Raw genomic sequence first — 56934 nt, forward strand, 5'->3', positions numbered from 1 at the left:
TCCATGACCTGCACAAAGCAGGTTTAGCAACAAGAATTTCATTGGGCGGAACAACAAACCACTGTTGTTCCTTAAAAAAAAAAAAAAACCACTAGGAAAAAAGCCTATCTTTTCTCCAAAATAGCATCTCTAAGATTTTGGTTGGTGGGCTGAGGAAGGTTAAGTATAGAAAGAAGGCAAAGGGAATCTTTATTTCTTTACCAAGATCTTTCTATCCATCACTGGTAGCACCACCCCAAACTTTGGAGCCCCAGCGACCAATGACCAAATTGGTTGTAATGTACCCTCCTGAGGAAGGCGGGTCTGGGCCCCAGCCCCAGAAAAAGGAGCGTGGGGGAGCAGAACTGGTGAGTATATATCGCTCAGGGTGCGTAGGAGTAAAGAAAATAGAAGGTAAGCAAGAGGCGGAGTTTACGATTTAGAAATGAACCACTGCAGGGAGGCAGAGCGGGTGCCAAAACAAGACGCAGGGAATATGGGGAAAGGAACCCTGGACGATGAAGTGGCAACCGAGGACCCAGCCCCTAGCCTTGGGTGCCGAATGCAGCCCCACGATCGGCCTGGCTATGTCAGATCCTGGTTTAACATGGTCTTTAAGGAGCTAAGGTGAGTACTCCCTCCTCCCGGGTCTACCACCTTCTCAGGTCTCTGGGTAGGAACTCATTCCTGTACGCAGAGACATTTCAGGAGTTAACCTTCTTCCAACCTGTTATTTGAGCCCTTATAGTTTCCGCCCGGGCTAGTGAAGTATCCTGGAGCTGGTGGGAGTGGCTCTTGATTGGAGTCCTGTAAGGACCTACCCCTAGCCTGTCAGAACTGATCTTCCCTGAGGGGAGAATCGGGTAAACCGAAACGTGGGACCCATAATATTTTGACCTGGTGCCCAAAGTGAAGGCAAGGCAGAGACCAAACAAGTTAAGGACAATTATAGGGATAAGAAAATTATTGGATTGGGGGAAAAGAGTCCTCCACATTCTGTTCATACAATTGTATCCTTAACCTCAGGAAAACATCTGGGACAAGGTTGCTACAATGTCACCCCGCTGCTCAATAAATTCTATTATCTCTAGTTTGAAGTATAAATCAGTTTGGCATTAAACACATTGTTAAGTCCTTCATAACCTATCTCCTAAGTTTATCTTATGTTCACTTTGTAGTCTGGCAAAATTGGCATTCTTCCTATTTCTCCTATGTCATCCCGACTCCCATTTAAGTCAGTTTCTACCAACCGCTCCTTGTTCTGCATTTCTGCAACCAAAATAGAAAAGTCTAATCCCTCAAATACTTAAAAACAACAAAGCCTCCTGAAATCCCATGACCTACTTCTTTACTACCTCAGTCTTACATAGATTGTTACACACTAGATATCAACATTATTTATTGGTCAAGTGCTCTCTTACCCTAATTAGAAACTCTGACAATCTCTCATCTGACCATAACCTCCTCTAACTGTTTCTTCCTATGCCACATCCCTCCTAAATTTATTCTTTGCCTTCATTGAAACCTCCAATCTTTCTACCCTTGAGTCTTTTCTCAGGCCATTGTTCTTGTTTTGAATTTACTTTCTTTCCTCTCAGATCCTAACTCAATAGCCATTTCAACTTCACACTGTTCTCTATTGTTCTCTTGTCCTATAAACTCATCTCTTGCCCAATTTCTGCCTCAGATCACTCCCAACATCTGTGTGTCCTTTACCCCTGGATCACCAATTGCCAATAATGTATTTCAAACTGCATGCCCCATCTCAAACTCAACAAGTTCAAAACTGAAGTAATAATCCCCACTTCCTATATACCCCACTTCCAAAACTTACATACTTTTGTCAAAGGAATAGCTATTCTTTTAGTCTTCCAAATTCATAACCTTGAGGTTAATTTCTTTCTCTTTTGCATCTCACAAATAAGTTTAATTGGTAAATCTTACTGTTTCTACCTCCAAATTGTTGAATGTGACCTCTTCTTTCTATTCAGATAGCTATCACCTTAGTTCAAGCGTTCATCATCTCTCATCTAGATTACAATTGTAGTAAGCCTCTCTGACTCAATTCTCTTAACCACTCTATCCTATGCACTATTGCAAAAGTAATTTTTTAAAAAAAGCAAACCTGATCAATTGATTCTTCTGCTCAGTCAAGTCTTGTGGATTGTTTTTGCCTTTAGGATCAAATATAAACTCCTCTATTTAGTTTTTTTTTTTAATTCAATTTTTTTTGGGGGCGGGGCAATGAGGGTTAAAGTGATTTGCCCAGGGTTACACCTAGTAAGTGTCAAGTGCCTGGGGTCAAATTTGAACTCAGGTCCTCCTGAATCCAGGGCTGGTGCTTTATCCATTGTGCCACCTAGCTGCCCCCCCTCTATTTAGTTTTAAAGTCCTATACAACCTAGCTCCAAGATATCTTTCTTGCTTCATTAGATATTACTCCCCTTTCATATTCTGTAATCTAGCCAAACTAGCAGTTGTGTTTCTCACACATAACATTCCCTCTCCCTCTTGATGCATGTCAAGAACCATCTTCTATATAAAGGTAGTCTCTCTTATTATTTCCTGACTTATCTTTGGTATTTTTAATACCTATTTTTGTTCTATCCTTTCTTATACCTAGATCATTGTCTTTGGCAAAAAAAAAGCAGAACTAAAATAAAAATTGAGCAGCAACATCTTTTCCCTGTCATCAGTTATCACTTATTTGATTCTCTTTTTTCACTACAGCTAAAGTTACAAATTTTTAAAGAGTGCTAAATAAACTGTATTTGATATGAGCAGATATATGCCAACAAGATTGATATCATAATAGAAATGGATAAAATATTTACAAAAATATAAAATGTGTGAATTTACAAAACTATATCCATAGCTAAGAAGAGAGATAATAAGAATAAACCAAACTCAGAAGGAGAAATCAACCAGGCCAGTAATGAATTACCATATAAAAAGGTATTGGAAAAAGTAGGATTCCCAAGTGAATTTTACTGGTCAAATAACAAATTAATAACAACAATAATAACCAGTATTCACGCATCATTTTATGATTTGCAAAGCAAAAATGTCTTACTTTTAATCTACTTGGGTAGGCTTATTTATACCCAACTTTTAATTTTTCAAAATTTTTCTTATATTCTCAAGTACTTTGTTTTCTTCCTCACTCTTTGACCCCTTTCCCCTCTTCCACTTATGTGTATATATTTTCCTTGGTGATGATCAGCCTCAGCCTTCTCATATTAGGGAGTGTTTGGCTCCTGCTGGGTCCCTACCTGGTGAAACTCCACTGGTATAAACTCCTTTTCCAAGGTTCTAAAACCTTTCCCCTTGGGCAGGGTAGCCCCATCCTCTCTTAGTCTTATATTCTTTTTTCAGCAATTATACTTACTTTCAGTCACAGGATTCACATTTTTTTTTCCTTTTATGAAGACTGAGTCACTAAGATACAGATAGAAACAATAATAGCTCCACCCTGAAACACAAGGTTAACAGCTTGTTTGTGTTGAACACACCCAGTATATGAGAGGGTTAGGGGTGGGAAGGGTGAGTTGGAGCTTTAGGTTGCTAAGATCTCTGATGTATTCTTGGAATACTTTACCTTGAAAGGGGGGGGGGGGTCCTGCCTTATTATTGCAGCTATAATTATGCTAAATCAGGTGCATTTTTTTTTGCTTTTAGTCAAGTAAATAAGCATTTATTTAAAATGATTGAGGGAGGTAGACCAACCATAAAGATATTGCAATAGTCCAGATGTGAGGTGATGATTTATTTAAACGTGTCGGGCACTGTGCTAAGTACAGAGTCTAGTGGGGAAGACAATAGCCAAAGAACTATACACAAATACACATACATATACATATACACATATGTTTATCTTCTTTGTGTGTATATATGTATGCTTATTTGATCCTTGATATAATAGGGACCTGCTAGAATTTATTGACTAGGGGAATGACATGTTTAGATCTGACAGTTGGTGGAAGATAGATTGAGTGAAGAGAATCTTGAAGGAAGGTAGACCAACCATAAAGATATTGCAATAGGCCAGATGTGAGGTGATGAGGGCTTGCACAAGGAGAGTGGCAGTGTCAGAAGAAAGAAGGTAGGGTGAGACATTTTACAAAGGTTGAATTGACGGAATTTGTCAACTGATTCAATATAGTGGGTGATAATAAAGAATTGATGATGACAATTAGTTTGTGAGCCCAGGTGACTGGGAAAATGGTGATGCCTTCTAATAAGAAAATTAGAAGGGAGAATTTGGACAGGGAAAACAATAATAAATTCAATTTTGGATGTTGACTTAAAGGTGTCTATAAGAAATTCAGTTTGAAATGAATGATAGTTGGAGACATGGGATTAGAAATCAGAAGAGGTTAGGGATGAATGAATTGATCCTGAAATCCTCATAGAAAGAATAATTGAATCTATGGGAAGTGCTGAGACTTTCAAGTGAGATGGTATTGTGTAATTTGAAATTCTAAATGTGGGTTCTAATCTGTCCCCCCAGTTTTTGGGGGAAACTAACTAAAATCACTGATAAACGAGTTTAGGTTTTTAAAGGGTTTATTGAAAGATAGTAAAAGAAAGAGAAAGATTGAGAACAGATTTCTTATAGCCTGAAATCCTTGCCTTCCTAAACTTCCCTGTGAAGTTCCCTGCCACCATGCCAATGTCTCACAGCCAAAGAGGCCAAGCTTTCTCCACAGTGTCTGCTTCTTCCTTCCTGTTCCACTCCCAGAAATGGGAGGTTCTTCAAACTGATTGGCTAGTGTCATTCAAATTCATTGGTTCACTGGGCCTGAAGGTGGTCAAAGTTCAAAGTTGTTAGCTTCTGAGAACAATTACTTTCTTAAGTACCCCTAAGTACCAGCCAGATGTGCTTAATTAGAAGTCAGCCAGTAATCCATTCAGCAGTCAGTTGCCTTATCCAATTCAATCAGGTTAAATTAATCTCCAGGTGGGCCCCTGAGAATGTGCTAAATCTCATCTATCACATTCCATTATCTTGACACTTTATAGAGGGAGAAGAGAAGAAAGTCAAGAATACAGTCTTAAGGAATATTCAGTTTAGTGAGAATGATCTGGATATAGATCCAGTAAATCTCAGGAGTGGTCACACAGGGAGGAGAAATCTAGAGAACATAATGTCTCAGAGAAAGGAATATTAAGGGAATTATGAACAAGATCAAAACATTCGAAGAGATCAAGGAGGAGGAGGATTGAGAAAAGACCATTCAATTAGGCAGTTAAGAGATAATTAGCAACTTTGGAAAGAACGTTTCAAATGAATGATGAAATCTAAAGGCAGAGTGTAGAGTTAAGGTAAGAGTGAGATGGCCTACTTAGAGAGTTTAGCCATGAAGCAGGAGATAAAATATGATGATAGGTCCCAGGTATAAACAGATCAAGTGAGGGTTTTTTGAGGATGAGGGAAACTTGAGCATCTTTATAGCCAGTAGAGAAGCAAACAGTAGACAAAGAAAGGCTGAAGATCAATGAGAGATGTCAACCGGATCAGAACTGGCCTCTGCTTTGTGAATGGGTAGAACTGAACAGAGCAGACTAAAGACAAGAGAGTCAGGAATTAAATAGTTTTATTTTCAGAGTGAGGAAAAAGGCTTCCAAGCCAGGAGGAGCTCTAGACACATGTGCTGGGGCTCCACCCCTAGTGGGGGGACCTAAGGCAATGTGGGGAGATTGCAATACTCGTATTAGTGGCTGCCTAGTGAGTTGTAGCCCTGACAATGAGGGAATAGCAAACATGTGACAAGTTTGATTCAATGCAGGACTTTTTGAGTTTGTCCAGTTCTTATCTTTGATCAGTGAACACCTGGTAAATTATTTGACTAGTCAAGAGGATGAGATCATCCAGAGAGTGATCACAAAGGACTGTTGTCCTGCCTTAGCTCTGGAAAACAGAGGTGTCTCCTAATATTTTGTCAGAGAGAAGGGATGATGGAGAGAAAAAATTGTTGAGAGAAGTTGGAATGAAATGGTATGCCTTGTAGACCTGTAGAGGTTTGCCTTTGCAAGGAGAAGGGCTATTTCTTCATGTGATATGGGTAAAAGAGTGGTCAAAGGTGAGATGAGGAGGAAGAGGAAAAAGAACTCTCAGTAAGTGGTTTTATTGCTTTCCATAAAAAATATGAGAAAAGGTTCTCATCTGAGAGGTGGGGGGAAAGGGGATCCATGAGCCTTAATTTTAAGGAGGAATAAAAAGATTTTTTTTTTGTGGGGCAATGGGGGTTAAGTGACTTGCCCAGGGTCACACAGCTAGTAAGTGTCCGAGGCCAGATTTGAACTCAGGTACTCCTGAATCCAGGGCTGATGCTTTATCCACTGCACCACCTAGCTGCCCCTGGAATAAAAAGATTTTCAAAAGTTGTGAGCAGGGCAGTCAATTTAGGTGTGAAATGATTGACTTACCAAAATAAGGGCCCATTTAAGAGTATATAAACATCTGGAGTGTTCTCAGTCCCTATAGTTTCATGATTTTTTCCAGTTTCTTTCAGAAGCACATAAATAGAAAAGAAGGCAATGAATCATTAGAATAACACAAGTCTGCAACTTGCCACTGCAAAATTGGCAAAAGGATAAGTGGACAAGGGACTAGAATAAAAAGGATAGTGCAGAACTGAACTGATTCACCAGGGAATCATGATGGGGAAGGAAGGAGTGTGTAGTCAGTGTTGGGCTGATGGCCTGGGAAAGAACTGAGGGGTGGAGGGATTGGGCATTGTGACAAGGACAAAGAACAGGGCTAGTCGTTCCAAGGCAAAGGGAGATGGTAAATGACAACAGATCATGATCTGATAAGGAAATTTCAGATTACACAAACAAGGAAGTTGAACATTTTTGTGTGATGGCAAGATCAAGGATATAAACATCTGTGTATAGTTGAGGTGATGGTGGAGGAGTAGGGCATGAGAAATATGTAATTTGGAAGGTTAGTGTTTTTGAGGGAGTGTCAATATGTATATTTAAGTCCTTTATCATGAGGACAGAAGCAGGGGAGGAGAGGTATTGCTAGGTCAAAGGGTATATGTGGTTTTATAGCCCTTTAGGCATAGTTCCAAATTGCTCTTCAGAATGGTTGAATCAGTTGATAATTCCACCAACAGTGCATTAATGTCTCATTTTCCCCACATACCCTCCAGCATTTACCATTTTCCTTTTGTCCTATTAGCCAATTTAATAGGTATGAGATTACTACCTTAGAACTGTTTTAATTTGCATTCCTCCAATCAATAGTGAGTCAGAGCATTTTTTCATGTGGCCATAGATAGCTTTGGTTACTTCTTCTGAAAAGGGTTCATATCTTTTGATTATTAACAAATTGGGAATGGCTTTCATTTTTATAAATTTGACTCAGTTCTCTGTTTGAGAAATGAGACCTTTATCAAAGAAACTTGCTTCAAATTTTTTTTTCAGTTACTATTACTAACTGTATTTCCCTCCATCCCATTTCCTCTCTGCTCTTGTTGATTATATTCTCTCTTTCCTTTCACCCTGTCCCTCTTCAAAAGTGTTTTGCTTCTGACCACTGCCTCCCCCAATCTGTGCTCCTTCCTATCCTATTCCCTCCACTTCCTTTGTCCCCTTCCCCTCTTACATTTCTGTAGGGTAATATTGATTTCTAAGATCAATTGAGTGTATATGATTCCCTCTTTGAGCCAATTCTGATGATAGTAAGGTTCACTCATTCTCCCTCACATCCCCCATCATCCCCTCCACTATGAAAGCTTTTTCTTTCCTCTTTTATGTAAGATAATTTACCCCATTCTACCTCTCCCCTTCCCTTTCTGCCATCATATTCTTTTCTCATCCTGTAATTTTATTATTTTAGATATCATACCTTCATATTCACTAACCACTATGATAATGAGCAAGTTTTTATTAGTTACAGGTATCATATTCTCATGTAGTAATGTAAACAGTTGAACCATATTAAGTTCCTTATGATTTCCCTTTCCTGTTTATCTTTTTATGCTTCTCTTGAGTCTTATGTTTGAAAGTCAAAATTTCTATTTAGCTTTTGTCTTTTCATCAAGAATGACTGAAGGGGAAGCTAGGTGGCACAGTGGATAGAGCACTGGCCCTGGAGTCAGGAGTACTTGAGTTCAAATCCGGCCTCAGACACTTAACACTTACTAGCTGTGTGACCCTAGGCAAGTCACCTAACCCCAATTGTCTCACTAAAAAAAAAAAAAAAAGAAAGAATGATTGAAAGTCCTCTATTTCACTGTGTATCCATTTCCCCCCTGAAGGATTATACTCAGTTTTGCTGTGTAGGTCATTCTTGGTTGTAATCCTAGCTCCTTTGCTCTCCAGAGTATTATATTCTAAGCCCTCTAATTCTTTAATGTAGAAATTGCTAAATCTTGTGTTATGCTGATTGTAGCTCCATGATACTTTAATTGTTTCTTTCTGGCTGCTCGCAGTATTTTCTCTTTGCCCTGGGAGCTCTGGAATATGGCTATAATATTCCTGGGAATTTTCCTTTTGGTATCTCTTTCAGAAGGTGATCAGTGGATTCTTTCAACTTCTATTTTGCCCTTTGGTTCTGGAATATCAGGGCAGTTTTCCTAGATAATCTCTTGAAAGATGATGTCTAGGCACTTTTTTTGATCTGCAGAAGACCTCAGCTGCTCAAGCGGTCTGGCACAGACTACCTGGAGCCCACCTTGTCTCCCAAGGACACACAGGGAGTCCAGCTTGGGATGCAACAACAAATTGTATCAGCTAAAGGGGAGCTTCATCCTTGGCACATTCAGGGCCTCCTGCATACTCAGTGTTTCTGGAAAATATGGCAATTTAAGAACATGAGTTAAGTTGGATTCAGGGCAAAAAATTTCAGGTAGTTCGATAATTTAAAAAAATGTTTCTCCTGGATCTATTTTCCAGGTCAGTTGTTTTTCCAGTGAGATATTTTATACTGTCTTCTGTTTTCTCATTCTTTTGGTTTTGTTTCATTGTTTCTTGATTTATCATAAAGTCATTAACTTCCACTTGCTCAATTCTAATTTTTAAGGAATTATTTTCTTCAATGAACTTTTGTACCTCTTTCCCCATTTTATCTAGTCTGTGTTTCAAGGTGTTATTTTCTTCAGTATTTTTTTGTGTCTCTTTTATCAAGCTGTTGACTCTTTTTTCATGATTTTATTGCATCACTCTCATTTCTCCTCCTGTTTTTTCCTCTACCTCTCCTTGACTTGATTTTCAAAATCCTTTTTGAGCTCATCCATAGCCTGAGACCAATTCATATTTTTCCTTAGAGGCTTTGTGTGTAGGAGCTTTAACTTTGTTATCTTCTGAGTGTGTGTTTTGATCTTTCTTGTCACCATAGTAATTTTATATGATTAGAAATTTTTTCTGTCATTGCTCATTTTCCCAGACTATTTCTTGAATTTTAACTCTTGGTTGAAGTAAGGCTCTGCCTCCAGGGTAGAGGGAGCGATTGTCCTAAGCTTCAGGGGTTTTGTGCACCTATTTTCAGAGGTACTTTTAGGGACCTGCAAGCTTTCAGTTATTCCAGGTGGTATGATCTAAGGAGAGGTGTATTTATTCCTCTCTTGTCTGTGAGCTACCACAAGCACTCTTTTCTGCCCTGGAACTGTGACAAGGATTCCTGCTCTTTTGCAGCTACAAGCTCTGGTGTGCTAGTGTGAGGACTCACCCTGGGACTGCTACCCAGGCCTGTAATCTAAATCCAAGTATGGGCAAAGCAACAGAGTCCTGCCTCAGTACTAGCAAAGAGATCCCTGTAATCTTCTTCTGACTACTTGTTTGACTTTCTTACTGTCTGTAGGCTTAGAGCTCTAGAAGTAGCTGCGGCTGAGGACTCAGTGGCTCCCAAGACCTGCTTGCTCCTGGTTTGCTGGGGCCAAGTTTGTGCTGGTGCAGCTTGCATTGAACTGTGCCCACTCTCACCCAGGTGTGACAGACCTTTCCTAATGACTTAATAAGTTGTCTTTGGCTGGAAAATTATTTTACCTCCTCTTTGTGTGTGTTCTGCTGCTCCAGGAATTGTTTTATGGCATTATTTAAAGGTGTTAGGAGGTGTTTTGGAGAGAGTCTTTTCTCTGTCATATTGGCTCCACTTCCCTATTTTTCAAATATTTTATATAATATTGAAATTAATTGTCACTAATATGTTTGGTAGAATTCATTTTAAAATTCATCCAGTTCTAGGAGTTTTTTCTTGGAGAACTCATTTGTAGCTTGTTCAAATATATTTTTTAAAGATGAATTTAAGTATTCACTTCTGTGATCTGGGCAATTTATATTTTTGAAAATATTAATATATTTTGTTTAGATCGTCAGTTTTGATGGCATTTAATTGGGCAAATAGTCTCTAATAATGACTTTAATATTATCTTTATTGGTGGAAAATTCACCTGTTTCATCTTTAATATGGGCCATTTGCTTTTCTTCTTTCTTTTTCCCCCAAATCCAACCAATGAATGTTTTTTTCGATTTTTTGTTCTTTCCCCATGAAACTAGCTCATAGTTTTATATATATTAGTTCAATTTTTTAAACTTTTGGCATTATTGATCTTTCTTTCAATTTTTAGGATTTCCATTTTTAGGTTTTTGGAGATTTTTAAGGTGTTCTTTTTCTTGTTTTTTAAAGCCACATGCCCAATTTATATATCTGCTCCTTCTCTTTTTTTATTGATGTGTTTAGAGATATAAATTTTCTCCTGTTACTGCTTTGCCTACATCTCACAAATTTTGGTACATGGTTTCATTGTTATCAGAACCTTAAATGAAATTATTAATTTGTTTTTTGATCCATTCATTCTTTATAATTATTTTATTTAGTTTCTAATTAACTTTTGATCTATGATTCCATGACAATTTTTATTGCATCATGGTTGAAAATGGTGCATTTAATGTTTCTCTTTTCTACATTTGTTTGGGAGGTTTTTATTCCCTAATACATGGTCAATTTTTGTGACGGTGCCATGTATTCCTGAGAAAAAGGTATACTTTCTGTTCTTTTCAATTTTCTCTAGATGTATGTTATCTTTAACTTTTCTAAGATGCTATTCATCCCCTTAACTTCTTTCTTATCTATTTTATGGTTAGATTTGTCTAGCTCTGAGAAGGAAAAGTTGAAGTCGTCCAGTAATATAATTTTACTGTCTATTTCTGCTTATAATTTATTTAACTTCTCCTTTAGTATGTATGTATTATATTGATATTACTTCATTGTCTGTGGTGCCTTTGAGATATATAATTTACTTCCTTATCTCCTTTAATTTGGTCTATTTTTGCTTTTGCTTTGTCTGAGATCATGATTGCTAACTCTGCCTTTTTTTTAAACTTCAGATGAAATAGAATAAATTCTGCTCTAGCCCCTTATAACTTTGTCTCTCTGTTTTAAGTGTGTTTCTTGTAAACAGAATATTATTGAATTCTAGTTTCTAATTCATTCTCCTATATGCTTCCATTTTATGGGTGAATTAATTCCATTAACATTCACAGTTATGATTACTAACTTCATTTCCCTCCATCTTATTTTATTTTGTGTATTCTTTTCTCTCTCTTTTTATCCTGTCCATCTTCTAAAGTTTGTGATGCTTCTGACCACAGCCTTCCTTTATCCATTCTCCCTTTTATCATCCCTCCTCTCTCTTATCCCCGTATCCCCACCCTTCCTACTTTGGGTAAGATAAATTGAGATAAGAGAGAGAGAGAGAGAGAGAGAGAGAGAGAGAGAGAGAGAGAGAGAGAGAGAGAGAGTGAGAGAGAGTTTTCTCTCTTTGAAACAGTTTAGATGAGAGTGAGGTTCAAGCATTGCCTCCCCTTTTGCCCCCTCCACTATAAAATCTCTTCCTATAATATTTCTCATTCTTCCTCTCCCTTCCCACTCTCCCAGGACATCTCTCTTTCTTGCCCATCCATTATTTTTTACATATTTCTAACATAATCAACTCACTTCCATACCCCCTTTCTATGCAGAATCCTAACTTCCCTAATAATGATAAAGTTCTTTGGAGTTGCATATATCATCTTTCCATATAGGAATGTAAAGAGTTTAACCTTATTGAATCTCATATGATTTCATCTTTCCTATTTATCCTTCTATGCTTTCCTTGAGTCATATTTGAAAGTCAAATTTTCTATTCAGCTATAGTATTTTCATCAGAAATGCTTGAAATTCTTCTATTTAATTAAATATGCATTCTCCCCCTTTAAAGATTAGACTTAATTTTGATAGGCAGGTTATTCTTAGTTAATCTTACTTCTTTTGAGTTATGGAATATTGTAATCTAATCCCTCCACTCCTTTAATGTTGTAGCTGCTAGATCTTGTGTGATATTGACTTCAGCTCCATGATGTTTGAATTGGTATTTTTTTTTTTTCCTGCCTGGTTGCAATATTTTCTTTTTTGACCTGGGAGCTCTGGAATTTGGTTATAGTATTCCTAGGAGTTTTCATTTTGGAATCTCTTTCAAGCAGTGATCAGTGGATTCTTTCAATTTATATTTTACTTTCTGGTTCTAGGGCATTGGGAGCAGTTTTCTTAAATTTGTTGACTCTTCTTTCATTATGAATTTCAGCTATTCCCGTAATTTAAAAATTATCTTTCCTTGATCTGTTTTCCAGGTCAGTTGTTTTTCCAATGAAATATTTCACACTTTCTTTTTTTTTTTTCATTCTTTGACTATAGTTTCTTATGTGTCATGGAGTCATTAGCTTCCACTTGTCCAATTCTAATTTTTAAGGAATTATTTTCTCCAATGAGGTTTTGTGTCCATTTTTCCATTTGACTAATTCTTTGTTTTTAATTGTTATTTTCTCTCTTACCAAATTGTTAATTGTCTGTTCATAATTCCTTTCCTCACTCTCATTTACCCAATTTTTCCTCAAACATTCTTATTTGATTTTTCAGTTTGGGGTTAAATTACTTTCCCAGGGTTGCACAGCTAGTAAGTTTCTGAGGTTAGAATTAAACTCAAGTGCTCTATCCACTGTACCACCTAGTTGCCCCTCTTATTTGATTTTAAATAATTTTGAGCTCTTCCAGGAATTCTTCTTGGACTTGTGTTTAATTAAAAATTTTCCCCCTTTGAGGCTTTGCTTGTAGTTATTTTAACATCATTGCCTTCTTCTGATTTTGTGTCTTGATCTTCCTTGTCACTCTAGTAGCTTTATATGGTCAGGTTTTTTTTTTTAATGTTGTTTACTCATTTTCCTGCCTATGTTTTGACAGTTGGGCTTTGTTCCCAGCATTGGGGTTTGGTGGAGAGGCACTGTCTCAAGCCTCAGGGTTTTTCAATGCTGTAATCCAGAACTATTTCTAGGTGTGTGGAAGTTTTGTTTTTTCCAAGGAGTTATGATCTGGAGAGAGATGTGGTCACTGCTCTCCTTGAATGAGCTTTGGTTCTTACCCAGGGAAGGACCCTATATCCCTTGGGATTGCAATTAATGTTGCTCCTCAGGGCCCCTGCTTCCTTGGAACTGAAGAGTAACACTGCTGTTCAGGGCCTTTGTTCCCTTTTGACTGAAAGAACTACATCTCTGCACTGGAAATGTAACCTGGAAGTGGGTGTAGTAGTGGAGTTGCCAAGTAGAGCTGTGTCCTATAGAGCCTGTGTCTGTCTTTCTTCTCTCTCTCGCTCTCTCGCTCTCTCTCGCTCTCGCTCTCTCTCTCGCTCTCTCTCTCGCTCTCTCTCTCTCTCACTCTCTCTCTCTTACCTATTTATTTACCACCTTACTTTACTTATTATATCTCTTCTTCATCTGAACACTTTGTTTTTTGTTTGTTTTTGTAGGACAATGAGGGTTAAGTGATTTGCCCAGGGTCACACAGCTAGCATGTGTCAAGTGTCTGAGGCTGGTTTTGAACTCAGGTCCTCCTGAATCCAGGGCCAGTGCTTTATCCACTGTGCCAATCTGAGCACTTTGAAATACACTTTTTCAAAATGTGTATGTCAGATTATGTCACTTTCCTCTCCTCTGTCACAGACTCTAGGAGGGAGTGCTTAGTTCTCCACACAGTTCTTTTCAATTTTTTTTTTTTTTTTTTTTTGCTGAGCAATTGGGGTTAAGTGACTTGCTCAGGGTCACACAGCTAGTAAGTGTTAAGTGTCTGAGGCTGGATTTGAACTCGGGTCCTCCTGAATCCAGGGCCGGTGCTCTATCCACTGCGCCACCTAGTTGTCCCTCAAAATTTTTTAAGGTAATAAACATTTTTATTTATAGTTTTGAATTCCAAATTCTCTCCTTCCCTCCCTCCCCACCCTCCTCCCTGAGAGGTAAGCAATCAGATATAGGTTATACGTGTGCAATTATGTAAAACGTTTCCATATTAGTCATTTTGTACAAGACTCAAATAAAGGGAAAAAAGAAAGAAAGTAAGTGAGGCATGCCTCAGTCTATTCAGTTAGTATCAGTTCTTTCTCTGGAGGGGGATAGTATGTTTCATCATTAGTCCTTTGGAATTGTCTTGGATCATTGTATTACTGAGAATAGCAGTAACCTACTCCTGTTTTCTTATGACAACCAGATACAGAATAAAATATTTTCTTTTTAGTTCTTTTAAAGGCTGAAAGATCTTTAAGGATTAAAAAAAAAAGATGGCCTATTCTTCAGTAAAGATCATTTTGATTCAATATTCTAGAAATAAGCCTTTTCACCTTCACCTTTTGACTTTTTTTACCATAAACTTTTTTTTTTTTGTAAATGACAAAAGCTAGACTACACTAAAACAAAAACTGCAATATAGATTGGTGTGATGGGGAAATTTTTTGAGAAAATCCATACTTTTAGCAGAACAACACCAATTTATTACAAATTTACAGCAGTAGTTTTCCCACATCTGTCCTCCCTTCTATTCCATCCTCCTTTGAAATCCTATCATGATATAGTTGATGGATAAAAGGACTACTCTGGGAACTTAGAATATATTTTTCTTTTTCCCTTTTTCTCTCTTCCCCTAATATTTCTGTACCCATCATGTTAAAGTACTCTCTTCTTATTGATATATAGTTGGAGTTCTTTACTTGTTACATTCACCATATTTTCCCCCTCAGCTCCCAAAACCTAGACTTGATGAATATAAAAGGCTCAATAATGTTTTCTTAGTTAAATGTCAGTTGTGACTTTCAACATTAGTCTCTATAATTTTAATTTAAATCCAGCTCTTTTTCTGGATGTAGACATGAGAAAAGTGTTGGAATGATTTTGTAAACTTTATATGCTTTGTAATTTTTTTTCAGATCCCTTTTACACTCTGGACCAAGACTCAGAAGAAAGGTGGTCTCTCAGTATGAAAGCATTGTTAACAAATCATTAAAGGAACATTTTTTCCCAGCTATAATGGAAAAGCTTATTTTCTTTAACTTTTGTAAGTATGAACATTTTATGACTTTGACTATGACAATAATAGCAAAATTAGTAATTATTTACATTTTTTGAGTACGTGATATAGGGCACTTGTGAAGTAACATATTATAAATACAGCTTGTTATCCTATATGTAAAGTGGACTGTTTTAATTTCGTGTACTTAAAATTAAACATTTTACTTCCCATGATTCTCTCTATCTTTTGATTCGTCATAGATTCATCCCTTGCCCAGAGATCTGACCAATAAATTTTTCCATGTTCACCTAATTTACTAATGATATCATATACCCATTCTGACTTTATCTTGGCACAAAAGGTGAGATGTTGGTATATACCCAGTTTCTGCCAAACTACTTTCCGGTTTTACCAGGAATTTTTGTCAAATGGTAAGTTCTTAACCCCTGTGAGAATAGGATGCCACCCCCTGCTGAGAAAGACATTGTGAGAACCAGGGCAACATCCCCCTGAGGAGAAAGCATGTAACTAGTGTCGGCAAGCTGCCTGGCATCTGGAAGTTACATGTATTCATAGAACCTCCTATAAGTCATGTCAAACAATGCTACCAGCCAGTTAGCTTGGAGCTGTGTGTGGGGATTGTTCCTCTTGCTCCCACAGGGAGCTTCCACTCTAGGAGACTGAGGATCTGCTCTTTCCTTTGGAGGTCTTGGTTGTAGTGGCAGAAGAAGCAGGCCAGTGTAGCTAGGCTTTTTCTTTCTGAACTCTGTGTGTTCTTCCTCTTTCTTTTGCTAACTTCTAACATATTTTAATAAATGCTTAATGCCCAAAGACTGGTGCTATAAGCTTCTAATTTAAGGTGACCACACATTAGATTTTAGTCATAACAGTTAGATTTTAAACATAACATCCCCAAAGCTAGGATTTTGGGATATACAACTTTAGATTACTATGGTCACATTACCATTGTATCTCATGTACCTTATCTATTCCACTGATCCACCATCCTATTTCTTAGCCAGTAGCAGGTTGTTTTCATGATTACCACTTTACAATGTAAATTGAAATTGGGTACTGCTAGGCTGCTTCACTTCACATTTTAAAATTTGATTCTTTTGATTTTCTTGACTGTTCTTCTAGATGAATTTTATCATTTTTTCTAGGTCTATGAAATAATTCTTTGGTAGTTTGATTGATATGGCACGGAACAAATAAGTTAACTTAAAGATAATTGTCATTTTTATTTATATTGGCTCAGTCTACCCATGAGCAACAAATGTTTCTTCTAATTTTTTAGATCTTTCTTTGTGTGAAAAGCATTTTGTCATTGTGTTTATATAATCCTTTGTTTTCTCTTGGTAGGTAGACTTCTGAGTATTTTACACTGTCTACAATTATATTATTTTTAAATATATTTTATTTCCACTCTAATTGTTAAAAAATTTTAATATTTAAATAAAAATTGAGTTCTGTATTCTATTCCTCCCTTTCTACCTCGCTCCTCACTGAGACAGTAAGAAATCTGATATAGGTTATCCATGTTCTGTAGTTATTTTAAATGGAATTTCTCTTTCTATTTCTTTCTGTTGGATTTTGTAGGTAGTTTATAGAAATATTGATGATTTATGTGGGTTTATTTTATGTCCTTCAACTTTGCTGAAATTGTTAATTATTTCACCTATTATTTTAGTTAATTCTTCATGGTTCTCTAAGTATATCATCATTTCATTTGTAAAGAGTGATAGTTTTGATTCCTTGTTGTATATTTTTATTCCTTCAGTTTCTTTTTCTTTTCATTGCTATAATTACCATTTCTAGTACAATATTGAATAAAAGGGGTGATAATGGATATCTTTATTTTACCTGTGATATTACTGGCAAGTTTCCCCCAATTATAGATCATGCTTGCTCTTGGTTTTAGGTAATTCCATTTTAAGATAGCTGAATTTGTTGCTATGCTTTCTAGTTTTTTTTTTTTTAATAGGAAATGGTGTTGCATTTTGTGAAAAACCTTTTCTGTATCTGTTGATTTAATCATTTAATTTTTGTTGTTGATATGGGCAATTATTCTTATATTTTCCTAATATTGAAAAAGCCCTGCATTCCTGGTATAAATGCCACCTACTCATTGGAATGATTTTTGTGATATATAACCAATCCCCTTTTCTAGTGTTCTATTTAACATTTTTGCATTGATATTCATTAGGGAAATTAGTCTGTAATTTTCTTCCTGTTTTTACTCTCCCTGATTTAGGTATCAAAACCATATTTGTGTCATAAAAAGAATTTAGTGAGGCTCTTTACCTATTTTTTCAAATAGTTTATATGGTATTAGAATTATTATTTGTATGTTTGATAGAATTTGCTTGTAAATTCATCTGGTTCTGGTGATTTTTTTCTTAGGGAGCTCATTGATAGCTTGTTCAATTTCTCTTTCTAAGATATATTTATTTAAGTATTCTCTCTCTTCTGTTAATCTGAGTAATTTATTTATTTTTTAAAAATAAAAGTATTTTATTATTTTCCAGTTTCATGTAGAAATAGTTTAACATTTGTTTATGTAAAATTTCTAATTTCCAATTTTCCTCCCTCCCTCTCCCCCTCCTCTAGACAGCAGGCAATCTGATATAGGTTATATATACATAAAAACATGAAACATATTTCTGCATTAGTCATGTTATACGAGAAGAATCAGAGCACAAAGGAAAAACCTCAAATCAGAAAACCAACCGCACCAAAAACAAAAGAAATAGTACAGTCCAATCAGCATCCATATTCCACAGTTCCTTTTTTTTTTCTGGATTTGGAGAACCTTTTCCATTATGAGTCCTTTGGAACTTTCTTGTTCTGTTGGATTGGTGAGAAGAATCTAGTCTATCACAGTTGATCAACACATGATGTTGATGATACTGTGTACAATGCTCTTCTGGTTCTGCTCATCTCACTCATCAGTTCATTCAAGTCCTTCCCGGTTTCTCTGAACTCCACCTGCTAATTGTTTCATACAGCACAATAGAATTCCATTACATTCATATGCCACAACTTGTTCTGCCATTCCCCAATTGATGGACATCCCCCTCAATTTCCAATTCCTTGCCACCACAAAAAGAGCAGCTATAAATGTTTTTGTGCATGTGGGTCCTTTTTTTTGGGGGGGGTCACTTAAAGCTTTTATTGGCTTTATTTTATTATTTTAATTTCCCCCACAAAACCTTTCAGAATACCTCTAAGTTCTGAGAATGTCAAAGTAGAAAGTTAAGAATAAAAGGAATAAGTTTAAGGGAAAAAAGCAGCACCTTGGCAAACGAGTCTCTGAGCGCCCTGCCCCGATTCACACCTCCTTCTTCTCCAGTAAGATTCTGTGCAGCTCGTACCCGTCCTCCGTGGTCTTGACCCGGATGAGTATGGTCACGGGGAGGGTGGCGATCTTCTCGCTGATGGGCAGGTTGGGGGTACAGACGATGAGCACATTGTTCTTTCCGGTTCGGGAGCAGGGCATATTGGGTGGAACCAGGACATTCAGTAGTATGTTCCCTGAATTGGTGTCTGCTCGAACCAGAAGCTGGGTCTTCTGATTGGCAGCAGGTTTCAAGTGCAGGATTCCCACGCCCTTCTCATTAGACTCATTATCTTTTTTGTAAAAGAGTTTGCATTTCTTGGAGTAAAAGGCATCCTCTTCCTTGACTTCATTCACGATTACTTTGGGTGGCTCCTCGCTCTCTTCCTCTTGGGCACCTTTGCCTTCGCCAGTAGCTGCATCTGGGTGGCCCTCCGGCATTTTGGGGGAGAAGGAAGAGGTGGGGCTCTCCTGGGTCAACTCTTTGCCAAAGATGCCCGTGTTTCCAGGAGAGAAGGAGAAGTTTGCCATGGGGCTGGAGCCCAAGGGGCCCAGGACCGAGCTGTCGACTTTCCGTCCAAAGTGATAGGAGACAGTTGGACGAAGCTCCCGTGGCCGGGGCCGCTTTCTTCTCCCACAGCGCTTCTGCTCGCTTTTCCGCGGCCCCTTCGGCTTTGTCCGGGTGAAACAAAAAGGGGGTGTCTTGGGGGTGCTGCTGCGATGGGCCCGGGGTGGCGGGCCCGGCCGGGGTCCCAACGAGCTGCCTGCCGGCCTCCATCTCCCCGCGCTGTCGCTGCTGTTGCCTGTGAGGTATCTCTCGTAGTCTTTAAAGATGGGCGTCAGGTCACAGAGTGGGTTGGTGTCCATGTTCTTGACGATCCAATGGCGCACAGAGCAGTTTAAGGCAGCAAGCTGTCTGTGGTAGGCATTGGCACCACAGGCCTTCCCCTCACTATGAAGGCGCCGCCGTAGGGCGCTGCGCAAGCGCGTCAACGGTTGCCAACGGGCAGCCCACGCGCCACCGAGCCTCCCTCCTCCCCTCAAGCCGGCGCCCCTACCCCTGCTTTTTTTGACTTGAGGTGAAGCATAATATATTCTGCTCCAACCTTTTACCTTTCCTCTGTGTGCATCTCTCTGCTTCAAATGTGTTTCTTGCAAACAGCATATTGTAGGATTCTGGTTTTTAATCCAATCTGCAATTCCCTTCCGTTTTATGGAAGAGTTCATCCCATTCACATTCACAGTTAAAATTATTAACTGTTTATTTCCCTCCATCTTTTCCCCTTTGTACTCTTTTCCCCCTTCTTCCCCCCATTCCACTTGACCAGTGTTTTGCTTCTGACCACTGCCTCCCTCAATCTGCCCTCCCTTTTATCAGCTGCCCTTCTTTTTCTTGCCCCTTTTTTCCCCACTTGTGCCCTCCCTTCTATCAATACCACCCTTTCCCCCCTTCCCCTTTTGTTTTCTTACAGAGTAAGCTAAATTTCTTTATACAAATGGGAGTGTATTTTATTCCCTCCCTGAACCAAGTCTGATGAGAGTAAAGTTGCAACAATGCTCCCTGCTTTCCCTCTGTTGTAATGGGTTCTTTTTATGCCTCTTCCTATGATATAATTAACCCCATTCCAACTCTCCCTTCCTCTCCTCCCTCTAGTCTTCTTTTATTCTTCCCCGTAAGTTTCTTTATAGCATCATGTCAAAGTTGATTTAATAAGAATACCTTTACAGAGATACAAATCTCAACCTTCACATGGACTCAAGCAGTTTAACATCATTGAACAACACTTTTCTCCCCCTTGTTTACCTCTTTATATTTCTCTAGCGTCTCGTATTTGGAGATCAAATATTCTGTTCATTTCTGGTCTTTTTCTCAGGAAGCCTTGGAAGTCCCCTAGTTCATTGAATGTCCATCTTTTCCTCTTAAAGAGAATGATCAGTTTTGCTGGGTAGTTGATCCTGGGTTGTAATCCAAGCTCCTTTGCCTTCCTGTATATTATATTCCAAGCCCTGCGATCCTTTAATGTTGAAGCTGCCAGGTCCTGTGCAATCCTGACTGTGGCTCCATGGTATTTAAATGGTTTCTTTCTGGTTGCTTGGAGTATTTTCTCCTTCACCTGATAATTCTGGAGTCTGGCTACTATATTCCTTGAAGTGTTCCTTTTGGGGTCTCTTTCAGGAGGTGATCGGTGAATTCTTTCAATGATGATATTATCCTCTGATTCTACAATTTCAGGGCAGTTCTCCTTAATAATTTCCTGGAATATGGTGTCTTTTCTTGATCATGGCTTTCAGGTAGTCCAATAATTCTCAGATTATCTCTCCTGGACCTATTTTCTAGGTCAGTTGTTTTTCCAGTGAGGTATTTCACATTTTCTTCTATTTTTTCAGTCTTTTGATTCTGCTCGTCAGATTCTTGTTGTCTCGGAGTTACCCGCTTCCATCTGCTCAATTTTAATTTGTAAGGCCTTATTTGCACTTCTTTTTCTGTTTGGCTAATTTTTTTCTCTCATTTGGCCAATTGTATTTTTTAAGGAATTGTTTTCCTCAGTCATTTTTGGTGCTTCTTTTTGCACTCTCATTTCTCTTATTTCTTTTTCCATTTTTCTTCTACCTCTCTTATTTGGTTTTTAAAAGCCTTTTTGAGCTCTTCAAAGAAGGCTTTTTGGTCTTGTGACAAGATCATCTTCCCTCTTGAGTCTTCACTTGTGGGTGTTTTGATCAACTCATCTGCGTTTGAGTTTTGGTTTTCCCTTTTACCATAGAAGTTGTCAATGGTAAGGGTCCTTTTTTGTTTCTTGCTCATGTTGTAGGCTATTTTTAAACTTATCAAGTTGAAGTCTGCTTCCGGAGCACAGGGTTCACAGTTGCAAGCTTCTTACTGCTCTCAGCTGTGTCGAGTTGCAACAGTGTTGAGCTGCCCACTGAGCTGACCTATGTTGAGAGCTGCCCACTAAGTCGAGCTTTGCTGAGGTGAGCTGCCAGCTGAGACGAGTAGTGCTGAGCCGCCCTCCCCTTTTACCCAGGTGAGACAGACCTTTTCTGAAGTCTTCTAAGTTATCTCACATATCAGGATTTTGTCTCTCTTTTTGTAGGTTCCGTAGTTCTAGAATCTGTTTAGAGGCTTGATTTAATGTTGTTTTTGAGGGAAAGACAGGAAAGTTCAGGAAAGTTCCTAGCTTCTCTCTGCCATCTTGGTTCCGCCCCCAGAACTTCCTGCAATTTATATTTTTTGTAAATATTCATCCATGTTACTTATTAGGTAAAATAATGGCTAATTATTTTTTAATTTCATTTTCATTTTTGGTGTATTCATCTTTTTCATTTTTGATATTAGTCATTTTATTTTATTGTTTCTTTTTAAACTTTTTTCCATTTATTTAGAATTTTATTTTCCTCCAATTACTTGTAAAACAATTTTTAACTTCCATTTTAAAAACTTTGAGTTCCAAATTCTCTTCCTCCCTCTCTCCCTATTTCCCCTGCCTTAAGAACTCAAGCAATTCACTATAAGTTATACATGTGTATATACAAACCATTTCTGTATTACTCAGGTTGTAAAAGAAAACAGACAAAAAACTTAAGAAAAAGAAACTAAAAAAAATTATGCTTCAACATGTATTCAGACACCATCAGTTCTTTCTCTGGAGATGGATAACATTTTTCATGAAGTCCTTTAGAGATGTCTTCAATCATTGTATTGCTGAGAAAAGCTAAGTCATTCACAGCTGATTATCTTATAATATTGTTGCACTTTGTATACAGTACATTCCACTTTACATCAGCTCATGTAAGTATTTCCAGGTTTTTCTGAGAGCATCATGCTCATCATTTCTTATAGCACAATAGTATTTCATCATAATCTCATCCCACAATTTGTTCAGCCATTCCCTAATTGATGGGCATCTCCTCAATTTCAAATTCTTTGCAAGAGAAAAGGGTGGCCATAAATATTTTTTTGTACATATAGGTGCTTTAACTTTTTGTTTTTTATTTCTTTTTGGATAGCGACCTAGTAGCTGTATCGCTAGGTCAAAGAGTGTGCGTGGTTTTATAGCCCTTTGGCCATAGTTCCAAATTGCTCTACAGAATGGTTGAATCAGTTTACAACTCCACCAACAGTACATTAATGTCTCATTTTCCCCATATCCCCTACATTTGCCATTTTCCTCTGCTGTCCTATTATCCAATCCAATAGGTATGAGGTAGTATCTTAGAATTGTTTTGACTTGCATCTTTCTGATCAGTAGTGAGTTAGGGGGGTAGCTAGGTGGCACAATGGATAAAGCACTGGTCCTGGATTCAGGAGGATCTGAATTCAAATCTGGCCTCAGACACTTAAAACTTACTAGCTGTGTGACCCTGGGCAAGTCACTTATTCCTCATTGCTCCACACACAAACAAAAAATAGTGAGTTAGAGCATTTTTTTTCATATGGCTATAGATAGGTTTGATTATTTCATTTGAAAATTGTTCATATCTTTTGATCATTTATGAATTGGGAAATTTGACTCAGTTTTCTATGTTTTGAGAAATGAGGCCTTTGTCAGACAAATTTGCTTCAAAATTTTTTCACAGTCACTATTGATAACTGTATTTCCCTCCATCCTATTTCCTCCTCATGACAGTTACTCTATTCTCTATATCTTTTTACCCCGTCCCTCCTCAAAAGTACTTTGCTTCTGGCTATCCCCTCTCCCAATCTGTCCTCCGCTTGTCCCCTTCCCCTCCTATTTTCCTGCAGGTTAACAAAGATTACTATAGGGGCAGCTAGGTGGCGCAGTGGATAGAGCACCCGCCCTAGAGTCAGGAGTACCTGAGTTCAAATCCAGCCTCAGACACTTAACCCTTACTAGCTGTGTGACCCTAGGCAAGTCACTTAACCCCAATTGCCTCACGAAAGAAGGAAAGAAAGGAAAGAAAGGAAAGAAAGGAAAGAAAGGAAAGAAAGGAAAGAAAGAAAGAAAGGAAGAAAGGAAGAAAGGAAGGAAGGAAGGAAGGAAGGAAGGAAGGAAGGAAGGAAGGAAGGAAGGAAGGAAGGAAGGAAGGAAGGAAGGAAGGAAGGAAGGAAGGAAGGAAGGAAGGAAGGAAGGAAGGAAGGAAGGAAGGAAGGAAGAAAGAAAGAAAGAAAGAAAGAAAGAAAGAAAGAAAGAAAGAAAGAAAGAAAGAAAGAAAGAAAGAAAGAAAGAAAGAAAGAAAGAAAGAAAGAAAGAAAGAAAGAAAGAAAGAAAGAAAGAAAGAAAGAAAGAAAGAAAGAAAGAAAGAAAGAAAGAAAGATTACTATACCCAATTGAGTGTGTATGTTATTCCCCCTTTAGGTCAATTCTGATGAGTAAGGTTTATTCATTCCCCAGTACCTACCCCATCTTCCCCTCCACTGTATAAGCATTTTCTTGCTTCTTTTATGTGAGATACCCCCATCTCACCTTTCCCTTTCCCCTTCTCTCAATGAATTCCTCTCTCACCCCTTAATTTTATTTTTTAAAGATATATTCCCTCCATATTCAACTCACACCTGTGCCCTCTGACTAAATATGCTCCATCCAGCTGCCCTAATAATGAGATAGTTCTTCCCATGGAGGAATGTAAACAGTTTAACCTTTTAATATCCCTTGTGATTTCTTTTTCCCTGTTTACCTTTTTATGTTTCTCTAGAGTATTGTATTTGAAAGTCATATTTTCTATTCAGCTCAGGTCTTTTCATCAAGAATGCCTGAAAGTCCTCTCTTTCACTGAATTCCCATTTTCCCTCTGAAGGATTATAATCAGTTTTGTTGGGTAGGTGATTCTTGTTTGTTATCCTAGTTCCTTTGCCCTCTGGAATATTATATTCCAAGCCCTCCAATACTTTAATGTAAAAGCTGCTAAATCTTGTGTTATCCTGACTGTGACTCCACAATTGAATTGTTTTTTTCTGGCTCTTTAACCTGGAAACTATGGAATTTGGCTATAATATTCATGGGAGTTTTCCTTTTGGCATCTCTTTCAGGAGGTGATTGGTAGATTCTTTCCATTTCTATTTTACTCTATTGTTCTAGAATATCAGGGAATTTTCTCAGGAAATTTCTTTGAAGATGATGTCTAGGCTCTTTTTTTTTTTTATCATGACTTTCAGGTGGTCCAATAATTTTCAAATTATCTCTCCTGGATCTATTTTCCAAGTCAGTTGTTTTTCCAGTGAGATATTCCACATTGCCTTCTATCTTTTTCATCCTTTTGATTTTACTTTAATGTTTCTTAATTTCTCATGATTAGCTTCCATTCACTCAATCCTAATGTTTAAGGGGTTATTTTTTTCAGAGAGCTTTTGTATCTCCTTTTCCATTTGGCCAGTTTGGCTTTTCAAGGCATTCTTTTCCTCATTGGCTTTTTGTACCTCTTTTACCATTTGGCCCAGTCTGTTTTTTAAGGTGTTATTTTCTTCAGTATTGTTTTGTGTCTTCTTTACCAAGCTGTTGACTTTTTCCCCCATGATTTTCTTTCATCACTCTCATTTCTCTTCCCATTTTTTCCTCTCTCTCTCTCTCTTACTTTATTTTCAAAGTCCTTTTTGACTGCCTGTAGACCAATTTATATTTTTCTTCGAAGCTTTGGATGTAGGAGCTTTGACTTTGTTATCTTCTTCTGAGGGTGTATTTTGATCTTCCTTGTCACCATAGAAACTTTCTGTGGTTAGCTTTTTTTTTCTGTTTGCTCATTTTCCCAGCCTATTTCTTGACTTTTAACTCTTTGTTAAAGTGGGGCTCTGCTTTCAGGGTGGAGGGTGCACTGTCCCAAGCTTCAGGGGGTTTGTGCAGTTGTTTTCAGATACTTCTAGGAATTTATAAGTTCTTCCAAGGTTGTATGATTTAAGGAGAGGTATGTTTACTACTTTCCCGGCTTGTGCTCTGGTCTGCAGGCAACCACAGTCCTGCTGTTCTGCCCTGGAACTATATGAACAGAATCCTATTCCACTGTGGCCACAAGCTCTTGTGTGCTTGTGTTTCTCCCCTGCCTGGGACCACTACCCAAGACTGACCTGGATCTGAGTATGGGCAAAACAATAGGGTCCTGCCTCAGTGTTGGCAAAGAAATCCTTGTAATCTCTTTCTGGCCAATTGTTCGACCCTCTTACTATCTGTGGGTTAAGTTCCTGAAGCAGCTGCTGCTGCTGCTGATTTAGAGGCTCCCAAGGCCTGCTTCTGGTTTGCTGGGCCTGGGTCTGCTCTGGGTCTAGGTCTGTGCTGGTCTGTACTCCACTCTCCCCCTGGTACAACAGACTTTTATTGCTGACCTTCTAAGTTGTCTTTGGCTGGAAAACTATTTCACCTTATATTTTTGTGGGTTCTGCTGCTTTAGAAATTGTCTTATGGCATTATTTGAAGGTATTTGGAGGAATCTTTGTGAGAGCTCAGGCAAGTCACTGCCTTTCCTCTGCCTTCTTGGCTCTGCTCCCCCCACAATTTTCTTCCTTTTAAAAAAAGATCAAATTAACTAATGGTTTATCTGTATTGTTAGTTCCCTCACCCTCACAAAACCCTCTAGTTTTATTTATTAGCTCAACTTTTTACATTCAATTTTATTAATCCCTTCTTTGACTTTTGAGCTTTCCATTTTGTGTTTAATTGGGTATTTTTTCTTTGCTTTTTTTTTTTCTAGAATTTTTAATTGCTTGTCCAATGCATTGATCTGCGCTCTCTCTCTCTCTCTCTCTCTCTCAATTGGTGTAACTATTTAGAGATTTAATTTTCCCTTTAACTACTGCTTTGGCTGCATCCCATAAATTTTGATATGTTGCCTCATTGTTGTCATTCTCTTTAAGGAATTATTGATTGTTTTTATAATTTGTTCTGTGGCCCACTCATTCTTTAAGATTAGATTATTTAGTTTTCAGTTAATATTTAATTAAGTCCCTTTATCATATGTAATTTTTATTACATGAGGGTCTGAATGACTGAATTTCACATTCCTACCTTTTCTGCATTTGTCAGTTTTTAATGCTTAATAAAAGGCCAGTTTTTGGAAGGTACCCTGTACACCTAAAAAAAGTATACTCATGCCTATTTCCATTCAATTTCTTCCAGAAGTCTATCATATGTAACTTTTCCAAAATTCTATTCATTTTCTTAACTTTTTGCTTTATTTTATGGTTAAATTTATCTGGCTCTGAGAGTGAAAAATTGACATTCCCCCATTAGTATAGATTTTCCCTCCTGTAACTCATTTAACTTTTCCTTTAAGAATTTGGATGCTATGCTAATTTGTTGCATATGTTTCATATTGATTTTACTTCATTGTCTGTGATACCTTTTAGAAAAGTTTAGTTTCCCTGTTTATCTCCTTTAATTCATTCTATTTTTGCATTTTCTTTGTCTGAGGTGATTGCTACCTTTGCCCCCCTCCCCCCTTTTTTACTTTAGCTGAAGCATAATAGATTCTGCTCCAGCTCCTTATTTCAACTGTATATGTGTTTCTGTTTGAAGCATGTCTCTTGTAAACAACACATTGTTGAATTCTTATTTCTAATCCATTCTGCTATCCAGTTCTGATTGATGGGTGAGTTCATTCCATTCACATTCACAGTTATGATTACTGAGTATTTTCCTCCATCCTACTTTCTTCCGTTTATCCTTCTTTCTCTCTCATTATCCTGCCCCTCCTCAAAAGTCTATTTGGCTTCTGACCACCACCTCCCTTCATCCACCTTCCCTTTTGTCCTACCCTCTTCTTTCTTTTATCCACCCCCCCCCTCCTACTTCCTTATCGGATAAGATAGATTTCTATATCTAACTGGATGTGTGTGTTTTTTAATTTTCCCAGCCTATGTCTTGACTTTCACCTTTATGTTAAAGTTGGACTCTGCTCACCTGGTGGTGGGGAGGCACTCTCTCAAACTTCAGGGTTTTTCGTGCTGCTGTTTTCAAAGCTAATCCGGGAGGCCTGAGGAAAGAGGTGCTATGATCTTTATCCAGGAAGGGCCCCTGTTCCCCTACAGCTGCAGGTATTAGTAGTGCTCCTCTCTGCCTTGAAACTGGGATCAGGGACCCTCCTCTCTTGTGAGCAACCATAAGTGCTCCTCTTCACCCTTCAATTGCAACCTAAAACTGTATATAGGCAACCGAGTTGCCAGTTAGCACTCACTGCACCCAGTGCCAGCAGAGAGTCCCTTCTAATCTCTTTCTTACCAATTGTATGACTCCCTTACTTCCTTTTGGCTGAGAGATCACAAAAATGTTACTGCTGCAGTTGCCTACAAAGTCCATTGCTTGTGCTATCACCATGTGTACTCTTGGCCAGTCCCCTCTCTGATGTCATATACCTCTCCTGAAGATCTCCTGTTTTCTTAGGCTGTAGAAATGTCTCACCTTGACCTTTTTGTTGGCATAGCTCCCCCAAAATTTGATTTTATGCATTATTTTAAATTGATTTGGAGGGAAATGTTGGGAAAAGTCATGAGTTGCTGCCTCTATTCTGCTATCTTGTCTCCACCACTATCAATTATTTTATTGGGAATTAAATGCAATAGCATAAATTCAGAAACATGTTCACATTGGCAAGCCATTATTTAGTTCATAATAAAAAGATAAAATTTGGCAACTAATTTGTATCTTCCAGGGAAAGCTCCATTTCTAGTGGATTTGAAGAGACCAGAATCTTGGATTCCACACACTGTTAACTTCTATATTAAACCTGAAAATGGAATAACTTTGGGTGTTTGGTAAGTATAGTAACATAAAGAGTATTTCTAGATGGACTTTCATGTAAAAAGGATGGGAAAGAAGCATCAGGATCTCTTCTTCATGTTACATGGTGGAGAGAAGGAGTAGCCTCAGAATATGTTTAGTATTTCTAAATATTTATATAATCTTAGGGATTTTTCTTGGGTTGGGGTTTGAGGAGCAAATGCGCAGATAGTGAGGCAAGTGGGGCCATTGACTCATTACGAATAAAAAAAAATTAGTAATGACTACTGTATGCAACATACTGTGGAAAGTTCTAGAAATATATCCTGACATTGGCATTCTCACTACCTGTTGAACTTAGGCAAGCCATTTCACGTATTTAACCTTTAGCTTTCTTATTCATAAAGTGAGAATTTGTGACTAGATGGCTTCTAAGGTCCTTTTTAATGCAGAGATTCTATGATTTTATGAATCTAAGCAAAGCAAAAGCTAGGAATTTCAGGACTGGGAGCAAATGTAATTTGGTGAGTAATGCCATTGTGTATAATTAAGGTGGACTTGGACATTTAAGAGGTTGAGTAACTGAGGTGTCCCAGAGTATTTAAAGGAAGAAGGGGTTGAAATAATATGGAAAGACTATGAACCAAGTACTGAAGTTACTGGGGTGGTGGGACATATGGACTAAGCAGTTCATAGATGATAGCAATAAAAATCTGGACAGGCTGAAGAAAACTTACAGGGAGGAGAAGTCATTGCTGATTTTTTTTTTTTTTTGGTAGAAGGAGGGTCTGACAAAAAGTATGCCCAGAGTCGATAGGTGGAGCATTTTACTAAGCATTTACTATGCATTAAACACTGATGTAGAATCTCCAGTATGGCCTTGAGAACACTGAAGCTATAGGAATCTGGCTTTGGTGTTCATTAAGCCACAGACAAGGAGACATACAAACTAGTGGACCTGGGGTTTACCGATTTTGCTATTTTTGGGGGAAACCTCAGTGGAAATTTCATGTCATCAATTTTGCTTTGCTTTAAGAAATTTTGCTTTGAAATTTGAATCTCCTTTGATTTTTCTTTGGGTATTAACATTAATTTTTATCTTGTATTAATCTCAAATTCTGTTTGAGCAAATTTCTATTCTCTGCCTTTTGATGCTATTTTATCTGCTTTTATTTTTATGATGTATCTTCAATTTGCATTTCAGCTATCTGGATTTTTATATCTAACTATAGTTTTTATTTTTTTTTTGCGGGGCAATGAGGGGTAAGTGACTTGCCCAGGGTCACACAGCTAGTAAGTGTCAAATGTCTGAGGCAGGATTTGAACTCAGGTCCTCCTGAATCCAGGGCTGGTGCTTTACCCATTGTGCCACCCAGCTGCCCCTCTAACTATAGAATTTTAAAGAGCCTGTCATGCCTTTCCAGTAAAATGAGGTTTAGAGGCAATATATAGGCTTCTCTTCTCATTAAGAATGGTTTCCCTTTCATTAAGAATGTTTGGATAATAGGAAGCCTCAAACTCAGTTTTCTTTTACAATTGGCTCTCGTATCCTACTGCCTAGCACATTCCTCTGTGTAAGTATTTTTTTCCTGTAAAAGCTAGTGTCTCTTTACATTATTTCCTTATTGTTTCCCTTGATGTAGTCATGTTTTCATTTCAATTTTCACTTTCAGTTTGTTTCTCCATTGGGTAGATATAAAGAATTTAAAAGGCTATAGAAGATGGTGGAAGAAAGAGGAGAAATAAATTATTTGATAAGGCTGGAGAAGGAAGTCTATGTACAAATATTTGTTAATGTCTCATCTTTGCTTTTTAGGCATATAGTTCCTGAAAGCAGGGGGAAAGAAGCTAAAGGGAAGGACCGGAGCTGGTATGAGAAAGCTCTTCAAGATGGCAACCCAATTATAGTTTATCTCCATGGTAGTGCAGAAAACAGGTTGGTATCTGGCCCATAGATAGCATTTTTGGAAATAATTTTAGCCCTGGGAAAAATGAGGCCACTATTGGTTTAGCTGGGGTTCAGTTTAAACTCTGTAAACATATCCTGTCATGCTACTTTTTCCTGTTGAAATCTGAAGGGATGCTCATAAGAGATTATTGCGTTTTAAGGAAAAGAGCAGGGAAAAGGCATCTATATGAGAGAATTAGTGCTTACTTTGAGGAACAAAGAAAGGACCAATTTGTCTGTATTGAAAAGTGACATTTTGTCTTAAATTTGGGGGATGTTTTACAAAGTGGGTTCTTATTCGAAGGGATAATCCTAAACTTACGAGGATATAGTTCATATGAAATGAATGAACATAATTGACTTTCACGTCAACAAAGACTTATTGAATATCTGTACTAAACAGAACACTAGAAGTTAGTAACATAAAATAAAGTTTGAGGCTTGATACTGTTATTCTTTTTGTTTGTTTTGTTTTGTTTTGTTTTTTAGTGAGGCAATTGGGGTTAAGTGACTTGCCCAGGGTCACACAGCTAGTAAGTGTTAAATGTCTGAGGCTGGATTTGAACTCAGGTACTCCTGACTCCAGGGCTGGTGCTCTATCCACTGCACCACCTAGCTGCCCCATACTGTTATTCTTTTAAAAATTTAAAACCTTTTTACTTTCATTTCCAAATTTTCTCCCTACCTCCTCTTCCTGACCCATCGAGAAGGCAAGAAATATGATATTCATTATACATATTAAGTCACACAAAAGTTATAAATGTTATAAAAGTTATAAATACAATGACAAAAGGCAATCTAATATTAATAATTGACTTGTCCATAGCGTTCCAGATTTTCATTTGAAAAATCTCTTCTACAGGGCATCTCATCACAGGATTAAGCTTTTGAAGGTATGTTTGGATAGGCCATTCATTTGAGAAGTCTTCCTTTCTTCTGGGCTACAAATTCTGTCTCCTTCAATTACCCAGTTAAGGGACTGGTAACTTCAGAATGATGATCTATATGACTACTTGTCATGCTAGGGCCATTGAAGCACAAAAATATGCCCAATACATGGATGTGATTAGAAGCAATGTTATCTTTCATTTTGGTGGTGGTGGGGTGACAGAATAGATTCATCTGTGTTTCTGTATGTGTGTGTATGTTACAAACTATGAAGGTTAAGTTTCAGCTTAGGGTCACAGAAGTATCCCATGAATTAATTTACCACCCCTTGGGTCCCTTTTCACAAGATGGAGAAGACATGAATTTAATTGGCTTCATTGAGTGCTGGAAGGAAGAAGGTGGTATATGAGAGAGCATGTGTAATTTTATACAGTTCTATAAATGAGACCCTTTGAATTGTGTTCATTTAGGCCTTGACCTTAGCTCCATTATGTTTTATGAAGTTGAAGTGATGACATCATCATCTTTTCCCTGTTTCCTAATATTCTAGATTACCTCAGCTTTGGGGAAATTCCCCTTGTTTTATCTGATTTTAAAAGTGTGTCAGGCTTTCTAGTTAATCAGCATCTGACTCATAGCTAGGTGGACAAGTTGAGTTAGATATCTAGCTTCTTCCACATTCCAGTTGGGTAATCTATTTATGGAGTTCACTAACTTATTTTTCTATTCACATTTAAAAAAAATATTTGGCCCAGAAGGTGAACAAGCTGCTTTCCAAAGCACAGATAATTGAAAAATCAATTCTTTATTATTAACTAAAATTAAGATTTAAAAAATTAGTTAAGACATAGAAATAGGATAACAGGATTTCTTTTTTACATATAGGAAACACAAAAACCTGAGAGGATAAAGATTTTCTCAGAGTTATGGATTGATGAATGTAAGAACTAGGATTAAGAACCATAGCTCTTAGCTCACTAGATTATATCCAACTCTTCACCATCCCATAATTTAGCCAAATTTCTCCTCTTTTTCATTAGTAAAGGGCAGTTTAGAGGAGTTACCTGAAAATGTATCTTTTAAAACAATGGTTAAGGTTTTCCTTAAAACTCCTATCCCTTTTGATATTTGAAAGCTTCAAAATTTAGTACTATTTTCAGAATAGGGAAAGACAAGTGTCGTTAGTCTGAAAATATCACCACAACTAGGAATAGAAAGTCCTACTTAACATATTGACCAGAAGTGATGATATACTTAAATGCTTTTTCTACCTAAGTTTTTGAGTTTGAAGGTAATAATTTGTATTTCACCAAGGTGCTGAGTGAAGGTGGATTCCATGTTCTGTCTGTCGATTACAGAGGTAATGTTAAGAATTATGTATACAATTTTAAAAAATGCTGTAGTTTTAAAATTACATTTGTGAAGTTGTGATTGCTTGTAGGATTTGGGGATTCTACAGGTAAGCCCACAGAAGAGGGCCTGACCAGGGATGCCATTTGTCTCTATGACTGGACCAAAGCACGAAGTGGAACTACACCTGTTTGTCTCTGGGGTCATTCTCTAGGAACAGGGTAAGTGAAATAAGAAAGTGTTTTATCTTCATTCCACCAGAGTTGTTGTGTTATATAGTAGAAACAGGCAATGTTTACGTGTAGTAGGAAGTGCACTAGATTGAGAGTCAGACCAGGGTCCTGATTGTCACTCTACCCTTAGTTTGTTCTGTGACCTTAAGAAATTCAACTAGCCTTCCTTGCCTATAAGATGAGTTGATATACTAGTCCTTGCCACTGAAAGTATTTAAGAAGAGGCTAGATGATCACTTGTAGGGCATATGGCCCAGCACAAACTATAGGCTCATGCCTACTCGGTTGAGGGTTGGAGTAACAACTAGACAATTTTTAACTTGTTTTCATTCCTTGATCTATTACTATGAAGCCTTCTTCAGAATTATTTTTGGGAAATTAATATCCTCTCAATTCCAAGCAAACATGGACTGTCATGTTGAGATTGTGCCAGAATCTAATATTCAGTCATAGAAAACTATCCCCCAGGTTTAACTCTTATAACCTCTCTTCTCTTGTAAAGTACTTGATTAAAGTTCAATTATTATACATTATAAAGTACTTGAGTAAAATTAATTTGTTATACATTAATTTCCACTTGGCATGTGTTGACCAGAGACATTTCTAAAGAGTTGTCATTTCTTTAAAATCACAATCTTGATTGTACTGAGTACTTTTTAAGCATTTAATTTCTACTATACCTAAAAATAAACATCAACCAAAAACAAAAACCCTATGATACCAGTTACTATAGAAAAAGCAATGGATTTGTGTATAAGTTCCAACTCTACTATATACTACTGTTTGAACATGGTTATTTTCTCCTCTGTAAAATGAAGATAATTATATATATATTATATATTTATACTACCTCTTTTATAAGGTAGTTCTGAAAATAAAATGATGTAGGAAAAACAAATTGACATAGAGCAATCTATGTAGTGGCAATGTAATGTATGGTAGTATTTATTATTGCCAGAATGTATTTAAGATTATAGAACAGAAGTAAAAACATTTATTTGAAGTGGCTTATGAACAAGACCAAATGTAGAAAGAGGACAACCAAGCAACAAGCATTTATTGAACACCTACTGTGTGCTAGGCACCAAGTTAACTACCAGGAATACAAAGACAAATGTGAAAATCCTGTCCTCCAGGAGCTTACTTTGATGAAGGATTGAACATGTGAAATATAGGTGTATGCATGTAGTCATGCATGCACACATGCACATACATGTATATGTGTGTGCACACAGACATATGTACAGACATACCCACTCTCTCTATACACCTACATATGCACACCTACATATAAAATGCATGTAATAAACATACACACATATAAATATATGTACATGTATATACATACACACACATATATACACACACACACATATGGATGACATAGGAATAAAAAACAAGGTAACCTTAGGGAAGAAGTGCTAGTAGCTGTGAGGGACCAGGAAAGGATTCCTGCAGTAAGTGGTGCTTGAGCTGAGTCTTGAAAGGAGATGAAGGTGAGAAGGAAGATTCATTCCAGATATGGAGAATAGCTCATACCAAAGCTCAGGGATATAAATAATATGTCATGTATGAGGAACTGCAAGTAGGTTAATATAGATGAATTCTAGAAAATGTGGAGGAAAATAACATTTAAGAAGACTGGGAATATAGGAAAGGAATAGATTGTTAAGGGTTTTAAATAGCAAAGAGAGGATTTACATATGATACTAGGAGTTATAGAGAACCACATGAGTTTGTTGAGTAGAGCAGGACTATAATTTAGGGATGTCACTTTGGTGGTGGTAGGATCAATTGGAGTGGTTGGAGAGGCTTGAATTAGGGAGGAGAAATAGGATTGTAAATAAAATATTAAAGGTAATAGGTAATAAAGACCTGAACCAGGGTTGTAGCTTTGGAAAAGTGGAGAGAAGAGGACATATCAAAGAGATGTTCTTGAAAAAGAAATGACAAGATTTGACAATTGAATGGATATGTAGGGTGAGTGAGAATGAGTACTTATGGATGACACCAAGTTTGAAAAGCTGGGGTGATTACAAAAACAGTGTTGCCCTCAACAGTAATAGGTAGATTTGGAAGAATGGTGTATTTTGGGGGGTTGGGAGGAAGATAATGAAGTATTTGGGTTATGTTGAGTTTGTGATACCTACAAGACATCTAGTTTGAAATGGGTAAAAATTTCACAATGCCCAGGAGAGATTTGGAAGTCATTTTTGTGGAATTGAACCCAAGTGAGAGAAAAAGAAAAAAGGGCCCAGGACAGGACCCAAGATGATCAATAGTGGGTATGACATGAATGAAGACTAGCCAAAGAGAAAGAGGTATGGTAGGAGAATGTTTTCGGCCATGTACATGCTGTTCTCACATGTAAGTTCAGAATATAAAGAGTTTGAATCAGTGAGGCAGATTAGACAACTATAGCGACCTTTCCCAAATATAAACATTTGAAAAGGGAGAGGATTATTCAGGTCAGTAACAACAGTCTGTAAGAGAATAAATAATTCATCAGTCCTGATGAGCTCTATCACTTTCTGAATACTGGTTAATAGAGGACTTACCAAAAATGGGCCTATCTTCCTTCTGAATTTCTAAAGCTAACAAGGCCTACAGATATGTTTAAAATTATTAAGGTCATGCAGCATAGTCAGTCTCTCAGGACCCAAGGCCTAGTCAGAATGGGGAGTAATTCCTAAGAAAGAGGAGAACCAAAGAGGGAAGTATTACAAAAATTACTCTTTCCTCAGAAAGGACAGATTGCCAAGAGGATGATCATCACTGTTAAATGCTGTAGAAGTAAAAATGGTAAGGACAGCAAAGAGACCATTAAATTTGGCAATTAAGAGTTCATTGATGACTTTATAGAGAACAGTTTCAATTGAAGGATAAGGTCAGAATCAAGATTAGAGAGTGTTGGAAAGTGTGAGAAGAAGGAAAGTAAGAACTGAAGGAGAGATTAATATAATAAAAGATAATGTAATATAATGTAATATAATATATAACACAACATAATATAATATATAAACTACACTATATTATACTAGCTAATGGGGTTAGTAGGATCAAATGCTGTTTTTTTAAGGATAGGAAGATAGCAGATTTTGAAAGTAGCAGAGAAAGAACCAATAGATAGGGAATGATTAATGATTAGAGAAAGAAAAAAAGGTGGTTGTGGGGTGACCTGCCAAAGAATATGGATTATCATTGTTGTTCAGTCATTTCTGACTCTTTGTGACTTCATTTGGGGTTTTCTTGGCAGAGATACTGCTCATTTTATAGATAAGGAAACTGAGGCAAACAGGGTTAAGTGATTTGCCCAGGGTCACATAGCTAATAAATGTCCAAGGACAAATTTGAACTTAGGAAGATGAGTAAGTGTCTGAGTTAAGGTTTGAGGTCAGGGAGATGTTTTCTTGATTCCAGGTCCCATACTCTATCTACTATGTCACCTAGCTTCCCCAAAGAATATGTGAGGAGATGGGAATTAAGTGGACATATTGAGGGGTTGGTGTTAGTGATGAAAAAAGTCACTTCTTCATCAGAGGAATTAGTGGGGGGTTATGAGATGAGAAGGGAAGAAGAGAGAGCCCAATACAAATAGGGGTATCCTCAGTTTAGAGGGAAATAGGATAGAGTATCAATTCAGGACTAAAAGAATTACGTTCCTGAAGTGAGGATTGAGTCGAGATAAGATATAAATTTGTAGTGGACACAGTCAGCTTGCTAGCATTACTTTTTTGTTTATCAGCATGCAAGCAGAAAAAAGAGAATGTAGATTGTAGGAGTAATCCAGGGTGTAGGGTAAGGTTTGTCATGCTGGGGTGGGAGTGGGGATAAGCTCCCACTCTCTATAAAATGCTCCAATAGCGTGGGTCTCAAATAGCCTCTGACAACCGAAGCCCAACTCCTGGCTTTCTCGTGGCGGAACTGTTTCCACTAACAGGAGAAGGGGAGAAGGCAAGTCACTGGCGCCTTAAAAACCAGTTGCTTCAAGCAGGTGGGGATCATTAGCTTTGGCAGGCAACCGGCCTAGGGGAAGGAAACCCTGATTTTAAACCTCCGCTGCCTTGTGGCTATACCCATATATGGGAAAGGCTATGGGAGTTAACCCCGAGGAAAAATCAGGAGTTGGAGTCCCTTAGGCAGTTGGATGTTAGATATCACATCCCTCTGGCAACTCCTGCAGCAGCGCTGGTGCTTTGGATCCACCAATGTCGCGGAGAGGGAAAACCTGCTGCATGGGCAACAGCTTGTTTTCCAATTGATCCGCCCAGGCCAACACCCAGGAGAGGACACTCCAGCTACTCCTCATGGGGTAGATACAACACAGGATGTGGCAGTTACCGGTTATAAGTCACTCAGGAGCTGTGGCTCCCGTATTGGACTGCACAGCCACACTCTGTCCTGTGGCTCTTCAAGGTGCTGATCCATGGTCATCGGCAACTGTTGGAGGCCTACTACTACTACTACTACTACTACTACTACTAGGGTTGGCAAGGTATAAGGGTGCTAGGACAAGGGAACAGGGGTTTGAGAGTAGAAGATGTCATAGAATTGAAATGATTCAATAAAGGGTCAAAACTGGAAAAGGGGAGGAGTATAATTAGAGCAAGGGTTGTGGTTTGGGAAGGAACTAAAAGGGAAAGTGAACAAGAATGAAGAAGAGGCTTAAGAGGAATAAGGCATGGGAAGATGGAATGATGAAGACTGCAAACAAAGGAACCTATAATGTTTTGATCATGAAAGTGGACTTGTGGGTGATGGCAAGGTCTAGGGTGTGGGCATTTTTGGGGCTGCAGTAGCATAGAGAAGTTGAGTAGATTGAGAGACAGGGAAGTCTGTACGTTTGAGGGAAAAAAATATGTATATTGAAGCACTCTAATGAGATGGAAAGAGCTGAAGTGGAGATGAAGATTCTGGGTCGTTCAGGGAGTTCTTTGATAAAAGAGGGAGGATGTCTTAGAGGTAGGTAGACAATAGGCAACAAGACAAATGCCGATGGACTCTGTATCATGAATGGATTCATTTATGACCTCTGCTGGATCTCCAGAATAATGGTTTGATAGATTGTTATGTGAATTGGTATTGAGTTCTTAAAACTGATTTCATGTTTGTATTCTGTTTAATTCTGTTTGTTTATACCCCTTTTAAAAATAGAGTGGCAACAAATGCTGCAAGAACACTGGAAGAAAGAGGTAATTTAAAAGTGGGTTAAAATTATTGTTTTAGATGAAGAAACATTTAAAAATCAAGGCCTATTGATTGCAACTTACAATTACAAACTCAAATTACAAAATGTTTATTTTGAATACAAGCAACAGATATAAAGAAAAATTTTGAGTTTTTCTTTTATAATTGATATAAAGAAACAGCTGCTGCTGTGATATATTTCAGGAAGAAATCTTAGGGAAAGAAGTAAATTATTTTAGAAAAGGCACTCTTTGGAAAGCACTAATTTCTTTAAAGAAGTAATGAAAAGATAGGCAGGACAACTTCTGTTGTCTTTCCTAATGAAAGACTCTAACCTTCATCTGAGTAGGCAGAAACAATGAAATGTTTTAAAACAATTTATTAATCATTATTTTTCTATAAAACAGTCATTAATCAAGTAATTCAGGTGAAATTAAGTGAGGCATTTTTCTTAATTATTTGGATATCTAATCTAACTGAAAACCTCAATTCTTTTCCTTTTCTTTTTGTATATGTACTACATTTTTAAGATAAGCAAATGATAAGAAAATGATCACTCATTAGAGTTTAAAATTTTTTTGGTCAGTATACATTCAGTCCAATCTCATACCTTCTATAAATAGCCATATGCTATATACTTAATGCCTTCTATAGTAAAAATATTATAGATCATAGAACAAGCACATGCGAAGTTGACAATATTTTTGATTGACAGAATGCACATAATGATGTGAATTACACAATTCATCACTGAAGGATTAGACTTAATTATACTTATGATTCTCTACTTTGGAAGGATGGGATATGGCTTAATACATGAGAAAATTTTTATCAATATGTGTTGAAGTAAAAAAGAGCTTTCTGTCTAATCCTATGTTAATTAAAAAGTCCAGTAAGTCACAACTTTTATTAACCTTAATTAATCCCATTTCCTGACCATGTTGGTTAAGGAAACTTTAGCTATAATTGTAGCTATATGGCTGTAGCCCCTCTTGAAAAATAATTTCTTGAATTATTTCTTGAAGAAGTAATTTCTCACACAAATTCTTTGGGTAGCCTGGTCATAATATTAGTATGATATTGTCATTGCATGGGCCATATAGCTTCTTGGTGAAAATGTATTTGCAGGTTTTATTGATTTTTGGAGAAGCAGATTATCAGAGAGCAAAGTTTGGAACTGGAGACAATGTGCTTCATTGTAAATAATACTGTACTGAGAGTTAGGAGAGATGGGAAATAATTTCATTTCTCAGAATGATGTTTTTAAATGTGTAAAATATAGGATTACCAAGGAAACCAGTTCCATGGAAATATAGTTAACAAAATATTTAAGAAAAAAATAAGTTCACATATCCCAGTTTATGGGCTAGATGATTCCTAAGCTGCCTTCCATTTTTACTTTCTAAATCCTTTACTAATGGGGGTTTAGGCTTATGGTTCATTCTTTACAGTGAGATTTCCTCCCTTGTACTCCTTTGCTTTAATTAAGTCCTTTAGAGCATAATAGTTTGGTGCTGGGGAAGAGAAGATTTTAGTTGGGAAATAGCAGGATGACTTATGATTAAGACAAGCATGTTAGGTGTATTACTGATTTATTTTTTATCATAAAAGGATTCCCAGTGGATGCAATTGTCCTAGAAGCTCCATTTACAAACATTCGTGATGCATCTGCTAATTATCCCATATTAAAGGTAAGGAATAATATTCATCCTCATATTTGTATTAAGGTGTTGGAAAAGTAAAATTCTTTAATGGCCTAATCATTTGTCTTTTTGAGGCTAGACATCTTATTAACTGGCAATTTTTGTGAAATTCAGTAGTGAAACTGAAGTGGGTTTATGATGTCTTGAGTTTGGCTTTGGTAATCTTTCTAAAGCATTGGAAATATTAGTTTCTGAATTTCTAGCTTCTGGGGGAATCTGAGAATTACATATGTATACCTAATTTTGCCTCACAGTAAAAAGGAAACCCTTTGCTGTCTTAAGTAATAGAATCAATTCATAAACAAGAAAGGGAGAAAAATAAAGGATTTCTGCAAGATGAACATCCAATAAGCTTGAATATTTTTTCAATTTCTGTTTATTTTAAATAAAACTGATATGGATCTTAGGTATTCAGGTTTATAGGTTGGAACTTTCTTCCTTTACTGAAAACAAAATCTCATGTTGATTTAGATGAGTTGAACTCTGTATAGACAAGATCAGGAATAGCTCTTCCACTTTGCATTTATTGAAAACATTCCCTAAATCCTAAATCTATTATAGAAATATTGAAGGGGATTATACACACTTTGTAATAAGGTTCTGGGAAGAATGAACAAGTCCATGGTATGAAAGTGAAAAAATGAAAACAGAGATATTGAAAATTCAGAGGACAGATGATAAGGCATACCTATTGCCTTTTAGAAGGGAGGTCATAGACATTCATTTTTAGATGTGGAAAATGCCTGTTTGACTGCATTTGTTTCATGGAAAGATTGATTTGGGGGTGGAAGGAGACACTGGGAAGTGGCAATGATGTGAAAAAAAAGAACAATTAAACATTTCTTTAATAAACTGAAGCCAGTTTACCTGGCATTTGATTAACTGACTTACAGATATTTAATCATATCCTGTGCTAAATTCTTCAGTTCACTGTAGTTCACAAGGGGGAAATGAAATAATGAAATTTCTGTCATAGAAAACATTAATTTTTCTTCTCTTAAAACAGATTTACCGTAACCTTCCAGGATTTGTACGTTTGTTTCTGGATGCACTGACAGTAGACAAAATTGTCTTCCCTAATGATGAGAAGTAAGAATAATACATTTTCTTTATTTCTACACCTGCTATAATGTTTTTAAAGTAAATTTTATTAATATCTTTTTTTTACATCATCATAGTTTTGCTTCTATCTCCCCCTTCTCCCTTCTAGAGAACCATCTCATGAAAAAATAATTTTTAACTATAAAATTTTTAAAAAAGAAATAAAAACAAGAAAAAAATCAGAATGACTAATCTAATTATTGAAAAAGTCTGAAAACATGTGTAGTGGGTAGCATCTGTGGACCTCTTACCTTCTCGAATGGGTGGGTTCAGAGTGTCCTCTCTTATCTTCTTTTGGGTCTTGCTTGAAATTTATAATTTTGAAATATTTGCTTTTGATTTTTTGTGCAAGGTTGTTCTTTACATTTGCATCATTCTAGTCATTGTAAGTATTATTTTCTTGGCTCTGCTTACTTAACTCTGTATCTATCAGTTTATATAGATTTTTCCATGCTTCTCTGTAGTCATCACATGCAAAATTTCTTATAGTATAGTAACATTCCATTACATTTCTATATCATAATTTCTTTAGTTATTCCCCAATTGATTCCCATCCATTGTTTTCAAATGTTTGGTATCACAACAATGTATGCTATAAACATTTTGTTCTATATGGATACTTTCTTCTTATCAATGGCTTCCTTGGGGTAGAAGTCCAGTAATGGGCTTTGCCCATTTGTTTTGATTTGAATTTTTCTTATTAGTGATTCAGAGAATTTTTTCTTGTGGTTAATTTTTATAATTCTTATTTTGAGAATAATATGTTCATAGTCTTTGACCACTTATCTATTAGAGATTGACTATTAGTAACATACAGCTATACGTATATGTTCATTGTTTCTTTATGTTGGATACCAAAACCCTTTTAGAAAAATGAGATACAAGATTCCCCCCCTCCCCATTCAACAACTTTTCCTTCTTAGCCTAGACATATTAATTTTGTATGTGCAAAAGATTTTCAGTTTCATGTAATCAAGATTATCTACTTTATCTTTTATAATTGCCTCTCCCTCTTGTTTAAGAACATACCCCCTACTCATACCCATAAGAGTTATAGGATATGTTTTTCTTCTAATTATATTAATAGTGTTATCTTTAACAATATCATATATGTTTAGATTATATTGTAGAATATGATATAAGCTATTGATCTAAGGCCAATTTCTTCCAGACTGCTTTCTAGCCTGTTATATTGTTAGGGAATAATTGATAGTATGTATTACTTGACTGACAGAAAAGAATTCTAAATCCTATTTGTCAAATCAAATCAACACATTTATTATGCACCTTTTATATGCTTGACACTGTGCTATATGCAATAGAATTTGAAATCACTTGAGTATAATTTAAGATTCATGAGAATATGGACTGTTTTATTCTGAATTCAAAGATAAAAAATGATTTCCATATAAATAGCAAAACACAAAAAGAGAATCGTATGTGAAATAGTGAATCTCTATTTCATATTATTTATTTGGAAAGAAAGCATATTTTTACATTACTTTTAAAGCCATTCTGGTCACCTGTACTGTCTTCTGTTCTCTTCTGTGCATTTAAAAATGTTAATTTTTTGGTATTGCTACCTACCCCTTTCTCTACCCTCTCTAAATTAAAAACCAAGAGAAAGTGACAAAATGTAACAATTAAACGTAGTCAAGTAAAAATGAATCCACGTATTGCCCATGTCTAAAAATATTTGTATCTTTCTGTGTCTTGAGTCCATCAGCTGTCTGTGATAAGGTAGTACTTTGCTTCATCATTAGTCCTGTAAGGATGTTGTTGGTCATTGCTTTGATCAGAGTTCTTAAGCCTTTCAAAGTTTTTTTTTTTTTTTCCTCCTTCAAAATGTTGTTGTTGTATAAACTGTTCTGGTTCTATTCACTTTACTCTGAATTAGTTCATACAATCTGTTATACTCTGTAATGGTCTCTCTTATTGTTCCATGTGAAGCAATAATATTCTGTTACATTCATGTGCCATGATTTGTTAAGCTGCTCCCAATAGATGGGCACTCTATTAAATTCTGGTATTTTACTTCTCCCTTTTAATCAGAATCCAGTGACTTGTGACTCTTTCTCCTCCAGTGTTATCCAACTTCTTAATCCATGCTTTTTTCACTTTTGAATTTGATATATTTTATGCTAAATTGTGTTTGTTCAACCCTCCTATGTCCATTAAAGAGAAGAGTGAGGTACATTTGATGTCCATGCCCCGCTTCTTTTATTTATATTCTCACATACTCCAGTTATAAAAATTAGCAACCCCCTTCTTATTCCTTTCTATACCAGTATATTCCTTTTACTCTTTCTTCTCTTTCTCCTTTTTAATTCCTCAGAACTGAACCAATCCACTCTCAGGTCCTTCTTTTAAAAATTGAAGTCCTTCATTATCCTTTGAAGTCTTTAAAGGTCTGGAAGGCACACTTTTTTCTTTTCTATCATTAGAATATTAGTACTATATCATCAAACAGCCCCTTCCAACTGCTCAAATAAGTGTACTTTTCTAGGTTTCTCTTGATTATGGTCTTTACTACTCAGCACTTGTCTTTTCCTCAGAAATGCTTGAATGTATTCTATTCCATTAAAGGTCTACTTTCCCCATCACCATTCCCCAATAGGAGACTAAACTTAACAGGGTAAGTTACTCTTTGTTGTAAGCCTGTATCTTTTGCCTTGTGAAATGTTGTCTTGTATTCTAAGATCTCTTATTTGTAGTGCAAGTTGCCAGCTTTTCTTTATTCTTTTAGTATTTAAACTACTTCTTTCTAGATGTTTGCAGTATTCTTGCTTTGATCAGACTTTTGATTATGGAATCAATGAGACTTTATTTTATATTTTTAGGAAGTGATGGGTGGATTCTTTCTATCTTCTAATTTTTTTTTTTGTTGGTGTTCAGTCATTTCAGTTGTGTCTGATTTGTTTCCAAACCTGATTTGGAGTTTTCTTGGTAAAGATATTGGAGTATTTTGCCATTTCCTTCTCCAGCTCCTTTTACAGATGAGGAAACTGAGACAAACAGAGTTAAGTTATTTGCTCAAGGTCACACAGCTAGTAAGTGTCTGAGGCTACATTTGAACTTAGGTCTTCCTGAATCCAGGCCTGGTTTTCTATCTACTGCACCACCTATATGCCCTTATCTTCAGTTCCATTTACATTTTCTTAAAATATACAGTCCAGGTTTTAAAAGTATTATTTACAAGGTATGAAATGACTCTTAAATGATCTTTCCTTGACCTGTATACAGCTTGGTGGCCTTGGTTAGACCTTATCAGGAATATTGTGTTCAGTTCCGTACACAATAAAAGCTACACTAGAAAGGACACATATGTTGGAGGGGTTCCTGAGGAAGGCAACCAGAAGGGTTGAGATCATACTATATTAGCATCAATTGGAAATGTTTAGTCAAGAGAAGGGCAACAAGACAGAGGTATTTGAAGGGCTATCATTTGCAGGAGAGATTACAGTTCCTTTTGGCTGGGCACAGATGGTAGAGTGAGGAGTAATGGGTTGAAGTTATAAAATGAAAGATTCAGATTTGACTTAAGGAAAAACTTTCTAATAATTAGAACCATCCAAAAGTAAAATGGGATTACTTAGGAGGTACAAAGGAATTTCTTTTTCCAATGTAGGTTGCAGCAGATGACCTTTGAGCTCCCTCCCAACTCTGAGACTTTATAATCTGAGTTTTAACTCTGCTTGCTCATGATTAGTACAAGGAAAAGGATCACTAAAAAGAAAATTACAATTTTCTGCCAGTATTTGTTGCAGGAGATGTTAAAGGATAGAATTTTATAAAGAACTTGATTTTGGATTTTCTTCCAAAGCAAACCAACATATACTTTGATACTTGATGACTTCAATACAAAGAGGAGGGGGGAGGATGTGAAAAGAATGTTGGAAAACAGTCCTAATTTAAGAAATGAAACAGGTTTGTAGATTACTCAGTATTCTTTCCCCTGTATATAATGAAAATTTTGTCAAGAAGATATTTTATATCAAGAAGATACCAAGCATGATAAACAGAAATATCATCACAACAAACATCACCTATATCTTAGCAGAAATGGACTTGTTGCTAAATAGGCAATCATTTTATATAATAAAATAAACAGTTTATAAAACTGTTTATGTCAAATCAGATGAAAAAATGGAAGATAATATATTCATTTATAAGAGCTTCAAAGAGTCCTGTTTAAACAAGTTGATATCTGAAAAATTGGTAATATGAAAATAAAGAGAATGACTCTGATTATTGTTATTTTGAAAACAATTGTTACATATCAAGGAAGTCAAATGAACATAGAACCCATTTTAGTCAACAAACACTTGGTCTCCATGCCAAGGAGACATATAAGCCAAGGAAGGCAGAAATTCAGGATACAGGCTTATTTGCTATATCATACAGAATAAGAAGATTGAAAATTGTGTACTTTCACTTCAGAAAGCAATGGAGGGCAAAGTGAATCTTCAGAACCCCAACATAACACCCAAATCAATGAAATCACCTGAAAAGCATTTGTAAATGAAAGAGGAATGGATATGCCAACATTTCTTTAGCTATCCATTCTTATCCTCAGTATAATCAATGAGGAAGTGACACTTAAGGAGAAGTTGGGAAGACTAGCTGGATTCGAATAAATACATAAAAACCTATGTGAGACATGACACAATTTTTAATGTTACTCAAAGAATGATATTCAACATATCTCAAAGAGAGGACGATTCCAAAGGAATGAAAAATAGCACAGATAGTGTCATATAAAATACAAGGGCAACTATAAAAATAAGCAAATTTTGATCCGTATTTCTTCTTTGTTATATGCATAAAATCATTAAGGAGCCTGCCCTATGCATTTATTGTAGGTATCTTTAATGAAAATGATTGTCACATTTTATAGAAAAATTTTAATAAACTGCATCTTTAGTCACATAATTGAGCAGTATAAAGAGAATACAAAATTTTACTATGTTCATTGTTTGTCACTTATCAAAAAATCTTTTTATTTTATAAAGTATAAGCAGTCTTAAAGCTTCTTTTCCAATGGTATCTTTCTTGAAATCTTTGATTCTTTGATAGATGACAGAAAAGAGAAAATTTTAGTTCAATTACCCTTTATTAAATAAGGCAAAAACTAGGAAGAGGTAATTATGAAATGGTGTTCATCATTGTTTTGGAGGCTTTTGGGTACATAGTTCAGATGGAAGAAAGAACTAATGCTTTAATTAGTTTGCAAGAGCAAAAAAAAAAACCCTTATATATTTGTTTAGCTTAATGTATTCTTTCTCCTTCTCTCTCTTCTAGTGTTAAGTTCTTATCCTCACCTCTTCTGATCTTACATGCAAAGGATGACAAGACTGTGCCATTAGAAATAGGCCAAAAGGTAATTATCATTTTGAAGTAATACTTCAGTAAATACTTTGAATAAAATTAATAACACATATCTTACTATTCTCTCATTTAGTCTGTTTTTACTTAAGGAATTATGTTGTTTTAAAGTATAAATGGGAGTTTATGATGTCTTAGGAGATGGCCAGTGTATTAATTTTTCTTACTTCACGATTGTGGATAGAGGTGATGATTGTAGGACATTAGAGAATCCACATGGTGGATGTAAATATATTGTAGTATATTTCCACTGATGTTGTGTGCAAAAGGTGACATTGAAAATATCATCAAATAAATATGAGAAAAAAGAGACAAAAGGAGCCTAAAAATCACTCCTAATTATTATGATGTCTCAGACAAGAATTTGAAAATCATAGGGGCACTAACCACGGTTCACTGAAGGTAAATATGTAAAAGAGAAAAATGAATTTGAGAAATAGCCATTTAATTAATTAAAAAGGTGGTGTCTGAGAAGTGAATTTGCATTTCTGGACCATGATTTATGATATAGGAATGACAGATTCTTTGTCAGAGTTGAAGAAACTCTGGTTAGGTATGTTAAGAAAATATTTGCCAGTTGTCTTGCAAATCTAATCAAAAAGGCTTTAAATTATAAATAGATGAAGGAGAGAGAACACTAATTATATTCTGTGCCTATACATTTTCTGCTTTGGGGATGTTTAGATGACCATGGAAAAGTCTGGTTGCTACCCCATTGGGTTCTTTTGGGTTTACCGAAATGGATGAAACTCTGGGCAACTGTGGAGAGAGGATATTAAATCTCTGGCAAGAATGGGGTTCACAATTTCCCATTTGATCCGCAAGAACTCCTGGTACAAGAGGTGGTTCAAGGAGAATTCCTGTTTATGAATTTCTAGGTTGTTGAGGCCAACAATCACAGAGACTGGATAGTCATACTAAATATTTTGGATCAATTTTTAGTGGCTAGAGAATCATCAAATTGGATGGTTAACACACACTCTTAGGAGAGCTAGATTTTTTCATAGACTTTCAGAGGAGAGTGCAGTTTGCTCAGGTTAGCTCAATATTTTTGGGGGGGAGAAGGTTGTTCCTGGGTCCTTAAGTGATATTTCTGTTTTTGAGGCACAACACAGGGGAAACAAAGAAGTGTGAGTGAGAGACAAGTAGATCTGTGAGTGGACTAGAAAAAAGCTTCTTAAACTCTGGGTTGAGACCCCATATGCGGTCACATAACTGCTACTTTATATACCCAGGGTCACGTAAAAATCTGGGGTGAAAGGGGCTCATGAATTTAAAAAGTTTAAGAAGCCCTGGACTAGAGAACCAAAGTATAAGAGATAGACATATGAGAGGGGAATGGACTAGAGCTGAACTGTGGCAGTAGGTGACAGTGAGAGGAATTCTAATAAATAGCTTTTGCAGCCTATACTTAGTTTATGTTTATATCTGTTTATTTAATATCTAAGTTTGTAGTTTGATACTAAAAGAGGGGAAGTTAGCTCCTTGGAGATTGGTTTAATTTTGGATGTGGGGTTGAGACAATTAGAGAGAGAATTTTTGAGAATATTCAAGAACATAAGGATTAGTGTCTCTCTGAACTTGGTGAGAGAAAATTTATAAGGAGACAAATTAGTAATAGCCTGAGAGGTAGGGGTGGGGGAAGAGGTCAGGGTGTTTGGAGTATTTGTCCTTTGAGTATACCATGTATAGTCTAGTATGGCATACCACATCCATAGTTTTCTCTTCAGAAACCTTTGTTGCACCATTAAGCATCAGTATGACAAGGATGAAGTTCCTTTGATATGCCTCTATCTACTGTGTTGCTGAAATTAATTAGGAATATGGCAGAATCATTATGTTGCCCAATTTTAAAGGAATGATTATCTGAACTAATAATCTTTTTAAGCAAAACATTCAGTGAATTTTGTTTTAGAAAATATTTAATTTAGACTCAAACATTGATCTTACTCCTCCAAGACATTAATTCTCTACCCTTACAGGTATATGAAATTGCCCATAATGCATACAAAAACAAAGAAAGAGTTAAGATGGTTATCTTTCCTCCTGGTTTCCAACATAATTTTATATGCAAAAATCCCAGGTTGGCAATGATTGTGAGGTAAGGATTGACTGCCTTAAACAATTTTCTATTAATGGTAACTGAGTACATGAAGAAGAAACAAGCTAACACGGGTACTCTTTTTTTAGAGATTTCCTGAGAAAGCAATGGGCATGAATAAGCAAAGTAAATTCTGCCATGAAGAGGATAGCCAAGATTTGCAAATTCCCCACATTAAAAGTCCACAGCTTATGTAGATGAGCTGGAGTAAGTGACTCATATGCCTGTACACTAGTTCACAAATATTCAACCCAACAAACAACAAAAAATATTGCTACAGTTTCTACAGTATCATAAATTGTTTCAAGAGCTATCGTATGAAATTTATTTAAACCTCCAAGTAATACTCTTCTTTATAGAGTGGAATTGTCTTGGATCATTTTGATTAAAGTAGACAAGTCTTTCACAGTTGATCATCATTACAGTATTGATGCTACTCTGTACCATGATCTCCTGATTCTCCTCACTTCACTTTGCATGAGTTCATAAAGGTCTTGCCATTATTTTAGAACCTCCCCCCATATAATTTTCCAGAGCACAGTACTCCATCACAATCATGTGCCAGAATTTGTTCAGCTATTTCACAAGTGGTGACCATCCCCTTGATTTCCAATTTTTTGCCACCACAAAAAGAGGTGCTATAAATTTTTTTTGTATATATAAGCCTTTTTCAGTTTTCCTTGATCTTTTGGGGATACAGATATAAAAGTGGTATTGTTGGGTTAAATGGTGATGTACAGTTTTATAGACTTTTGAGCCTAGTTCCAAATTGTACTCCAAAATGGTTGGACCAATTCACAACTCCATCAACAGCTCATTAGTATACTTATTTCCTCACATTCTATCCAGCATTTGCTATTTCTGATAGGTGTAAAGTGGTATCTCAGAATTATTTTAATTTGCATTTTTCTAACAAATAGTGATTTGATAATTTAAAAAATTTGTCTATAGATAGTTTTATTTCTTCTTCTGAAAACTGCCCGTTTTATATCCTTTGAAAAATTGTTCTTATTTTTATAAAATTGACTCAGTATATATTTGAGAAATGAGGCCTTTATCAGAGAAACTTGCTGTAAAAATTTTTGATATTTATTTTCTATGGTGCCTTTTAGCAAAATATACTTTGCTTAATTTTCTTTTTTAATTGGAAGTATTATTGCTTTTGTTTTGCCTAAGATTATGATCACTACACCCCTGAGTGTTTTTAGTTCAGCTGAAGCACATTAGATTCTGCTCCAGCATAATTTTGCTCTGTGTTTGTTCTATTTCAAATGTATCTTCTACAAACAACATATTCTTGGATTCTGGTTTCTAATCCATTCTATTGTCCACTTTAATTTTATTAGTAAGCTCATCCTATTCACATTCATAGTTATGATTACTAGCCGTGTATTTCCCTCTATCCTATTTTCATGTTTCTGTTTCTGTTTCTGTTTCTGTTTGTTTCTTCTCCTTCTCCTTCTCCTTCTCCTTCTCCTTCTCCTTCTCCTTCTCCTTCTCCTTCTCCTTCTCCTTCTCCTTCTCCTTCTCCTTCTCCTTCTCCTTCTCCTTCTCCTTCTCCTTCTCCTTCTCCTTCTCCTTCTCCTTCTCCTTCTCCTTCTCCTTCTCCTTCTCCTTCTCCTCCTATTCCTCTTCCTCCTTCTCTTCCTTCTCCTCCTTCTCCTTCTCCTCCTTCTCTTTCTTCTCCTTCTTCTCTTTCTTCTCCTTCTCCTCCTTCTCCTTCTTCTCCTTCTTCTCCTCCTCTTCCTCCTCTTCCTTCTTTCTCTTTATATCCTATCCCTCTTCAAAAGTCTGTTTTGCTTTTAACCACTGCCTTCCTTAATCCTCCCATCCTTTCATTATCCCTTCCCTTCCTATTTCCCCATCAGGTAAGTTACATTTCCATTGTGAGGGCCAAAATTGGATATATGGAGCATTAATCTCCCCTTTGAACTTTCCCTTTTATATATACCTCCCAGGACAATAAGAAAATGAGCCTCTGAGTTTTAGTTCATAAAAGATCAGGTTTTATTGCTTGGGAATTAATTAGAACACAAAGGTGAAACCAATTAGGGAAATAAGGAAGTAGAAATACAGATGGACAGTCTTAACTCTAAGCTTAGTCTATGGGATCCCAGAGATTAAGCTAGTTCAAAGGAATCATAAAACTCACCAATTCTGAACTGCCCGCTGGGCCAAAAACCAGCACACCCACGACTGAGCATGAAACACCCCACCACCGAGCTGAGTCGAGCACCACCAGACTGCTTTCCAGGCCGAAAGAGACTGACCTTCATGAACGCCCTGCCCACCAGAAGTTGCCTCCCTTCCAGTGGAATTTTCCTCCCCTAAAGGGGAAGACTTTCAAAAACCGCTCAGTAGCAAGCACAATCTCAGGGTGGGCCAGGTGTGGCCCCTCCCAAATGATTCAGCTAAAACTTTTGATATTAATCTTTGCCACAAATAATTTTTGCCACACCATATACAACTGAATGTGTGTGTGTGTGTGTGTGTGTGTGTGTGTATTCTCCCCTCTTGGAACCAATTTCAATAAGAGTGAGGTTCAAGCATTGCCAACTACCCCCTCCTCCATTTCCCCCTCCACTGTAAAAGCTCTTTCTTGAGCAACTCTTTTATGTGAGAACATTTTCCCCATTCTACCTCTCCCTTTCCCCTTCTCTCAGTGTATCCCTCTTTCTCAGCACTTCATTTTTTGGGAGAGTTCATTCCAACACAATCAACTCACACTCATGCCCTTTGTCTCTGTAAACTCCTTTTAACTGGCCTACTTATGATAAAGTACTTTCAAGTTACATGTATTATCTTCAGGAACCTACAGGAATATAAACAGTTTAACTTTATTGAGACTCTTATGATTACTCTTTCATGTTTACCTATTTATGCTTCTCTTGTATTGTGTTTTTTTTTTTGTGTGTGTGTTTTTTTAGCGAGGCAATTGGGGTTAAGTGACTTGCCCAGGACCACACAGCTAGTAAGTGTTAAGTGTCTGAGGCCGGATTTGAACTCAGGTACTCCTGACTCTAGGGCTGGTGCTCTATCCACTGGGCCATCTAGCTGCCCCTTGTATTGTATTTTAATGTCAAATTTTCTATTCAGCTCTGGCCTTTTTTCAGAAATGCTTGAAAGTCTTTTATTTCACTTTTCCCCCCATGAAGGATAACACTCAGTTTTGCTGGGTAGGTTATTCTTTATTATAATCTTAGTTCCTTTGCCCTCCAGAACATCATATTCTAAGTCCTTCACTCCTTTAACATGGAAGCTGCTAAATCTTATGTGATCCTGACTATGGCTTCACACTATTTGAATTGTTTCTTTCTAAATCTTATGTGATCCTGACTTTGGCTTCACACTATTTGAATTGTTTCTTTCTGGCTGCTTGAAGTATTTTCTCTTTGATCTGGGAACTCTAGAATTTGGCTATAATATTTCTGGGAGTTTTCATTTTGGGATCTTTTTCAGAAGGTGATTGGTAGATTCTTTTAATTTCTATTTTACCCTCTGATTTTAGGATAACAGTACAGTTTTTTTTTCAATAAATCCTTGAAATGAGAATCTAGGTTCTTTTTTATTTTTATTTTATTTGTTTTTGTTGTTGTTGTTTGTTTGTTTTTTTAGTGAGGCAATTAGTGTTAAGTGACTTGCCCAGGGTCACACAGCTAGTAAGTGTTAAGTGTCTGAGGCCAGATTTGAACTTAGGTACTCCTGACTCCAGGGCCGGTGTTTTATTTACTGTGCCACCTAGCTGCTCCTAGGTTCTTTTTTAAATCACAGATTTCAGGTGCTTCAATTATTCTTAAATTATCTTTTCTTATTCTGTTTTCCAGGTCAGTTGTTTTTCTGATGAGATATTTTACATTTTCTTCTATTTTTAATTCTTTTGACTTTGTTTTATTATTTCTTGATATCTACGGTGTCATTATCTTCCACTTGCCCAATTCTAACTTTTAAGGAATTATTTTCTTCAGTGAGATTTTGTACTTCTTTTTCTATTTGGCCAATTCTGTTTTTAAGATGTTATTTTCTTTAGTATTTTTTGTGCCTCTTTTACCAAACTATCAATTCTCTTTTCATAATTTTCTTGCATCACTCTAATTTATTTTCCCATTTTTTTCCTCTACCACTCTTATCTCTTTCTTTAATACTTCCAAGAATTCAAGTTGGGCTTGGATCCAATTAGCATTTTTCTTCGAGACTTTGTTTATAGCTGTTTTCACATTGTTGTCTTTTGAGTTTATGTCTTGGACTTCCCTGTTATTGTATAGCTTTTTTTTTCCCCCCCGCAGGGCAATGGAAGTGAAGTGACTTGCCCAGGGTCACACAGCTAGTAAGTGTCAAGTGTCTGAGGTCGGATTTGAACTCAGGTACTCCTGAATCCAGGGCCAGCGTTTTAATCACTGTGCCATCTAGCTGCCCCCTATTGTATAACTTTTTATGATCAAATTATTATTTATTGTTTCCTCATTTTCCCAGCTTATTTCTTGACTTTGAACTTTAACATAAAGTTGAACTTTGCTCTCCTGGTGGTAGGGAGGCACTATTCCAGACCTGAAGCTTGTTTTGTATTGCTGTTTTCAGAGCTAGTTTTGGGGGTCTGTAAATTTTCAGTGTTTACAAGGTAAGTGTGATCCTGGGAAAAGTATGGTGTCTGCTCTCCTGGTCTACACTTTGTTCTTTATCCAGAAAAGACGCCATAAGCCCCAAGCAATAGTGCTCTCTTTGCTGTATACCTGTTACCAGAACACTTGCTCCTTTGTGACTGACCCCCAGCACTCCTCTTCACTCTGGAACAGCAACTCAGAACTATGTATGGCAAGATTGCTGCAAATCAGTGCTAGCTGAACTCAGTGCCAGCAAAAGGTCCTCTGTAATCTCTTTCCAACTAATTGTCTGACCCCCTTACCATCTCTGTGCTGAAAGTCCTTAAAGCTATTGCTGATGCTGCAACTACTGTTGCTGCCACCAGACAGAGCTTCCACTCTGGTGTCACAAACTTCTGCTGATCTCCTAAGATTTCTTAGACTGAAAAAATGCCTCATTTTTGACCTTTTATTGACTCTGCCACTAAAAAATTTGATTTGAGGAGTTATTTTAAAGTTGTTTGGAGGGGAATGTTGAATGAACTCAGCTGGATTGCCTCTAATCTGCCATCTTGGCTATGCCCCTTTAGCATCCCTTCTACGATTATTGCACATTATTTCACATTATGCATTTTACTTTTCAGCCAAACTGGCCTACTTGTTCAAGCTTAGCTTTCCATCTCTTACATCTTTACACAGAAGGTCCCCCTTCTTGGAATGGACATTCTCTTAATTTCTTCCTCTTAGGATTCCTTGCTTTTTTCAAGGCTTACCTCCTCTATTAAGCCTTTCTTTATCCCTCTATTTGTCAGCATTGTTTGATTCCTCTATATTTATTTGTTTATATGTTAATACCCTCTCCTGCCCCACTGGAATATATCTGGTGCTTTGCACATATTAGGCATTTATGTATTGGATTACAAACCCAAATTCTGTTACTAGCAGCAAGTCTGGTATGGAATAAATCAATTCATGTCTCTGGACATTGGTTTTCTCACCAGTAAAATAGCATCATTAGACTAGATGACCCTGAGGAAGATGATGGTATGTGAAGATACAGAGTAGATCTCCTGTAAAAACTCTCCTGTGGCTTAAAAATGAACTATTCTACTAAGTGATAAAAAAAATCACCACTAGACTCCCTCACCAAAGTCATGATTCCTCAGAGGACCCTCTAAAATGCTGTCGAGATCTTAGAGAACACAGGGTTGAAGATGGAGCACAGGTAGCTCTCCTGGACTCAGTTCCAGTACTCTACACCTGAACTCTGAAGCACCCAAGCCAAGTCAATTCAAAACCTGCCTGAGGCACATGGCTACCGGATAATAACTAGCTGCTTGAGACCAGAATGAGAGAGAGAAGTCCTGGGCATTAGGAGAGGGTTCAGACCCAGACTCCTAGAAAATAGGATAGTCTAACCCCAACAGGGCCTGAGCAGTGTTAGAGAATTCCATGTAGGTCCCAACACCTACATGGTGAAGGGAACCAAGATATAGAAGAAAGGGTCAAGGCAAAGATTTAGCCTGAGTAGTCTGAAATCCCATGGTAGGATCAGCGCATGGAAACAACCCCAGAGCCCAATAGGAGGGGAGAAAGACTCTAGGCAGAGCTTGTATGAGACTGAGATCCCAGAACAATGTAATAAGAGGAAACCCCCAGGCAGAGCATAGCACCAAAGTATCTCCAGATCTTCTTAAAGGAACAGCCTAGTCAGGAATAGGCAGATCCTGCCCACACCATTAAGTTGAAGAATTTGGCCCAAGCACAGGCTCCAAAATTAGTAAATCTCTGAACACTCTAAGCAGTATGAGGAGGTATTGGCCTTGGTTTAAGAGACAGTAAAGTAGTAATCTATTATGCATCAGATAAACTAAAAAAATACGGATAGTTATCATGATTCCATATGACGGCAGCAATAAATATAAATAAGTTAAAAGGGAAATTATGTTAAAAAGTACCATAGATAACAAATAAATATCAATAATATATATCTACCTGAAAATAGGAAAATCTAATTGAATTAGAAAGAGAAATAGCTATTAAAGCTATTATAGATTTTTAATGTACTCCTGTCAGACCCAGACAAATGAAATCAAATATAAATAAAAGGTCTAGAAAATAATTTTAGAAAAATTAGAGGGGCAGCTAGGTGGCGCAGTAGATAGAGCACTGGCCCTGGAGTCAGGAGTACCTGAGTTCAAATCCGGCCTCAGACACTTAACACTTACTAGCTGTGTGACCCTGGGCAAGTCACTCAACCCCAGTTGCCTCACTTAAAAAAAAAATTAGAGATGATACAATGTCTACAATTACTAAATGGGATTATAAAGGAATTTGCATACATGACACCTTCACAAAAACTGGTCATTAAGGACTCACTGGTCATGCACTGGTCATTAAGGACTCACTAAAAGTATAGAAAAGCAGAAATGCTAAACATATCATTTATTAAACCTACTGTAATAAAAATTATATTTCCTAAAAGTCCCTTAAAAAAGAACAAAAAAGTAATTGGAGACTAAGTAACTTAATCCTAAATAATTGGTGGGTCAAAGAACAAATGAAATAAAAATTTCATTAAGGAAAAAAGTCAATAATAAGATAACATATCAAAATTTACAGAATACATCTAAAGTAGTTCTGAAGAAGGGGAAATATATAAATATATAGCAGATTAAATAGAGGATATCCAAATCATATCAAAAATGAAAAAGGAGAACTTCTAACACTTAAAAGAGGAAATAAAAGAAATACTTTCATCACATCAATGAAATGGTCATGCAACAAAAAATCCTCTGAACTACAATTAAAAAAAAAAGTTAAAAATATGTTGACGGGGGCAGCTAGGTGGCACAGTGGATAAAGCACTGGCCTTGGATTCAGGAGGACCTGAGTTCAAATCCAGCCTCAGACACTTGACACTAGCTGTGTGACCTTGGGCAAGTCACTTAACCCTCATTGCCCTACAAAACAAAAAACAAAATATGTTGACAGAAAAATGGCTAACACTGTTAAAAAAAAGAACCAAAGGCAAAACCCCCCAAACTGTAACAAAATGAAAATATCATATAAAAAATGTAAGTACAATGGTTGAAGATGAAATAAAAGAAATGAAATTATTTTGCCTAATTATATGCTAACAAAATTTATAACTTAGAGGAAATGGATGAGTAGTTACTAAATGTTAAGTATATAGATTCATGATAGAACAAATAATCTATATTATCCAATATCCAAAAAAGAAATTTAACAAGCCTACTTCCAATGGGGGAAAAATCTCTAGGACCATATGAATTCACAAGGGAACTCTACTAAGAATTAAAAGAAATTATTCATACCAAATACTATTGTTTTCAATAATAAGAAAGGAAGTTCCCTTTTCAATTTCTCGTAATGACACAAGGATGGTCTTTATTCATAAATCAGGGAGAAAGAAAACTCTCTCTCAATATCCCTAATGGACATTTATATTAAAATGTCATATATAATATTAGCAAGAAACTACTAGAAAGATTTATACATTATGATCAGCTTAGGTTTATATCAGGAATACAGGAAGGAAGACTAAAAATGTCATACCATGTTGATAATATAAATAATATAAACCATAGGGACCAAAAAATAATAAAATTCATATGGAGGAAGAAAAGGTCATGAATTTTAAGGGTAATAATGAAAAAGTGGGAAGGAAGGAAGTTTTATTAGTACTTGATCTTAAACTATATTATAAAACAGTAATCATTAAATGATTTCTTACTGGTTTAAAAAAAGAAAGGTCATTGTGTTGAACAGATTAGGTACACAACATGCAGAAGCAAACAAACATGGCAGCATAGCGTTTCTTTTCTTTCTTTCTTTCTTTCTTTCTTTCTTTCTTTCTTTCTTTCTTTCTTTCTTTCTTCCTTTCTTTCTCTCTTTCTTTCTTTCTTTCTTTCTTTCTTTCTTTCTTTCTTTCTTTCTTTCTTTCTTTCTTTCTTTCTTTCTTTCTTTCTTTCTTTTTGGGGGGGGGTGAGGCAATTGGGGTTAAGTGACTTGCCCAAGGTCACACAGCTAGTAAGTGTCAAGTGTCTGAGGCCAGATTTGAACTCAGGTCCTCCTGACTCCAGGGCTGGTCCTCTATCCACTGTGCCACCTAGCTGCCCCAGCAGTGTTTTTATAATTCCAAAGAGC

At 36.7% G+C, this 56934-nt stretch overlaps 1 protein-coding gene across 1 annotated transcript; it reads left to right on the forward strand.

The window, feature by feature from the left end:
• Positions 1–443: 443 nt before the first annotated feature.
• ABHD12B (abhydrolase domain containing 12B) lies at positions 444–48698 on the forward strand. Its single transcript, XM_043982876.1, has 13 exons — positions 444–606; positions 15213–15340; positions 28224–28326; positions 30108–30227; positions 31102–31132; positions 32442–32487; positions 32569–32698; positions 37865–37902; positions 39509–39588; positions 40607–40689; positions 46003–46081; positions 48069–48187; positions 48277–48698. Exons 1-13 carry the CDS (start codon positions 476–478, stop codon positions 48302–48304), a joined length of 1116 nt encoding a protein of 371 aa, XP_043838811.1. The 5' UTR covers positions 444–475; the 3' UTR covers positions 48305–48698.
• The last annotated feature ends 8236 nt before the right edge of the window (positions 48699–56934 follow it).

This window comes from Dromiciops gliroides, chromosome 2, assembly GCF_019393635.1.
Source record: "Dromiciops gliroides isolate mDroGli1 chromosome 2, mDroGli1.pri, whole genome shotgun sequence".
Classification (NCBI taxonomy): domain Eukaryota; kingdom Metazoa; phylum Chordata; class Mammalia; order Microbiotheria; family Microbiotheriidae; genus Dromiciops; species Dromiciops gliroides.

What these genes read in the sequence shown, in the direction of transcription:
- ABHD12B (XM_043982876.1), top strand. Translation starts at nt 476, where the DNA reads ATGGGGAAAGGAACCCTGGACGATGAAGTGGCAACCGAGGACCCAGCC. An exon ending in GGAATAACTTTGGGTGTTTG is followed by an intron (nt 28,327 to 30,107) that starts GTAAGTATAGTA and finishes TTTGCTTTTTAG; the next exon opens with GCATATAGTTCCTGAAAGCA. An exon ending in ACAGGATTAAGCTTTTGAAG is followed by an intron (nt 31,133 to 32,441) that starts GTATGTTTGGAT and finishes TATTTCACCAAG; the next exon opens with GTGCTGAGTGAAGGTGGATT.